Source organism: Panthera pardus, unplaced genomic scaffold (genome assembly GCF_024362965.1).
Source record: "Panthera pardus isolate Hobbes unplaced genomic scaffold, ASM2436296v1 HiC_scaffold_10, whole genome shotgun sequence".
NCBI lineage: Eukaryota > Metazoa > Chordata > Mammalia > Carnivora > Felidae > Panthera > Panthera pardus.
In genome coordinates this window covers 83,481,914-83,554,002 of record NW_026526655.1, presented here as the reverse complement: position 1 = coordinate 83,554,002, position 72,089 = coordinate 83,481,914, and positions in this window count along the sequence as shown.

Sequence of the window (72,089 nt, the reverse complement as noted above, 5' to 3'; positions counted from 1 at the left end):
GAGACAGAACTTAAGAGAAACATGATTAGGTGTTACACATTGTAAGGCTGGCCTGTGCTCCGAGGCCCTGTCCAAGAATCCCGTAAATGCACTTGATATAAAAGCAGAATCGATCAACTTCAGGGGCTCTGGAAGTCCAGAAAATGGAAATATTAGTGATGACCAGTGTCTATGGAAATCAGGAGGCTTTACCATAGTGTCACGTTCCACCAAAACTCCTGGGAATTGCTTCAGAAGAGGAAAAGAACCAACATCCTAATGACTGAATTAGCTGCACACCTAGCAGGATGAAAGCACAGTCATATTTCATTTGAATTTAGTTAAAAAGAAGACATGTAATATTTCTTATACACCTCAAGTTGAATAGAAAAATTAATCTTATCAAAGTCATGTTACCACATTTGATGGGGCTAGTCAACCAAAGGCTAGTCTATATCCAAAAGGCAGGAAAAATAATTATTCAGATTTAGCTTAAAGTGCCTCCACCATCAACCTAACAAACATTCAATGCAAAGGAAATGCACAAGAAAAGGATAGAGTGGGGGGCCCCTGAGTGGCTCAGTTGGTTAAGTGTCCGACTTCGGCTCAGGTCATGATCTCGCAGTGTGCGGTGTGTGGTCTGTGAGTTCAAGCCCCGCGTCGGGCTCTGTGCTGACAGCTCGGAGCCTGGAGCCTGCTTCTGATTCTGTGTCTCCCTCTCTCTGCCCCTCCCCCACTCGTACTCTGTCTCGCTCTCAAAAATAAAAATGTTAAAAAAATTTTTTAGGAAGAAAGAAAGAAAGAAACAAAGAAACAAAGAAAAGGATAGAGTGGCCCTGTCCTCAATGACTCCTTTTTCTCTTAGGTGAATGGTCAGAACTCAGTAGAGAATGCAACCAGTACAGAGTGAGAAGTTCAAGAATTCAGGAACTAGGCCACAGGACCTATCTGTACCATAGGCTGGGGAGGGGCCATGGATGATCAGGGGTCTTCATACTACTAGCAAGAAAAAGCTGGCTGTGCCATGGCTAGACACTGGCTTACCAAATCAGCAGTTGCCATAAATTTGACCACTTTAACAACACAACAATCACACAACAACCCCATTTAATAGACGAGGAAACGGAGGGTCAGAAATTCTGCAACTTGCCCAAATCAACTCAATTAGGAAGAGTTACTACTGACATTAAAATTTAAATCTGTGTGACATCAAAGGACAAGATTTAGATGAGTTTACAAAGAGGATTCGGATGAACCCATAATATTATACTAAGGTAAGAGAGCTGATCTTAAGTGGCAAAAGCCAAAGGAAATTCAGGGAAACAGGACTGCTGCTTTTCGTCTACTTCCATGCCAGCTGTGATACACAGATAGGGTGCAGGCAGGCAGAAGGCATTGGCTTAGACACTCAACGACCAGAATTCTAGTCTGATAACCTGGGGAAGAAAAAGCCAAGAAATGAGTAAAAGCGGAGCTCTTGCAGACAAGTGAGGATCAAAAGGAGGAAAGCAAACTCAAGGAAACAAATGAATAAAGTGTGGAAGCAGTATATGAGGAAAAAGTAAAGGGGTACAAAACCAGATGGGTAGTGACAACAACAGGAACAAAACAGGGGATCAAAGACAATGGAATAAGCCTTCCAAAGATAAATCAAGTCAGTCATTCAACTGCCTAAAACATGTCAATTGTTGTTTATTGCCCATATATTAAAATACAAAATTCCTTATTCTGGTACAGAGAGCCCTTCGGGAACTGGCCCAGGTTATTTCTACACACTTATTTCTGACCAATCCGCTCTCACTCTTGCATATACTTCTCTGTCATACGCTATGATCTCTTAGACCTGGACTCTTCAGTTGCTATTTCCTTAGTATACAATATCCTCAACTCCTCAGTCTGTAAAAGCCTAAACTCCTCAGTCTAAGTTCTATCTGTTCTTCAGCTATAATAAAATTAGATCCCTTATTCAAGTGTTCAATACATTCTTGACATTATGGAAAGAACTATGCACAACATAGAATGAAATTTTTACATAAGCCTTTAATGTAGGCAGTTTTTGTGTATTACAGATAAGGAAACTGAGTGTCAAAGATGATGAGTATTACATCCATCACTTTTCTAAAGTAAGTTATACTACATGGATTTACAACTGTGCTCTCCTGACTCCCAAGAACTTAAATTCTTGGTAAACCAATTAATGCTGCTTGTAAAGCTGAAAGCTGAAAACAAAGTAAACCTCACCTATTCTGGAGAAGAAAATGGGTGTATGTGTGTGCCCCAAGAGCAAAAACATAAAACAAACACATTCAATTTCACCTGTAGAGATTGTTGCTCAAACTCAGAATAGGGAATAAATCTCCAAATCCATGATTTAAAACAATATATTTGGGGCACCTCGGTGGCTCAGTCATTTAAGTGTCCAACTCCTGGCTTTGGTTCAGGTCATGATCTCACTGTTCCTGAGATTGAGCCCCATGTCGGGCTCTGCACTGACAGTGTGGAACCTCCCTGGGATTCTCTCTCTCCCTCTCTCTCTGCCCCTCCCCTGCATGTGCACTCTCTCTCTCTCTCAAAACAAAATAAACATAGATAGATAGATAGATAGATAGATGATAGATAGATAGATAGATAGATAGATAGATAGATAGATAGATAAAGCAAGTGAGCAAGCAAACAAACAAGCAATAGATTTACTGGAAAAAGAAAAAAAAATTTTTTCCATTAGAGGTCTTAGGAAAAATTTTCTGTTGTCCATGCACATAAGGTGACCCTTAGAAAGGACTTGTCCAATCTTGGTTGTGGACATATTTTCCATTTCTTAAATACTGAAATAACTATTTAAATATAAATGTTATAAGGCCATTAATCAAGTGAGACAAGTTATGGTTTTCTGCTGAAAAGATACTCAAAATCTAAAGATTAAAAGAAAGAAATAAATGTATGAATCCAATAATTCCATTACTGAGTATTTACTCCCCAAAAATGAAAACACTAACTTGAAATGACATAGCACCCCTATGTTTAGTGCAGCATCATTTACAATAGCCAAGATACAGAAGCAGCCCAATTGTCCATTGATAGATGAGTAGACAAAGAAGATGTAATGTGTATGTATATATGTATGTGTGTATATTTATATGTACATATAATGTGTGTGTGTATATATATGTATATACATATATATATATATAATGGGATATTACTCAGCCCATATTACTCAGCCCACTTATGGCCCATAAGATCTTGCCATTTGCAACAACATGAATGGACCTATAAGGTATTATGCTAAATGAAATAAGTCAGACATAGAAAGGCAAATACCATATAATTTCAGTTATATGTAGAATCTAAAAAACAAATGAATAAACAACAAACACAAAGCATAATCATATCTATAAATACAGAGAACTGATAGCTGCCAGACAGGAAGTGAGTGGGGGGGGGGGCAAAACAGGTGAAGGGGACTGGGGGATGCCGGTTTCCAGTTACAGAATGAGCAAAAGCATAGGAATAAAAGGTACCACACAGGGAATATAATCAGTGGTATTGCAATAGCATTGCATGGTAACAGATGGTACCTACACTTGTGGTGAGCACAGAATAAGATATAGAGTTACTGTACGTTGTATACCTGAAACTAATGTAACATCATATGTCAACTATACTCAGAAAAAAAAGATATTAAGTTATATATGGCAGTTTCCTATTGCACTATAGAATTCCCATTGATAATGCTTTAAACGTAGCTCAAGTACAACCTTGATGATGATATCAGCAAGCACACAACTGAAGAGACCAGTAGGGCACAGAAAGAGAGCTGTGCTTTCAGTGGTGTTAAAATTATTACCAATGCTTCCAAGGTTTCTCACCATAGGGTAACTAACATAGCACTTTCTCTCAAAAAGAAATTTTATGGGTATAATTTAACATTAGGTTCCCGAATAATTTTCATTTAATAGGTGGGTAAATTTTGGATTATGAATTTCCCTTAAGCTTAATTTCAGACTACATCCTACCTGGATAGCGCTTCCCTGAACTATGCCCAAAAAGTAATCACTGCCTATGTTATTAGAATCATTATAATTTTTCAATCATTTAATACAACCCCCTGGTTTTAAATATTAGAAAAATAAGTCCCAGAGAGGTTATGCAAGAAGTTAAGGATACAGCTGGGGTAGGGCCAAAGTCTCCACATCTCCATCTACTAAAGGAATATACTCCAGAGATACCACAGGTTCTGTTTTGAACCACTGCAATAGAGCAAATACCACAACAAAGCAAGTCAAGTGAATTTTTCAGTATCTCAGTGCATATGAAAGATATATTTATACTATACTGTAGTCTGTTAAGTGGTGATAGCATTATCTCTGAAAAACAATATACATACTCTAATTAAAAAATACTTTACTGCTAAAAAATGTTAACCACCATCTGAGCTTTCAGGGAGTCCTAATCACTGATCACAAACAACGATAACAAATATAATAACAAAAAAGTTTGAAGTATTTCAAGAATTACCAACACGTGCCACGGAGACATGAAGTAATAATAATAAGCAAATACTGTTTTGAAAAAATGTCGCCGACTTGCTCCACACAGGGTTACCACAAACCTTCAATTTCTAAAACATACAGTATCTGGGAAGTACAATAAAGCAAAGCACAATAGAATAAGGTATATAAAGCCATTCTGAATGATCCACTAAGGCAGCGGTACTGTGGGAGGGTAGCTGGCCTTATTTCCTACACTGGGCAACATTCACTTAAATGAAACTATAAACAGGTCTCAAATTGCTAGGATCTGAATTAGACACGATGGATAATAAGTGGCATAAATTCTGCCACTCCCTGCTGAAAATATAAATGATTATACACAAACATGTGTAATTCAGGCAAAGAGGCTATCAGTTTCTATATGGCATATTTTCCTTGTTCAACCAAGGGTGACAAATTGACACATAGTAAAAAGAATCAGTATGAGTGAGCTGTTAAGCACTGCTGTTTATTTTATTTATTTTAGTAGAGCATCATCTAGGCATTGAACTGTTACAGGAACACAGGAATGGCAAGCGGCAATTAACAAGCTAAAACTGATTCATATGTAAACAAGCTTGGCTTGTATTTCAGAGAGAATACTGAACAAAATAGTTTTTTAAATATTTAATTTCTATTGATTTTTTTTTTTTTTCTGCCTCATTACTCAGGCCTTCTTGTCCCTCCTATAGATCCAGCATCTAGATTTCACCTTTCTCATAAGAGATGTGGTTTTCTTCTTTGAGGGCAAAACAGAAGCGTAAGTGGCCTTAGTTAAGTGTTACTGCTCATCCCACTATTGCATAGTAATTGTGATAATTAGTGCATGGATTAATCTGCTTTCCTTCCTGGATTACCTTTATCCATTTTTGTAGTTTACCTGCTCATCACATACAATTCCATAAAATACAATTTTATTTGGATTTATTCTCCATGAATTTGAGAAATCAAAATGTAATTTTTTATTGCAATGAAATATTATGCGACTAACTCATTTCCTGCTTCATAGTGCATCAGTGGATCATGGCAGCACATGAGAACCTTCTGACATAGTTTCCTAATTTTAAAAAAGACTTCGTGTCTATTTTGAAGTGGCAGTCTAAATCATGATTTTTTCCCCCCTAGGAGTGATTCTCAAATTTTAATGTGTATAAGAGTTATCTGAAAGCTTGTTATAATGTAGATTTCTGGGCCCTGGGTTCTGATTCACGCAGTCCGGTCTGGTCTGGGGCCTGAGGTTTTACATTCCTTCCTTCCTTCCTTCCTTCCTTCCTTTTTTTTTCTTTTAGGTTTTGCATTTCTAACAAGCTCCCAGGTGATGCTGTGCCTCTTCTGCCTCCAGTCTCCCGGAAATGCCATTCAGATGTCCTTTCAAACATTCATAGCAAATGAACACTAAAATCCGTCCTTGTACACGGTAAAAAGGGATATTCACTGTTTAGCTCACATCATTCAATCCGTTAAATGAAATATCACATTTAAGAGATGGTAGCATAGTGGTTTCCACCAAACCTATCACATGATGATCCCCTCTCCCTATAATTATGTCTTCTTACTCAAAAGTCACATAGCTGTACAAGAGGAAGCAACAAACAACTATCAAGCTCAATCTGTATTAAAATATACATGTGTTTATGAGTTCTCATGATTAACTGTAACTGCTCCCAAAGCTGCGTGACTTGGAGATCCTCTAACATTTTACAGAATTAATTGGTAAGTCTGTGGACAAATTTTTTCAGGATATAGAAAAGCAGGAATAAACAATAAAACATAAAATACAGGTATCTGTGCCAGTCAAAAGCATGAACATTTCAGAGAGGAAGGTTTCAGGGGTCATGGTTAAAAGAATGTCTCAGATTTCGTAGAGAATGGTGACATAGACAACTATCAGTTCTGTCCACTTCTGATCTAGAAAGGGATTAAGAAGTTAAAGCTTTCTGGATAAGCTGAATGATAAGAGAAAGTTGACTAATCATAGGGGAAAGAAGCATGTCTTCTACTTTAGAAAAGGAACCAAATTACTTTGATCATGTCCATCTACCAGTAAAATATTTTTGAGCACACATAGCCAATATATGAATATTTAGTTATTTGAAAGCTTATGCTCACCATTTTAACCCATATATATATATATAAAATGTATATATATATATACATATGTATTTTATGTATATATACATACATTACAAAACACAGACTAAAATATATATTTTTGAATATTGAGATAAAGATGAAACAAACAGGTTTAAATATTTTACTGATGATATTTTCATATTAAAAAAAGACATAAATATACTGAGGGATAGATTTATCATTCATGACATTAAATATAAAACCATATTTTAAATGGACTTATTGTTAATTTCAACTCTTTGCAAGAAAATGTGTCAATATAATTGGATAATTATTTTTACGCCTTCAAATGTGGCTAAATGCCCAAGCCAGGAGTAGGAGAAACATCAGCTCTGCCAGTTTCTTGTCATTTGCCTGTGCCTGCCCTACTTGATTATATTCAATGTGTGGTTCCTTTGCTGGAATCTGTAAGCTTTCCCTTTAAATCCTACTTGGAAACCATCTTTTTTCCCCCCAAAGTCCTCAGCACTCGTGGTATTTGCATCACTCTTTGGACAATGATCAATTACAGTCTGCACATCCTTGAGGATCTTCCCTCCTTGTATTTCTCCCGTTATCCACCATAGAGACTTAGCCACAATGAGTGATTCACAATTATTTATTAAATGATGAGTGGTAGAGGGAGAAAACACATCTTTCATATAGAAGTATGCTAAGAGACGAAGGAAGCTTTTGTTTGTTTTCAGTTAGGAAGTAAATCTACCAGATTTCTTCTCTCATAAAGGCTTTCAATTACAATTAATTTTCAGCAATAATGACAAAAGAGTGTTTTTCTATGAATCTCCTTGCCATGCCAACAGGATGGTTACTCATACTCCACTAGAAATCTGGCACATCACATTACTTTCACTTATTTTTATAGTGTGTAAATTGTCTCACATCCGCTAAGTCGGCAACAGAACTCCCTGGAGATGGACTAAAATAATTTAGGAGAGCAAATGTCTTTAAATCTAAAAAATTTTCAGAAAATATCTACTTTGAACGTTACATAGAGAGGATAATAAATGTACATTAGCTGGTCTCTTTCACTGGCGTTTCAATATATAAATACATCTATAAGTCTTGTAGTTGGTGAAAGAATTGACTTTTTTTCATGAAACAAGGTACTGAAAACATTAACTTTACCAGTAGAAAATGTCAACTATTTCACATAACATCGCCAACTTCACAGCTAAGAATCTTTAATATGAATGAAATTTATAAAATACTGAAAAAAATCTGAAATCACATATAGTACTTACTTGGAAAATAACAAGAACATCCATGAATTCCCATATTTGACACAGTCAAATCAAGCAAAAATATTTGTCTCAAAAAACCAGAAGGAATGTTTCATATGAATCACATCCTCTCTCCTCTAATACTGTACTATTAATGATTGGGTTTGAAGGTTTATTACACAAACTTCAGTTAAAAGAAAGTTATCAGAAATTATTTTTAATTTAATAGTTAATTTAGACATGGCAAACTTAAAGTCCTCTGAAAATACTTTATGATACTTTTGTTGACAGTAACCTAAGACTTTCCTTACCTTTGAACTTTGTATGGGAGGAAGTAAACAGCTACAGGTGCCCATTGGCTTTTATTTCCCTCCATACTTAGGTCCTATCCACTTATAGCTGGTCTATGAAGGCCCTTCGAAATACAATTTATCTTCCATTTGGAAAAAAAAAACTAAAGAGGTTCTATACGTTCCATTTCTTATGCCACATTAATAAAGAATCAACACACCAACTTTATGAAAAGGCCGATTTCTGATGTCATTTGGGATTAAAATATGGCTGCACATTATTCTTCACTCCAGAGAGAAACTGCTACCAGTGGTTGTAAAGGTGAAAGCAGGGGTGCAAACAAGACCACCAAGGGCCCTGACACCGGCCGCTGCATTTGCATAGGAGCATTACATGAGTAAAGAGATGAATAAAGTGTTTTATCCATACTAATCCCAAATATTCTGAAACCAAGGTTCCCACCCAATAAAACACAGTTAACTACTACCTGCATATAGTCATCCTGATCCTAAAACAGTGATCAATTGTGGCACATATTGAGATTCTAGAGCTAGAGGTTTTTTGGTTTTTGTTTTTTGGGGTTTTATTTAGACCCTTAACATCCCTTATACTCCCAAACCAAATCTGGCATCCCCTGGCATTTTGAACAACAGGGTGAGTTAATTGAGAAGGATTCAGTCCCTGAAAGAGGTAAATCCACCATGGCCTCTAAGCATGCTAGAAGGGAAAATATATAGACATTAAATCTAAAAATTCATCCCTGTCTTTTAAGAGGGTTTTGTGACACAAAGATATCCACATATCTAATTCTAAAATTGTGCCACTACATAAGGTGAGAGACCAGGGCAAATGACATATTTTTATTAGCCTTCAATCTAAATCATTTAATTGATTGACAACAATTATGATTCTCTTAAAGGGAATCATTAATAAGAAAGTATCTTAATTATTCAGAGTGAATGAATTTTTAAATGCCATAATCAATGCCCACATACTCGTGTACACATTTACATATTAGAGAAAAATTATTCAAATTATTTTATGAAAAAATATGAAAATGTAAAAAAAAGTATGGGAGGTATTTCTAGCCTATTAATGTTCCCAGTTGGTATGGTGGTATCTTTGAATTTCTCTTATTTAATCTTGAAAAACATTTTAGGGAGCGTTAAAATCTATTTAGAATTTGACTGGCTCAAAAAAAAACAAAATACACAGTATCGCCAAAGGAAAGATTTTTGCTGTGGTAAAACATAAACATTAAAAAACATAGATAAAAACTAAAAATCAGAAAGAACTGTCTGATTAATAAGCATTTCAATTGTCATCAGTGCAGCTAACTTCTCCCTACATTCAAGTGAGACCCCTGAGAGCTTCTGTGAGGCATATATGAATACTGAAGCAAGAAGTTTCTAAGTCCACAGAGGAACAAAAGGTGTGGAATCTTAGGAAGAGCAAGGCTAAGAGTGGGCATGATGGACTCAGAGAGAATGCAAAAGAAGAGGGAACTCAGTTCTTACAATTATCTGTAATCATTGATGCTCACAGTGTAGTCCCTGGGCCAGCACAGCAACATCACCCATGTGATGGGCAGAACAACGGGCCCATATCCTAATCCTGAAACCTGTAAATGTTACCTTACATGGCAGAAGCGACTTTGCAGACAGGATTAAGTTACAGGTCTTGAGAAGATTATCCTGGATTATCCAGTTGGGATCAATGTAATCACAAGAGTCTTCATAAGTGAAAGAGGGAAGGGCAGGAGAGTTCAGGGGTCAGAGTCAGAAAGATCTGAAGAGGCTATACCACTGGCTTGGAAGATGAAGTAAGGGGCCACAAGCCAAGTAGTGCAGGCAGCCCCTGGAAGCTAGAAAAAGCAAGAAAACATATTCTTCCCTAGAGATTCCAGGAAGAGACGCTTTGATTTTAATTCACACAGACCTACTTCCAACTTTGGACCTCTAGAATTGTAAGCTTATATATTTGTGTAATTTAAAGCCACTAAGTTTGTGGCAATCTGTCCTGAAGCAAGAAGAAACTACAATACCTGGACACTTCTTAGAAATGTGAATTTTTAAGAGCCAGACTTGCCGAATCAAAAACTTGGAGGGGAGGGGGGGCAGCTTACTGTGTTAACAAGCGCTCCAGGTGATTCTGATGCACATGGAATGTTGGGAACTACTGCTTTTTATCAATTCCTTTTCTTATACACTGAGCTTTGCTTAAATGTACATTATACGTATACATTTTAATATCAAGACGTGTCATAGTCAAGAAGCGAATCACAAAATTAACAACAGAATTATGATTAAGAAATACGTATTTGTTATCTATTGCTGTATAATACATTACCACAAACTTAGCAACATAACACATTTATCTTATAGTTCCATAGGTCAGGAATTTGGGCACAACTCAATTGGGTTCTCTGCTTTGGTGTCTCTCACAAGGATGCAATCAGAGCAATAAGCAGAGCTGGGAACTCATCTGAAGGCTCAATTAGAGAAGGATTCACTTCCTAAACCACTTACACGAGGTTGGCAGAATTTCAGTTCCTCAAGAGCTCTTGGACTAAGGGCCTCAGATCCTAGCAGAACTCATTTTCTCTGTCCAGAGGCCTAATTTTCTTGCCCGTGGGCCTCCCCACAAGGGTAAGTTGCTTTATCAAAGCCAGCAAGGGGGAGAATCTCTTTATAAACTATCAAGCTATTGACTATAGGCTACAGCTATCAAATTGGAAGTTAGAGTCCCTTGTAAGCTAATCAAAGAACTGAGACCCCATCACCTTGGTTCTATTCTACTGGTTAGAAGCAAATCACTGGGCCAGTGTACAGTTGAAGAAAGATGATTACACAAGGGTGTGAATACCAGGAGGTGGATATTATTGGAGGCCAGAAGAGAGCCTGCTCGTTACATGCCTCAAAACACTCAGTAACATGTCACAATCCAGTTGAATATTTCAGGATTTTATTAGTACTCCTTATATTACCACCTCTTCTTCCTGCCTTTATACAGTCTTCTAGGAAAATCTGCATCAGAATAAGAGATTCTAATTGCTTTCCCAGCAACTACATTCCTTCCCCTCAGGTTTCCCCCTAAGACTCAGGCTTTATAGCAATCCCTCAAGACACCACATCATTCAAGCTTGTCCCTGTATCTTTGGTGTGTAATCTATCTAGCATTAAACATATTACCAATAAATGCAATAATTACAATTATCAGTAATTGACCAATTCTTATGCAAGTATACTGTATGTATTAAAATAATGTTTATAAGATAAAACACAAAAAAGTTACCCAGGAGCACCACATTCAGAATCTCATTCACAATAACAAACCTGACTCATAACCCAACACCCCATTCCTTATAACGAAAATCCTAATCATTGAGAATAAAACTGTGTTAAGTCAACATGTATTTTCATGTTTGGAACTTGCTGTTCTCTCAGATCCATTTCCTTAAAAAAACACTTCTCAAATGCTGATAGAATAATTCATTTTATATGTTAACCACCAGAGGACTTATTTTTCCTCTATGGAATATTTTTAGTAGTAACTAAAATATATATAGTTTAAATTGAAATTGAGGTTGTGGCATAAATCATTAAAAAAAAAAAAAGACCGTTCTTACAGACTTTGTAATTCCCTATCATCTTTGAAAAGCCACTTACGTTTCCCTAGGTTTTCTATGTCTTGAAGAATAATTATATCTAAAATACTATCAGAAAATTTCCTCATGGCTTTGGAAGGCAAAAGGGAGGCGGCGGGGGGGGGGGGGGACTATCCTTGAAGTCTCCTAAATTCCTCCAAAACAGGTTTATGTGTGGTCATCATTAGAATACTTTCTAGACCTTGTAGAGCATAGCACAAATCACATGGTATTCTCAATCTGTCCTCCTTCTGAGGCCACATTTGGAAATCAGGATAAAAGGATTGGTCTAAATGAATGCCACAGAAGGCTTCGATCCTGTACATAAAGTGGAACAGAGCGGGGCAGTCCTTTGACCAGGTTGTACAGAAGAGGGACAGCATAACTGCTGATTGCAGAGAAGGATCTTTTCTCGAGATATCTTTGATATTGTTTTAATACTGGGGCAGAGATGCCTCACTCATCTTGGTCAACAGTCCTGAAATGATGCTTGTGTACAGATTGACTATGGATCATGGCAAACCTCCCAATGCCAAGTATCCCAGGGAGGTTTCTAACAGTCTCCACTGGGCAGTAGAACTTACAGAAATAAACACACTAAAAGAATCAGTGTATTTCTCTTTAGCTAAAAAAACTGATGACATTTAGACCCTTGGAAAAGAGATATAAAATATGCTATTCTCTTTATTTTGCTAAGATGTAAGCAATCAATTTAGCTCCATTAGAAGAAAATCAAGCCTTTTTTTTTCTTTAAATGAGTAAAAGTAGAACCATATCTTTAAAATTCTTGGAAACATAATTTTTATATTAGTTGGCAATTATGCTTGATAGGGAAATTAACTTACAGCACTTAACAACTTGATCACTATAGCAGGTCACTGACCCTTCAGTGTCAAGACCAAGAATTAGGCATTTCATGTCAAATGAAATACATCAAAGACCTAGAGAAAAAAATATATAATTCTATCATGTCTTAATTTAGATAATAAAAAAAACCTGAAAATTAAAATGATTCCAACATTTTGCAATTAAGTGAGAAACTCTATAGAGAAATGAATTGTGGGAAAGGAAACACAATTTTTTACACTCTGTAATATTGGCACTTCTTCAACTGACAGGATCTGCAGAACAAGTCAATCTTTTACAAACAGAAATAAAGATCAGATTGAAATCGTGTAACAAGTCTTCCAGTCCTAGCCTGCCAAGAGGAAAGCAGTGGAACAATACACATTTTTCTTCTTCCATTCTTCCAGGAGAACAAGCTGTAGAGAACTTCAGGTAAAGCAGTTCCAAGAGCTAATACTATAACACACACACACACACACACACACACACACACACACACACACAGATAAAAAACAATAAAAAGCACAAAAGGCTGATAGGTCCCAGAGTCCCCACTCCCGAGGATTGCTAAAAAGCATATTTTCTCCAATTCTGCTTTCTTAATTTCTCTGAAGTCCTGTATTAAATTGTACTGGTTTATGTGATAGCAGCAAATGATTCTGTTCCAATGGCTTGACACAACAAAGTTCATTTCTAATTTCTCACTCATGTTACATGTTCTAAAGCTGTTTTTTATGTTCTCTTCCCTCTAAGATTCAGGATAAAGCAACCCCTGTCTGGATATTACCCTTCCCACTGCAGAGAGAAAAGAGCAGGAGGACAGCCTCACAGTGACTCTTCGGTACTCTGCTTCAAGACAGTACAAACCACTTCCAAAGCCAGTCCACTTAGCCAAGACTGACGGCAACAGTACCGCAATGCAGAATCCAGAAAGAGGAGAAAGTATGGGACAAAAATCAAACCTACTGCAGATCATTACACTCAAATACCTAACATGGTATCAAGAATAACCAGCTCAGTCTTTGCTTAATTATGACAAAGGGAATCATTGGAGTTGAGAGCTTCTGTCGTAAGTATTCTCCCTGCATAGAAAAAATTCACCTTCATCAGGGTGCAGAGGTATAAATACATTTAGCAGGAATGAGCTCCTCTTGGTTCATTGTCAGGACATCTATTCTTATTACCAGAGTTTAACTACAAAAGTAACATGTTCTCATGGTGAAAATTCTAAGAGCAACAGAAAGCAATACAGTGAATTAAAACAAAAACAAAAACAAAAAACACTCCATCTCTTAGAACCACTGCCCATACTCATTACAGTTTCTAAAACATCATTCTAGAAATTGTTCAAACAGATACTCTTTGTAAGTTTCCTCATTTGGGAATTGAGAATAATAAAATCATTTCAAATGATTGTTGTCATCCAATGACTTAAGTGATGTACAACAGGTAGAAGAGTGCCTCACATATAAAAAATTGCATGTAAGTATTAGATACTATTATTGGTGTCAAGCACTGTTCTAAGTGCTTTGCATGTATCAGCTCACAAATGCATGCACACACATTCCCCACCACCACCATCACATGCACATACACTGTATTAACAATATTCCTTTATCATAGATTTCCATGTTAATTCAAATACATCCCACTCATTTTTCACAGGCTATGAGTTATACCATTGAATGAATTTAACATGATTTATTTAATCAGAAACCTTTCCTGAGGATTTTACTTTCTGCTATTACAAACAGCACAGAAATGAACATGCTTGTGCCATAGTATGAATTACTAGAAATGGAATTGCTAGGTCAGAGCTAGGCATTATCTGAGTGATTTTGCCAAGCTGTCCCTGAGATAGTCATTGGGGCTTTTACAAAAACCATGGTTCTGGTAGGTTGGATTGTGCTTTCCTCCCTCACTGCAATTAGGCATGGCTCTGTGAGTTGCTTTGACCAGTAAAATGTTAGCTTTCACCATTCCAAGCCCTCCTCCTACCACAGTGAAAGACAGTGTTCAAATAATGGCTGTTCCATCAGCTTGCCCCTTTAGTAAGGACATGAAGGAGAGCTCTCTCCTCCCTGCACTGATTTGGAAAGGACATGTACTGTAATCCAGAAATAATCTTTCCACTTTTAAGTCCCTAAGAGTTTGAAATCATTTGTTTACATGAATAAGTTTGTCCAAATATCAGTAAACATTACAATGGATTTGCTCTTTATTAAAAAAAATGACCAATATATAGTTTTTATAATCAGGCTCTTATTCAGAAGAATCAGATGAAACCTGTTGCGTGTTCTAGGAATTAGGGGGAGAGGACTAGGTATTTTAAGGTACATCTGACAAAAGCATTTTCTGAAAAGGGTAGATTACTGTTCCAATTAGTCAAACTACAAATGGTTTCCTTCTCTGTGATTATGTAAGAAAATAGTTCTCTCAATAAGCTATGAAAGGAAGTTTTAAAGTTGATGTCCTTTTTAACTTGATATTCATTCAGTGCATATCATAAACCTGAGACAAATACTTGTCACTTAAGTCTATGTAGGCACATAAAAATGAGCTATAAAATTTTATGGGAATGCCATGATCATCACTGAAATTAGAGTCTGGATTCCATTTCTGAATATGTGGGACAACATTATGTACCAATTCTTCCAGTCATATTTATGACATGTTACCTTCTCTCTTTCCTACACAGAAGCTTGTAAACTCAAAGACGAAGTACTATCTATCTAGCAGGACAAACTGAGAGACGAATTCTCTAAAGTGCTTCATTGTTTTCCTATCAGAACTGAATTGCCTCCATTCAAATTGCCCCTATCCCTAATCTGGGTAGAGAAGACCTAAGTCCAGACCAAACCCAACAGCAGTGGATTCTTCTTGGACAGAAGTATATTGCTTTCTGCCTTAGGGAATCTCACAAATCCCTGATTTTTTCCTGTGCTTGTTTAACCTCCATGAGTGCTGGATAATCACCATCATACCTCTAGGGTGGGCATCTTTTTCCTGTTCATGATACCATCTGTTGTGTGTCCCAACTAAAAGATACTAGCCATGTTGACCTTGATGCACCATTAGCAGCACTTCTAAACAAGTTCAGTTGTACATTTCTAGGCATTCCAATAAAACTTTATAAAACTTGTAATTGCTCTGATAGCTCATTTCCATTACAGTTGGTAGATAAGAATATACATTTATTTATTGGATGAATGACTGGGACAAATAAGGATTTTGACCAGATCCTGCCCTGAGGTCTGATATAAGAGAACGTCAATATGCAGGCTGAGTTGAGGTGGTAAGGGAGGCCTACCTTAGAAGTCTCTGCTCATGCCGCCATCTTGTTCCATTCCTCAGCTTCCACACTGCAAAAGACACATATATTTTATTGTTTAATTCACATCCAAGTTAGTTAGCATATGGTGCAACAATAATTTCAGGAGCAGATTCCTTAATGCTCCTTACCCAAGACCATCCCCCCACCCACAATCCCTCCAGCAGCCCTCTGTTCCCTATATTTAAGAGTCTTTTATATAAGTTTTGTCCCCCTCCTTGTTTTTATATTATTTTTGCTTCCCTTCCCTTATATTCATCTGTTTTGTATCTTAAATTCCTCATATGAGTGAAGTCATATGATATTTGTCTTTCTCTGACTAATTTCACTTAGCATAATACCCTCCAGTTTCATCCATGTATTTCCAAATGGCAAGACATGTTTAAATTTTGTTAAAATTCTGGGGCGCCTGGGTGGCTCAGTTGGTTAAGTGTCCGACTTCAGCTCTGGTCATGTTCTCATGGTTCATGGGTTTAAGCTCTGCATCGGGCTCTGTACTGACAGCTCAGAGCCTGGAGCCTGCTTCAGATCGCATGTCTTCCTCTTTCTCTGCCCCTTACCCACTTGTACTCTGTCTCTTTCAAAAGTAAATAAACATTAAAATTAAAAAAAAATTTTTTGTTAAAATTCCAATTCAAGAATCAAGGACAGAAGTCCACACACTTATGCATGAAACGAAACAAGTATTTCATGAGATGAAAGGAGTTCATGTTAAAGCACCTTTCATTTTAAGATTGAACTGCTCTTCAGTGTTAAGTTTCAAATTCTTATGTTTTACTAAATGTCAATAAAAGACCAAAGAACACATATGAATGAAGATATATTTCTAAATCATATGCAACTTTATTTTAGGAGTATATCAAACTTTTGCTAGAAAAAAATTAAAAAGTTATCCACATACAGTTTGGTTTAAAAAATATAACCATGTAATGTCTTCGATGTGGAAAACAATAGCTATAGTAATTGTTTCCCTTTTGCATTTTCTAAGCATTGCCTTTCCTATAGAGTTCAAAGTGAAGTGAGTGTATGAGTACTTTCTATAACTTATATACCTAAACATAGCTGTTTGCCCAATGTATACTTGATTGTGTTACCACTATTCCAAAATAAATACTTATTTGCTAAATACTGTTTTAGGGGCTTTAATAAAAATATAATATATTGCTGTTACATTAGCAACTCTCAAAAACATTGTTTAATTATTTCTTGGCTTTGTAATGGTATGCTTTAATTCAATGACTCAATTAGAAATTAGAGCTATTTTCTTAAAGAAAAGACCAATTTTCATATATATATATGTGTATATATATATATATATATATGTGTATATATATATATATACACATATATATATATATGTTCCATTTAAGATAAAATTCTTAGCAGAGCTACTTAATGTAATGGAGGAAGAATACTCTTCATCACCTATACCCTGCATGTATGTGTGTGTGTGAACTACAAAGGATTCTCATGCTTTTAATTTATAAATTTTTAACTTAAATTCAGAATCCTCTCAAAATCATTTTATGCTTTAAGAAAAAAAATCAGAGAATAAGTAATTATTCACAAGTAAATACAGAATGGAGTTTTAAATAGTTCCTAAGAAGTACACTATGATTTTATTCTCCATTCTAATGGACATGTGGCCTTGGTATTCTGTACCTTCAACAATAAACTTTCTTTGAACATTCTCAAGTACATTCCATATCTTCCCTGTAATAGAATGACCCATAAAAATACAAGAAGGCAAAAAGCAAACTTACTAATGACAGAAGAACTGAAAGTCAATGTAGTAAAGTAACTAAAGCCTCACATTAATTTACAAAACTTTTCTGGGCTTAATAACAGATCCTTAGGCTTCAACTTTTGTGTTCTTTCTTGAAATAAAGAGTTTGCTTCCAAAGTTACCTGAAGTCTTCTGTTAAAATGACACTGAGTTAGCAATCCTTGAGATTTCTTCACAAAGAACTTACTGAAATCCAAGGAACGTCAAAACCATAATTTGCAACCATTATTTTATATTATTTAAGTAGACTCAATGCCAAACTGGGGTTTGAACTCATGACCCTAAGATCAAGAGTTGCACACTCTACTGACTAAGCAAGCCAACTGCCCATGCAACCATTATTTTAAAATCACTAATTGTTTGCTAAATTCCCTATAGAGATTATATACACTTGGAATAATCACAGTTGAAGTTATAGGCCATGAGTTTTAAACGTGAATGAATTTATGAGGTTGTATTATTTCTTCAGCAGACTGACAGAAGTGAAGGCAGCAGATAACTGATGAATCCACGTGTGTATAAACTCTACAGGGACTTTCACACCTGCGTGAAAACCCTTCTGGCCTTCCAAGTCAACTCTCTTTTCTACTTTTTATAAACACTATTAAAAACGTTCTCCCTACCACCATTCACAACATTACCGCTCAAAAATCATGGGAGATACTGTAAAGATTTAAAGATTTGCATATACATGACGTGAGGGCTCAGACCATTTTATTTTTTTAAGCAACTCTTTATTTAAAAATTTTTTTAAGTTTATTTATTAATTTGAGAGAGAGAGAGAGAGAGAGAGAGAGAGAGAGAGAGAGAGAGAATCCCAAGCAGTTTCCACACTGTTAGCATGGAGCCCAATGCAGGACAACTCACAAACTGTGAGATCATGGCCTGAGCCAAAATCAAGAGTTGGCCACTTAACCAACTGAGCCACCCAGGTGCCCCTGGCTCAGACCATTTTTATATGAATTTTATAACACAGAATAGTTGTCAGAGGGCTCAGACATGGCCTAACTGCTAACAAGCAGGTAACATGGACATGTCAGACAGATATAACCTTCTTTCATCCTCGTCATTTTCATCACTGTAGAAAAAAAGCACAGTTCACACAATCATTAAAATAAAGTCAATTATCATACAATCTTGGAGGGGGTTATTAATCAATCATTCAACAGATATTGACTGCCTGCAACTATATGTTTCATGTAAATGTTCTCAGTCAAAAAAGTTTTACTTTTGAGGAAAAATAGAGTCCTCAGCTTATACTACCTAACTTGAATACTTCTATCCAATATACTCTTTCCTCTTGATAACTGAAACTCATGGGGCTAACAACACTGAAGCGGGCAGGGATTCTATTCCTCTTCTCTGAATAGCTAGTTTCTAAAGAAAACATCTCCTACTTTTAAGTACCGTCTCTACGGAGTATGCATGTGGTGTGGAATTAGATGCTACCCTAACCACTGAAGATTAGACTAGAGACTATTATCAAAGTTATATATGAACAACTGCTATAGCTATTTTGTAAATGCCTAAGCAATTACATGGATAAATAAGCATATATGAATATAGGTCCCTTTTGAGATAGTGTTCATAAACTCTGCCCAATAGAAATGCTCAGTATCAGGAGAGCCAAACCAATCCCACCACTTATAGAGCTAAAACGTGGGGTGAAATCACTCAGCTCATGGTGCTTCCCCACACAACTCTCGCAATAAGATTACATATAAATGGTTGCACCACTGGAATCATTGTGTAGCTGGCAGAGCAGATATCCATTCTTGCAAAAACCTGTACCACTATAAAAAATCAACATGACTGTCTCTTTTGTGGAGTATTGAGAAAATTTACCACCAGTTAGGTCAATTAATTACCAAAAAATTAATTGTTAATTGATTAACCATTTATTTCTGTTATACAAAATATATAACAATGGCAATTTCTACTTTTGTGAAGCCCTGTCACCTTGTCTTGATTCAATCCTACCATATATCCTTAAGCAAAAATGTTCAACGAAGAAATTTCTGATGTAATTATTTTTTTTTAACGTTTATTTATTTTTGAGAGACAGAGACAGACAGGGCACAAGTGGGGGAGGGGCAGAGAGAGAGATAGAGAAAGACAGAATCCGAAGCAGGCTCCAGGCTCTGAGCTGTCAGCACAGAGCCTGACACGGGCCTCAAACCCACGAACTGTGGGATCATGACCTAAGCCGAAGTCAGACGCTTAAGTGACTGAGCCGCTCAGGCGACCCTGACGTAATTCTTGTAATTCCTGACAAAGCACAAGAACTTCAATCATCAAAGTTAAAATTGTTTTCCCTTTTAGATTATAAAAATTAAAAAAATAAATTATGTATTTTGCACATTTTGCTTAGATAACTTGTAATTCATGAGAAAAGTCTAATCACTGAGCTAATCAGAAGGAAGTACATGATAAGAAAGGTCTTTAGACCATGTTCCCACTGAGACAGGACTTGCAGAGGTTAGATATACTCTTTTGTGGAGTATCCCTCCCAACGATAGCCTGACTGGTGGTAATGATGACTCCAAGGTGCATGAAGCATCACACAACAATCCAGAACCAACTCCATGGGGCTAGATCCGACCAGGTAGAGTTGTGCAGAGCCGAAGACAGGCAAGTAGGCAAGAGTCAGATTGCGATCTGCCTACTGAAACAAGCAGACTACGAGTATCAGAAGTAGGATACTAACTTGTACAGGGGTGAGCTGTATAGTCAGAAAGTCTGAGTAAATCCCCAAGGAAGCAGAAAAGTTTTTATGAGGCCACAGCTATCCTTTCTAGAAGGAATAATAATTACTTTGATGTGTTTCTTGAGAAATCAGTAACTGTAACAAAATTTACTGATAGTGAGATACAGTAGAGTATGCTATGTTGCAAAAAGAGCCTTAAATCCTTCTGTGTTCTTTCTATCTGTGTCCCTTAATATGTTACTTTGCACCTTTTCACATCAAGAACTGACTCCATTTTCCCTTCTCCTAACTCTTGGCTGGCCCTATAGCTTCTTTTCGTCCACAGAATAGCAGAAATGAAAGCGTACCGGTTGAAATTTGAGGCCTCAAAGACTTTGCCTGCCTCTGTTTGATTTCCTGAAACTCTGAGCAGTCACCATGAGAACAAGCCCAGGCTCTCCTGCTGGATGATGACAAAACACAGGGAACCAAGATGAGTAGCCTCAGTTGAGGCCATTCTATACTAAGAAGACCCCAGCTGACCTCACAGCGAACTGCAGACACAAGTGCAATGGAGTCCAGCTCAATACGATGACGAACAGGACTATGAGCTACATTTTTTTTTAATTGGCTACTGTTTAAAGCCACTAAATTTTATGATTTTTTTAACACAGCAAAAACTAACTGATGCAGAAATAATCGGTTCCTAGAATTGAGGTGCTGCCATGACAAAAATCTAAAATAAGTGCCATTGGCAGTGAGTACTAAGTAGAGGCTGAGAAAATGGCAAACAAACTCTTAGCAAATGCCGGGGGGAAATAAAATTGTTATTGGAGGGTTTTTTTTGAATAAAATAATAGACAAAAGTGTTACCTATAAGAACATGAAATACAGCAAATGTATATAATTAACTTTGGATTTGGGCTCTATAGATCTCTACAAAATGCTGAAATGTCAGCTGGTTGGTCCTAACTACATATAGGTACAGGAAGAAGGAAATGGGCTAAATAAAGAACTGGCCAGTTTACAAGGAGAATTGTGAGGGAACACAGAGGGGACATCATTTTCTGGGATGCAAATGTTTCTTATCTTCAGTCTTCCCAGTCAGTAAAAATCCTCAGTATAAAATGAGGACTGAGGAAAAAAGATCCATGCAAGACTCTAAGTCCAAAGTCCTCTCTTAAGAAATCTGAAAAAATTAATATGTTTTCAAACAGACTCTCAGATAGACAAAACTATTTCTCAGATTCTCGAGAAGACGGTCCCACAGAATCCCAATCCCAAAGTGACAGTAAATGAGCCTATCTGTAGAGAGCCATGTGTAAAAAGCAATAGTGAGTTTACCTTTTTAATAAAGCCCACAATAATTTAGAAAAAAAAATGTATATGTATAAAAGGCATCAGCCTGGTTCCAGAAAGCATGATTTTACTCACATTGCAAAAAGGCCTCTGGGCTCCCAACTTTCTAGGGCTGAATGACAAAATATTTTAAAGGGCCAAGGAAGGAAACTGAAAAAGGAAAGATGTCCTAGAGGGCAGAGTCAGTAGCCCAGAGGGTAGAACCAGAAGCCATGGAGACCAAACTGGGAAACAACTTCCAAGGAATACAGAGTCATCTTAAAGACTATTTACTCCAAGATAAGGGAGGCTGACAACACTTTCCCCACCTATATTTTAAAACTGCTATGGACCAGTCACTGCCATGTACCACCCCCCCCCTTCTTTTTTTCTTTTAGAATGATAGTATTTATTGAAGTTATTCTATCTCTGTTTTAACAGTGTAGACTGGATGCTTGTGGGATAGATAAACTTTCATTTCATGAGTCTCAGGATCAAGAAAATCCACATATGATAAGTTTCATCTGGACTTACCATAATTACATTCTAGATTTCAAACCTGATGTCATAGTTCATGGTATGACTTGTAGAAGAAGTAAGAATATATTTTCCATGGGAAAGACTGTGAAAATTGTAGCCAGAAGGCAGACTGTGGTAGACTCCAGAGTTGGTCACAATACTTCATTCCTCCTTGTATCTATGCTCTTTGTAATGTTTCTATATAGCTTTTCTCTTTAAGAGATGCATTCTATTTACCATTACTTTGAGTCTGGGATGGCTCTGTGACTTGCTTTGGTCAAGTGAATGAAGTAAAAGTTATGATGCACCAGTTAGAATCCTAGGCCTCAAGCAGCTTAGTTTTCCACTTGTTTTCTTAGAACCCTGCCCAGCAAACAGGTAAATAAGCCCAAGATCTCAGTCTAGAAGATAAGAGACTGCAAAGAAGAATGATGAGCCAGCACAGCTGAGTCCATTCTAGACTGGGTAGTTCCAGCCAACCAGAGAATTAACTACAGATAAATGGCTGAATCTGGAGGAGTCCAGAAAAACCATCTACCTGAGCCCATTCCTAATAGCCCATAAAATCATGATCTAAGTAAGCAATTATTGTTTTAAGCACTTGGTTTTGAAGTGGTTTGAAACAAAATGAAAGCTAACTTTGGGCATATTTTTTAGCTTTTCTCAGCTTCTCTTGTTCACCCAGAAAAGGCTGAGAAAAAGAGTGCCTGCTATGTAAGTACTTACGATAATACCATGTATATAACAAACACTTTAAATATAAGCTATTATTATCCTTATTGTTGCTTCTAAAGAGGAAGCAATGTAACTTCAACAATATCATAATAATAAATCTTATCATTTGTTTTGTACCTAGTATCACACCACTAGGCTTGACACTTCCATGTTACCTTTAATCCTCACAACAAAACTCAAGTAATTATTTTCATTTACTTTTTACATATGAGAAAACCAAGTAAAAATGATGTTGAGTAACTACGCCCAGACTATGAACAATTAATTCACCATGCCAGGCTGTGAAAGCCATTCTGAATTTTTCTATTCTATCATAGCTCCTGTAGTAGATTAAACATGGCCCCCATTCTCTCCCCTGAAGTATTATTAGTCAATTCCTTTACCACAACCTCATGGTAAGGAGCATGTACTGCCCTAGCCCTAGATTTTGGTATTGCCTGTGTGACCTACTCTGGCCAATGATTAACAGATGTGACCTAAGTAGAGGTTTGAAATATAATTAGGCACTATGCTTGTCATCTTATGCTTCTGTCATAGCCATAAGAAGAACAAAGCCCGGCAACCTGCTTCCCCTCTAGGTGGGTTCGTTCATTCATTTTTCTTTCTTTCTCTCTCTCTTTCTCTCTCTCTTTCTTTAAAAGACAATTTATTTTTTTTAAGTTTATTTATTTTGAAAGAGAGGGAGAGAATGAGGTAGGGGCACAGAGAAAAGGAGAGAGAGAATCCCAAGCAGGCTCCACACCGTCAGCGCAGAGCCCAATGTGAGGCCAGAAGTCAAAAACCTTGAGATCATGACCTGAGCTGAAATCAACATAGGACGTTTAACTAACTGAGCTACCCAGGTACCCCCAGCTGGTTACTTAAATGAAACACATGAAGCAGACCTGCCCTGACTGACAGACACAGAAGAATTATAGCCAATTCACAGGGGTGTGAGAGAAATAAATGGTAAGTGTTGTCTGTTTGCCATAGAGATTTTGTAGTTGTGTGCTGCCTAGCAAAATGTGACTGATCCAGCTTTCTTGTCTTCCAATGTTGAAATAACAAAACATTTGATAACATAAAGTGTGCTATAACCTGGTAAAAGTAGATAAAAGATCAGTGAATTCCAACCAGAGGGGGGAAAATGGCACATTCATAAAGGAGATGAAATTATAGTTTTAAATTTGAGCTATCCTTCTTGGGAAATACATGGATATATACCTTATGTGAAGTTTAGATCTATACTTCAGCAGGTATGGGGTGTTCAAACCCTGCACATTCCAAACAAAGGTATGGTCCTTGATTGGCTCCTAAGAGATAACCTCTAAGCCTTTGAAATATTCTGCCTCAAAAGAATATTTTCATTTATCTGGGCCCTTGGGCCATGCCAGATAGTTTAGCTAACAATTTATGATGGGGCTCTTGAGTCATATGGTACTAGCTGGACCTTTGGAGGGGCTGGAAACTAAGATCAACCACATGGGAACTCTATGCCTATATGACTAACCCCAAATGAAATCCTGACACCAAGTCTTGGGTGAGCTTCCCTGGTTGACAATACTCATATGTGTTGCCATATATTGTTGCTGGAAGAATTAGGTGCTGTTTGCTAGACTCTTCCAGGAGAGGCCAACTAGAAGCTCACACCTAGTCTATCCTGGACTCTGCTTTATGTGCCTTTCAATTTTCTGATTTTAATCTGGACCCTTTCACTGTAATAAACCACAACTGGCAGCATAACAGATTTTCTGAGTTCCATGAGCTCTTCCAGAAAAACCCGGGGCACCTGGCTGGTTTAGTCAATAGAGCATGTGACTCTTGATCTCTGGGTCCTGAGTTCAAGCCCCACCTTGGGTGTAGAGCTTACATTAAAAAGAAATACATAGAAAATCATTGGACCTGAGGGTGGTCTTAGGCACCCCTGATAGTAATGTAATTGTCCTCATAAATTCTCAGAACTCAGATTATTTGCCATACTCATTCCTCCCCTCCAAAAAAAAAAAAAAAAAATTAGAGAGAAGCAAATATATTGTGTAAGCATGGTTACTATACCCTCCCTGAAGGATGTTTGCCATTTCTCAGGGAATTCCTCGAAGTACCCAAAAGAGTTGTGGTAGCCAGGCCCTCCATTTCTTTTAAAATATTGGTGGGATGTCTGGGTGGCTCAGCTGGTTAAGCGTCAGATTCTCAGTTTCGGCTCAGGTCATGATCTTGCGGTTTCATGAGTTTGAGCCCTGCAATCAGGCTCTGTGCTAATGGTGTAGAGCATATTTGGGATTCTCTCTCTTCTTCTCTCTGCCCCTTTGCTGCTCATGATATCTTTGTCTCTAAGTAAATAAATAAACTTCATGGCACAAAAACAGACACATAGACCAATGGAATAGAATAGAAACCCCAGAACTAGACCCACAAATGTATGGCCAACTCATCTTTGACAAAACAGGAAAGAACATCCAATGGAAAAAAGACAGTCTCTTTAACAAATGGTGCTGGGAGAACTGGACAGCAACATGCAGAAGGTTGAAACTAGACCACTTTCTCACACCATTCACAAAAATAAACTCAAAATGGATAAAGGACCTGAATGTGAGACAGGAAACCATCAAAACCTTAGAGGAGAAAGCAGGAAAAGACCTCTCTGACCTCAGCCGTAACAATCTCTTACTCGACACATCCCCAAAGGCAAGGGAATTAAAACCAAAAGTGAATTACTGGGACCTTATGAAGATAAAAAGCTTCTGCACAGCAAAGGAAACAACCAACAAAACTAAAAGGCAACCAACGGAATGGGAAAAGATATTTACAAATGACATATCGGACAAAGGGCTAGTATCCAAAATCTATAAAGAGCTCACCAAACTCCACACCCGAAAAACAAATAACCCAGTGAAGAAATGGGCAGAAAACATGAATAGACACTTCTCTAAAGAAGACATCCGGATGGCCAACAGGCACATGAAAAGATGTTCAACGTCGCTCCTTATCAGGGAAATACAAATCAAAACCACACTCAGATATCACCTCACGCCAGTCAGAGTGGCCAAAATGAAGAAATCAGGAGACTATAGATGCTAGAGAGGATGTGGAGAAACGGGAACCCTCTTGCACTGTTGGTGGGAATGCAAATTGGTGCAGCCACTCTGGAAAGCAGTGTGGAGGTTCCTCAGAAAATTAAAAATAGACCTACCCTATGACCCAGCAATAGCACTGCTAGGAATTTATCCGAGGGATACAGGAGTACTGATGCATAGGGGCACTTGTACCCCAATGTTTATAGCGGCACTCTCAACAATAGCCAAATTATGGAAAGAGCCTAAATGTCCATCAACTGATGAATGGATAAAGAAATTGTGGTTTATATACACAATGGAATACTACGTGGCAATGAGAAAAAATGAAATATGGCCTTTTGTAGCAACATGGATGGAACTGGAGAGTGTGATGCTAAGTGAAATAAGCCATACAGAGAAAGACAGATACCATATGGTTTCACTCTTATGTGGATCCTGAGAAACTTAACAGAAACCCATGGGGGAGGGGAAGGAAAAAAAAAAGAGAGAGATTAGAGTGGGAGAGAGCTAAAGCATAAGAGACTCTTAAAAACTGAGAACAAACTGAGGGTTGATGGGGGGTGGGAGGGAGGGCAGGGTGGGTGATGGGTATTGAGGAGGGCACCTTTTGGGATGAGCACTGTGTGTTGTATGGAAACCAATTTGACAGTAAATTTCACACATTAAAAAAAAATAAATAAAATTAAAAAATAAATAAATAAATAAATAATAATAAATAAATAAATAAATAAATAATAAAAAAAATAAATAAACTTCAAAAGTTTTAAAATACTGTTTATATTGGTTCTGAGTAGAGAATATTTCTGGATTCAAGACTGTCCTGGGATTGGAAGACCTCTGGTATGACATCAGAGCCATCTAGTTCTCCCAGTGACTGCTGTGAAGTCTGAGCAATCTACACTGAGTGAAACTGCTGCATTAAGAGCAATATTTGGATAGTATTTGGATTACAAACATCTGATCACTCGTCACTTTGATAGAGAGGACAATTCAATAACAATAAACCTGAGTCACATACTCATGATATGTGATGGGGATGAGGAGCAGGACAGAAAACATTGCCTTTTGGAAAAATACAGTCTTTGGATCCAAAAGTGCCAGGTGTGAAGGCATACAAATAGGAAACAAAGAATTGTGGACTCAAAATTGTATATTATGGAAGGTAGAAGACTGAAGGGCAAGACTCTCAAAATTGTAATGGCATATATTATTTCTAATACAGAATTGTACACAGTTGCACTATGAAAATAACTGGAGGAAATAATATGTATCAAAAACTACATGTGGTCCTAATAGCCTGAAATATTTACCATCTGATCTTCTGCATAAAGAGTTTGCCAACCCTTATTTTAGACATAAGAACAGTGCTTTTCCTTGTTAAGAATGGCATGCTACTAGAATGTGGCATGAGGGCACTTCTAGGATTCTAATATTCTGTTTCTCAATATGAGAGCAGGCTACACTAGTGTGCCCAATAAAAAATTCATCCAGCTGAACACCTCTGATGTGTGTGCTTTCCTATATGTGTAGTATATTTCAATGAAAAGTGTACATGTACAGAAATTTATGTATACATGTGTGTATATATAAAGCATCTCTGTGTATATAATACACACACACACACACACACACACACACACACACACACACACATTTACCATCTCCATCGCCACTTTATTCTAAGCCACCTGCATCTTTTACTTGGATTATTATAATAACTTCCTGTTATTGATTCTCCCCACAGCAGCCAGATAAGTCAACAAATCTATTCAGAAGTTTAGTGAGGCTCTCAACAAATTCTGAAGAGGGTGCTATGACCTATGTTCCCTATCCTTCTCTAACCTCTCCTCCTGTTACTCATCCCCCTTGCTCATTTTAATCCACCCGGGAGATCCCCTTGCTTTTTTATCATTAAAAACATAAAGCGGTATCTTTCTACATGAGGATCTTTGCATCTACTACTTTTTCCACCTGGAATTCTCTCTCCCTAGGTATTTTCATGGCTCACCTCCTCACTTTATTTTGGTCTCTTTTCAAACATCACCTTATCAAAAAGGGAAAATAGGAAGAACATTATTTCCCTGCACAATTAGACTCTTTCCCTTTACCCTGCTTTATTTTTAATAGAACTTACTTCCAACATACATAACATGTATCTTTTTATCATCTGCCCCTCCCATGAGAATACAAGCAACATGGTATTCATGACTTTGTCAGTTTTATTCATTGCTTTTTTCAACATTAAGAACTGTACCTGAGACACAGTAGGTGATCAATAATTATTTGTTTAATGAAGTATGAATTTGGATGTGGTCATAAAGTTAGAATCCCTAAAACAATAATGGAGTTTGGAGATCTGTCTCTCTCTCTCTCTCCCCCCTCTCTCACCTTTCTTTCTTTCTTTTTTTTTTTTTTTAAGTAATCAGGTATCCTGCGTCTGTATAGTTCCCACCTATAGGTAGTGGCTTCTGGAAAGCAATAATATTGGCTGAAACATCATCTCTGCCAATTCCTAGCTGTGTGATCATGGTAAGTCTTAATTTCCTAGTCTATAAATTGGGAGATAATTGTAGCAGTTACCTCATGACATGATTGGAAGAATCATATGAGAAAATCCATATAAACTACCTGGTTTAGGGGTACCTGGGTGGCTCAGTCAGTTGAGCGTCTGACTTCAGCTCAGGTCATGATCTCGCATTTCTGAGTTCAAGCCCCATGTCGGGCTCTGTGCTGACAGCTCAGAGCCTGGAGCCTGCTTCAGATTCTGTGTCTCCCTCTCTCTGCCCCTTCCCCACTCATGCTCTATCTCTGTCTCTCAAAAATGAATAAACATTAAAAAAAAATTAAACTAGCTGGTTTACACTTAGCACAAGTAAGCACTAAACATATGTAAACTGTTTATTATTATCATTATTAACATTACTCTAATGCCCATAAGGTATTTGTGCATACTTAAACTCACAGCATTGGGAAGGAGAGTGAAAGTTCTTTCTACCCAGGGCTGGATAAATGGAAAATGGTACCGACTGACAAGTGGATTTAAGACGGAAGGTAATGAGGCAAAAAATACTGGCTTACACATTCATATTCTAGACTGAAGCAGTCAACAGGGACAAAATAAACTGAGGTCAATTCTGGAGGAGGGGTGAGATTTAAAGGAAATAAAAAGTAATACTTAACAAAGATCAAGGGAGAGTTGAGAAGAGGACTGAACTAGAGAATAAGCAGGTCAGCCAGGAAAAACAGACTTCGGCTAACGAGAAAGAAGGAATTAATAGCAGGATGGTCAGAAAGCTGTCATCAGCTACTGGTGGAACCAGACTGAGGTGAAAGAAAGAAGCTGGACTGGGTAGGTACAGAAGTTAAAGTACTTCCTTTGGAGATTAACTGAGTCAATTATTTTGTTGATTCCTCTTAAAGACAGTGGTTCAGTACTATTTAATTGACTCTAGACAGCAAAAAGAGGGTTAAAAAAGAGGGAGGGGAAGCTTCTCACACTTGTGACCAGATTCTCTAGACAAATTCTACTCCAATCTTAGTGCAACCTATTTTCCAAGCAAATTTATTGACAACTAACTGTCCAAACATTCCAAAAATTGGACAGAAGAAAAATTCCAATATGGATATAGATATACATACAACGTGTGTAGAATTCATAAACTTAATAATTTAACTTAAGACAATTATTTTTGGGAGGCACACAATTAACATATTATGAGAGAACACCGAATTTTCTTTTTCTTTAATTTTGTTAAGGTTTATTTATTTTTGAGAGAGAAACACAGTGCTAATGGAGGAGGGGCAAAGAGAGAAGGAGACACAGAATCTGAAGCCGGATCCAGGCTCTGAGCTGTAAGCACAGAGCCCAATGAGGTGCCCAAACCCACGAGCCACGAGATCATTATGTGAGCCAAAAAATCAGATGCTTAACCAACTGGGCCACCCAGGAGCCCAGAACACCCAATTTTCTAAACTAATGTTATATTTGCCCAAACATTTCAAAGCTTCTATCTTCCTTGAACTTGTTAACATTTCAGGATAAAGTTAGTATTAGAGGAAAAAGTATTTTGCATAAAACCAGGAAGAAAAGTGACAATAAAAATTAAAATATTCTGAATTCATAATGTGGGAGATGCCCCATAAAATATACTTATAAAATCCTCAGGTTGAATTTATGTTTCTTGCCACCATGTAAATATTCGATTTACATAATAAAAAATACATGTATTTACATATAAAGATTTTATATAAAAAGGTATTATTTCAGCATCATAAATGCTGAATTCCCCAATTGTCATTCAGTTATTGAATAATTGTATATAAAAAGAGCCAATTATCTAATGTGGAACTCACTTTCTTCTCAAAGTAATTTTCCATCCTATTAGTTTTATATCACAAGTGATGCAGAACATGTTTCAGACACTATATATCAGTTCCCAGTATAGTTTATAAAAATTCAAACTAACAGAAATTATTCAAATATTGGTTAATTTGTTACTTATTTGAAAGTTGGAATGCATTTTCCAGTTCAACTACAGACTATGTTCTACAAAAACTCTGTTCAAATCTAACTGGCTTGACCAAGAAACAAAAAAGACCAACTTGCAATGCTCTCTTCTGAAATAAAATGAGAATCCAAAGCTAATGAATACATCCATAAAAATATGAAGATCTCTCCAGATAACATCAAGCACAAAAACTTTATTTCAGTTTTCCCACTGTTTTAGAGACTCATCCATAGTGCATGTGATATTACACAAGCAATAGTCTGATCTGTCCCATGTTTTCTCATGTTCTGCACATGGAATGAATTTGATATTTATTCCAAAACTCATTCTTGAGAGTATAACAGTTTTCATGTCTGCCTCTCTCTTACACACACACACACACACACAACAAACACACATGCACACAGATGTACATACACTTAACTAAATATATTAAACATATCTGGGAAAAAAAACTCCCTTTTATACAAAGCTAAAAATCAAAACCGCCCTGTCAACAGCAAAAAAAGCTTATCAGCTGACATGTGTTTATCACAGCCGGTTGCTATCTAAAAGTCTTAGCACAGATAACCATTTTCTGAACACAAACAGCAGATTCATCAACCAAAACATCCTTAGTCCAGAGTAGATCTGAATAGATTTTTTGCAGAAGTTTCCAGCACAGTCAAGGCTTGTGACTTCTAAATAGCACAGCAACTGATAGGGTTAGTGAGCAAAAGATTTAAGGTCTCTGTGTGTGTTTTTTTTTTTTTTTATCAGAAATACACATATCTATCACACTAATACACTGTGAAGAAAGCCAGAAAAGAGTCCCACGTGAATTTGCCTTCATGATTTAAAATGCTACCAAAAAGAATATTTTGGCAAGAAGCTGAACACTGAAAACTCTGATCTATTCCTTTGAATTTGCACATTCTCAACTGAGGCTAGATCTAGCATTAATTCACTGGACTTCTTTTGTATAAAGTTTTTCTTTCAATTACGTACAAGACAATAGTTTTGTATGGAGAACTTCACAGTACATTTCCATTAGGAGGCATTATGGTGTTTATATGCATATAGGTGTATATAGGTATATAGAGACACAATCCTTAATCATCCAATTCTTTCCATTAATATTTGGATTAGGTATACATATGCACAAGAAGGAAAAAAAAATCATGTATTACTTTATCTACAGATCAGACTATAGGGAAATTCAAGAGGCATTTATTAGTTGTCAATAACCATTACAGTAGTTATAAGTCCTGTTTATATTATACCCATTGTTATTAAAAATTTAGATTGTGCTCCAGATCCTAACCCTAACCCAGTCCAATTGTTATGCAAGTTAGTTTCATTATACCTGCATTAACAGAGAAAGATGATGCCTATCTGTTTTGTTGTTGTTATTGTTTAAGGTGAACCTGACATAATACCTAAAAAAGCCAGCCAGATGTGAAGACGATCAAAATTTTCAGATGAAAATGCCATGCCCTATCTATAATTAGTCATTATATACTCACTGGAGAACAAGATAATCTGTTATGCCTCAACTGGGGAATAATAAATGAGAACTTCATCTCTACTGTCCATCACTAACCAATCAGCACTTCTCATGCATCCCACCCTATATGTAAGTGTATTATGACCTGTACTGGAATATTAAAAACATCTGTGAAGAAAAATGATGTTCCTTAACACTGTCCCTTACTTCACACCTGGTCATCTACAGTTTTAATGTGTCAAATTCAAAACAAATAGTTATATTTCCCATTTATCTTTAACAATTCATTCTCTTTAATCAGTCATGAATTGAAACCTACACAATTTTACCTATAAAAGAATCAGATTGCCCAGAAACACAAATATTCACTCTGGGCTTGAAGAAAAATGGGTACTTTGTTAGACAAGGCTAAATTGGGGAAAGAGCCTATACTCCAAGATAAAACTGAAACTGGGAAGGAGAGAGATAAATGAGTGAATATGATTTTGCTAGTTCTTAATAACTGAAGTTGTTAATTAGACAAATTTTTTCCAGTTGTTAAACTTCTAAACCTAATTCATGTTTAACACTTGATGAGCTCTCTTTTCTTCTGTATTGGGAACAGAGTCTATTTGTACGAAGACAATAGCTGACTCATCTCCCTTAGAACTCTTCACTCTAATCTGGCTGAAAGGTAAAGGAGTAGAGATGACAAGACCGCTGGAGACTAACATTATTTCTTTCAAATTATTTCCTCTCTGCAGACCTCCACTGGTAAAGCCACTGAACAGACTCACAGTATTAAACAGACTGCAGCTTTTTTCCCTCTTCTTGAATTGTATATATGCAAAGGGGAAAAAAAGGAAGAGTCCCTAACACATAGAATTCTCTCTGCCAGCATAAAAAAGGTACTAGGTAGCTTTTATACTTTCATGTGGAAACATGTTTCAACATAAACAAAGCCCTGAAAGTTACCCTGTGATCAATCAAGGGTGGAAGTTAGCTATTCTTTAAAAAAGGGGGAAATGTAAAAAAAAAAAAAAAAAAAAAAAAAAAAAAAAAAAAAAAAAAAAAGGAAGAAAAGAAAAAGAAAAAGAAAAAAAATCCAAATTAGACAAGGTTTTCAATTGATAAAATAATTATTATTTGCAATCTTCTATTTGATAGTACCATGTTAGACCAATTACTGAATTTCTTATCACAATATATTCCATGCTACATTTTACCTCTAAGGAAAACTGACATTGATACACTAACCTTCCCTGAGAATTAAGCTTCTGTAACTTTTATTTAAAGGTGTCTTGAGCTTTTACTTTGTGTTTTATTATATGTCTTTGTTTTTTTTTTTAATTTCACTTTCTCAAGATGGTATGTTATCATTCATACTGAAAGACAGGATATTATGAAGATAAAAATCTACCAAGGACTATCTACCAATCACTTTTGATATAGAAGATTTTAAAAAGATTTAGAACACAAAGTAAACAAACCTTCTTAAGGACATATCAATATATCAAAAAACATGAACAGCTTACACCCGTAGGAAATTAAAAACACTTTCAGTTGGATCCAGAAAAAGTTAGCTGAGGACCATAATAAAGATTTCATATCACAGCCATAATCATAGAAGTTAATAATAGCTGATTGCCATTTTCAAGAATAAAAGCAGATTCTGGGGCGCCTGGGTGGCTCAGTCGGTTAAGCGTCCGACTTCAGCTCAGGTCACAATCTCGCGGTCCGTGAGTTCGAGCCCCGCGTTAGGCTCTGGGCTGATGGCTCAGAGCCTGGAGCCTGCTTCCGATTCTGTGTCTCCCTCTCTCTCTGCCCCTCCCCCGTTCATGCTCTGTCTCTGTCTCAAAAATAAATAAACGTTAAAAAAAATTTAAAAAAAAAAGCAGATTCTGTGAATATACAACCAAAAATCTAACCAATAAACAAGTAAACTTGGGATAGATTATCCATGCAATATTCACTCCTGAAGTTGTCACCTTACAATTGAGATGACACTTCACTGACAAAGCTTAGACACAGTAATATTGTCTTTAAAAAATCACAAGTAGAGCACCTTGGCAGCTCACTCGGTTTGGCATCTGACTCTTGATTTCGGCTCAGGTCATGATCTCATGGTTTGTGAGTTCAAGCCACTCATTGGGATCCACACTAATGGTGCAGAGCCTGCTTGAGATTCTCTCTCTCACACTCTCTGCTCTTCCTGCACATGCTCTCTCTCTCTCAAAATCAAATAAACTTGAAAAAAAATCATGTAAGTACTTCATAAAGAAAGTCACTAAGCAACAACAACAAAAAATTCAGCATCAATTTTAAGGATGAATTCTGAAAATCTTCTTTAGCAAATATAGATTTTTTTATAAAAATTATTTAGAAAGAAAATGTAAGTAGATGATAAAGATGGAATAATACTAATGAAGGTTTCCCATCAGATAAATTCTTACTTGAAGAGCTACCATACTTTTAGATAGATATTATCAAATATTCTGTGTGTGATTTTCCGGAAGCGAACACTTTCATTACAGTGTGCTAAATCAGTATTCTAACAGTCAAAAGATACATATGTAAAATTTATAAAAGGCTTCCATAATGCCTAAATCAGGACAAATTAATTGCTAAAATGTATCTGACTTTCCACATGTCATAACCCCAGCATTCATTTCCATTTTCTCTCTCAGGCAGGGACCTGGCTCATAACCCATGTTTTCCACAACCACGAATTCTTCTTTATCCCTAAATAACCAAATCCTCAAGAGAGCAGCAGACAGCGGGAGAAGACAATTTATTTAGAGAACTATTATGTGAGGAAGAAAACAAGTTGCCATTTCCAATTTGGAACATAATTAGGGAGACAATAGCCTCCTGACTGATGCTCTTTGTTCCCTTTGGATATTTATGTAGGACAGTAATTGGAGTATATTTTCCTGTTTCATTTCACATTGTCTAGAAAAGGGTTTTTTCATGCTCCATGACTTTCTAGTTAGTTTCAGAAGAAAACATCTTGCAGCTACTGCCCTGTGCCATGGCCACACATCACTGCCTTCTGGACATTGTCAGCTGCCCAAAACTTTCTTCCTTTTTTTTTTTTTTTTTTTTTTTTTAAAATTCTGCCCAATAGCTGAGTTAACAGGACTGTTAGAAGGAGAAGGTGGTGACATGGGATTTGGGTGATTGAAGGCTTTCTATCTATTACTGGAGAACACTGGGAAAATCAGCCATTCTCTTTTTGAAAAATTGACATATATATTCCAAAATTCGATAGATATAAATATATGTATATAAATATGCCAAAGCATTTGGTCAATGAGAATGTCAAATGAAACTAGGATTAAGAACCATTACATTTCCAAAGAGATCCTTTCAAGAGTGGAGCCGGGCAGCTATATCCTTTCCCCATATAAGCAGAGGAACATAATTTTTCCTCATCGCTTGACTATGGACTGTCTAGCTACTCATATAGGAGAAATCCCCATTGACTTTCATCATGTTGCCCCAGTGATAAGCTGTGGGCAAGGGGGACAAACACATTTACTATTTACTGTGAAGTAATTACTAAGAAGTCTCTGATCCAAAGCACCTCATGTGCATATTCAGGATAAAAATTTGAAAGGTAAATATTAAAAACCTACCATATATCTTGAGTAAATACTACGGTCTGATACACTGATCAAACCTCACAACCAATTTTTAAGGTAGTTATTATTATCTTCAATTTTTATACACTAAAATTAGGATTCAAAACTTAAGTATTTAAGTCAAGTAACACAGCTATTAACAACTAAGATTGACCCTTTTGGGTATCTCCTCACTTATTTAACTGAAATATACTTCTCCCAGCTAAGTCATTGCATTACTCTGACTTATATACCCTGATTTTGAAGAATCACAAATACTTTGGATTCTCTGCAATGGTGTCCATTTTTTAAGATATACTTTATTTTAAGAAGTGAGTAAGATATCTTATCTGGATAAGACCTCTTACCTGGAGCAAGGTTAGGCATGTACCTACCAATAGACTGATTCAGATCATCCTTATAAAACTCAGGAAAGAAAATTAGCACTTCCAAATATTACGTAGAGAAATCATCATCATGGTGATTTGCTAACCCTCCATGCCCCATAATCCAGATTGTGATGCCATTTTATGAAAAGTTTATGTTATGTAATAAACCTTAATATAATCAGAAATATATTAAACTAGTTCAATACCCTTCTATTTTCTAAGCTGCATTTAATGTCAAGGTCCATTTTTCTAGTAAGTTTTATTTTTAAAAGTACTGGACAGGTTTTGTGAGTTTTTTTGTTTGTTTTGTTTTGTTTTTAATTTTTTTTTAATATTTATTTTTGAGAGAGATAGTACATGAGTGGGGAAGGGGTAGAGAAAGAGAGGGAGACACAAAATCCAAAGCAGACTCCAGGTTCTGAGCTGTCAGCACAGAGCCCAATGCGGGGCTTGAACTCACGAACCACGAGGTTCACGTCTGAGCTGAAGTCAGACACTTAACTGACTGAGCCACCCAGGCGCACCTGGACAGGTTTTGAATCTTAAAACTTGATACTGTATTTCTTTTCATATGTCTAGTAGATACTATTTAGAATGGGATTCAGTAATGGGCTGAATCATTCAGAAAGAATCATTCAGAATGAATGGGCTACAGTAATAAACAACCCCTACCTATCAGTTGGAAAACAAAAAAGTTTGTTTCTTCCACAGTTTTTCATTTTTACTGAAATATATATAACATAAGGGGCACCTGGGTGGTGCAGTAAGCTAAGTGTCCAACTTTTGATCTTGGCTCAGGTCATGATCTCACAGTTGGTGAGTTTGAGCCCCACATTGGGATCAGCATTGATGTCATGGAGCCTGCTTGGGAATCTTTCTCTCCTTCTCTCTGCCCCTCCCCCACTGTGTGTGCACACTCGCTCTCTCTCAAAATAAAAAAAATAAACTTACAAAAATTAAAAAAATAAATGAAATAAAGAAATATACATAACATACAACATTGTGCAAGTTTAAGGTGTACAACATGTTAATTTGATATATTTTCATATTGTAATATGACTGCCATTATAGCATTAGCTAGCACCTCTATCATGTCACATAATTATTTTTTGTGGTGGAACTAATTAAGATCTAATGTCTTTGCAAAATCGATGTTTATAATATTGTCTATAATCACTATCCTGGCTCTTTCCCACACATTATACGCCCATCAGAGCTTAGGTAGAGACTCTGTTACTCATCATCCTCATGAAATAGCTGGTATTTGTACCACTGCCAGTAACTATGGGAGAGAAAGAGCATGGCAAATCTCACACTGACCTTTGGAGCTTACAAGCACATCATTTCTGCTCATATTTCACTGTTTAAAACAAGTCACACGGCCATTTATGTTTATAATCATGGGGGGAAAGCAATCTTACTACTTATTCAGGTGGACCAGAAATATTTGATAAAAAGCTCTAATGATTAAAAAGCCTGCTTTCTGGTATGAAACAAAAATATGTCAGCATCTAGGTAATTATTATTAAAACATCTCCTTCCTGTATGCAAATAACATTCACCAACCCTAAAGGAAACATCAGTCAGTTTCAAGCTCAAACTCCAGAATCTCCGGATTATGGTTGATGTCTCTTCATCAAATCCACTTACAGACTCTTTTGATCAGTATGAAGTAAAAAGACAAGTCTTCTACCCTACTTTCTAACATATGGTGTTTTCATTCTTTTTACCCTGTAGTTTGGTCTTTAAATTACAGGATGTAAAAGAGGGATTTGACTAGGCTAGGAAAGGTTTGACTATCACCTAGAGATTGGTATAGTGACACATGGGACTTTGTATCCTTCCTCATTCTAGAGACATTGATCATGGCCTCAGCCACATGAGGGATATGTGCATGTATGTGCGTGTGTGTACGCGCACGCGTGCGTGTGTGTGTGTGTGTGTGTGTGTGTGTGTGTGTGTGTGATATTAAAATCATGGTTTCATGGTGGTGGGGAGGGTGGCTGTCAGAAGTTTAAATATGGGTAATAGATTGTCACAGGATGAGGAGATGATTGGGCTGTGTCAAATTAGCTGTTGTCAACATCCCTGCCATCTCCTCAAGGACGTTCTCTGCACTGCAAGAGAGATTCTCCCCATATTCTCCAGAATCCTTTCTCCTGCATGATTTCCTATAGGAAATCCTTAGGATTCCTAAGTGGAAATCCTACCACTTATGTGGTAGTCATAGATAGTCACTTATGTGAGCTTTAAAAATCAAAGGGACAAAAACATTATTCACTGGAGGCAGATCATGCTAGACACATGCACAGATATCAGATGTGAAGTTTTCAGGAACTTCAGGGTGAACTTCTGCAAAGTATCCATTCAAGTGTTCTAGGCAGCTGCGAGAGCTGCTGAAGCTTCCTGGGACTTGGGAATCACTCACTTCCATACTGCTGGCTGAGCGTGTCACCTGGCTCTTCCTGGACATACCTCAGATCTGTAGCAGCTCCCAAAGAAGCTCTGAGATCCACCACTTCTGTTCTGCAAGCTAAGCGAGGTCCTGCCTTTTCCTTCTCTGGCATCCCACAACTCTGGATGTCTCTGTTTCTATTTTCAAAGACACATACAGTGGCTTCTGTTTTCCTAAACAAACACTGATGCTCCAAGTTGATAGTGAATATCATTGGTAAGACATCAGACAGGTACTGCAGATTCCGTTACTTTTCAATGAGTAGATTTTTTAGATTTTATATTTGAGTATCTATAAGAACACTTGCAAGTATTGAAATAACAATGAAAAAGCAGACATATATTTTTGTTCACACTATCACTAATTTTTCAAGTTTCAGTTAACAATAGTATTACATTGTCAGAAAAAAATATTTTTTAAGAAACCAACCTAAAATTTCTCATTGAATCTAAGAATAATCCCACAAAAAAGGGTAATATAGAATTTTTTTGTTTTTAACTTAAATTCATTTGAGGCTTGGGCAAAAATAACATATATTATGTTTCAAACCAAAATAAAATCTGCAAATAATGGCACAAAATTCCATGTATAAGCATAAGGAATCATAGATGAGGGGCACGCAGAGTTTCAAATTATCCACTATCTTTCACAAATGACATGTCTGAAAATCTAACAAGTAGCTCCCACCTCTAACAGACTATCACGTCCCTATTTAGTTTCTTATTTGTCTCTGTCAGGCTGATCCATGGGTTTAGTCCCCAAGTCATCAAGATGAGACTTGGCATTGATCACTGTAATTTATGATGCTTTGAAAGATCGCACCTGATTAATGGCACAGCCACACTTTATGTATTTTCACAGCCACACTCATTCACAGTCAGTGCTGGTAGCATGTTGAAATTGTGGGAGGACTTTTAGATAAATTGGAGATTGGCATAAATCCTGGGGTCTCTATCCCTTTATGATTAAAAAGCTGACACATTCCTTCAAGGAGTACCAAGCCTGATGCACATTTTGCCCAATAAATGGCTTCATTTTAGCCTAACCCTGCAGCCTAAAAGTTAACATCTAAAACGTTTTAAAATTATTAGACTCCTAAACAGTTTTAAACTGTTGGCACTATTTCAGAGGATCTTATTCACCAATCCTACAATTTGTCCCTTCTCTTCCTGTTCAAGTTCTGTATCCATAGATTTGGCATCCTTGAGTCTCAGTTTCCTCATGTGCAAAACAGGAGTAAAAAACATGTGTGTTTTGTGAGAGGGTTGTTATAAGTGAGGTACTCAAGTAAGCTACATAGTCCCTCAGTGCTAGGCATCAAGCTATCAACAAATGTTATCTCTTGATTTCCTCAGTCAGGTAGTATCCAGTAATATAAACACCAAATGAAGATTAAAAGAAATAACATATAGCCATCAAAAATCAAAACTGTTTTCTAACTTTCCCTATTTCAATTTCAGATTTGTTTTTAGGTTTCAGTTTAAGAAGCCATATTATGTCATGGATTTCTTATTGCATCGGTAACTCTGGAGTGAAGTGATCACATGCACAACTCTCCTAGGTGGTCTTTTCTTTCCCCACAATTTAACTTTGGATTAAACTTTGCTCAGTCTTATAACATCTAAGGAGATCACAATCCAGGGTGGTATGGCTCTAGGCGAATGAATGCAAAAACAAAACATCTAATGAGAGACAACATAAAAATCAATTAAATGTGAACAAAATTCTTGGAAGTGATATTCACATTCCTTGAGATTCCTTTTTGTTTTACCAATATTTGTTCCCTCCCTCATTGATGTGTGTCTAAAGTTATCCCTCCTTAAATCATTGCTTCCCACAGTAGCATGTAGACCTCCCAGGTATTATGTATGTAGGAAATCTGAGGTCTGTGCTCACCTGTCTTCTCTCCTACATTCCACAGAACATGAGCTCACCCTCCACAGCTGTCAGGAGCTTTTGAAGTTCTCTTCATGTAGCCTGTCATGCTATTAAATCATTTTTCCATGTTATTTTTCCTTATATAAACTATACTGTTTTGCCTGTAAAACTGCCAAAAACACAAAGGTATGTCTAAACAAAATTCAAAGATCCTTGTTCTTTATGATAAACATAAAGAACCTTCTTCAAATCCTTCTAAAGTTTACAAACTTAAAAACTGAGGTGGGAATTTGCACCTGCTACAGTGTCTAACTTTCACACCTGGAATATTTATTTTAAGCTGTCGCTCTCTTATTCAGATCAGAGATTTGTATTTTTCCACAAATAATTTCTGAGCCTTGTCACCGGACTTATTTTTGATAATGGAAAACAGTTTACTAGACCCTGTGGATAAAACAGTAAAAAGGAAAACGGATGGTAATTAAAAGTGGCATTCACATGGACAATACGGGCAATAAAAGCCAAAACATTTCCGATTCATAACTTATCTTGATCAACTTGACAAAGGGCTAAAAAATGCAAATAACTAGAGATTAGAGGTGTTCTAGACCTGAGTGCTAAGACAAGGTTAGAATTCCATCCTTCTTTTCTTTTTCTAATGTTTACTTATTTTGAGAGTGAGTGAGCAGGGGAGGCTCAGAGAGCAGGAGAGAGAGAGAGAGAGAGAGAGAGAGAGAGAGAGAGAGAGAGAGAGAGAGAGAGAATCCCAAGCAGGCTCCACAGCATAGGCACAGAACCTGGTGTAGGGCTCAAACCCATGAACCATGAGATCGTAACCTGAGCCAAAATTGAGTAGGACACTTAACTGAGCCACCCAGGCACCCCTCCATCCTTCTTAAAAGTAAATAGTATTCATATAAAACACACATATTTCTTCAACTTATCCAAACAAAGCAGGATTACTCAAGAAATTATGCTCTACTTTTGGTCAATGACTATAGATCTTATTCCTGAAAACAGAGCCTAATTCATCACTGTTTAGTACATAGTTTATATCTGAAATTTTTCTAAAAGGAGTCATCATGGTAGACAGAAAAAACAATCATACAGATTTAGAGTATGGACAGACTTGGGTTCTGATTTTATATGTTAACCATGTACACACAAGTCTCATTTTCTTCATCTTAAAAATGAAAACAATGATCAATACCTCACAGGTTTAGGGTTCTTGGGACAAAGGAAACACTCAGTAGATGTTTTTTTTTTTTTCCTTTTATCAGCATTTCCAGGCACCTACCCCTCTATAGCAGACTTCCCCCACTGTTGGTTTGTCTGTTATTCTATCCTCTGACTGAATCACTCAGGTATTTTACAACTGTAATCCTAAAAGCAGCCCTCTGAAGTAGGTAATTTTATCCCCATTTCCAAAGAAGGAAATGGGAGCATACAGAGATATTTATCAGTCAAGGTCTAGTCAGGAAAAGAAATACCACTCTAGATATTTCAAACAGAGGCACTTTAAGTTTGGGAACTATGTACAGGGGTGACAGAAAAGCAGAAGGAGCTCTCAGGGGTAGTTGAGGGAACCGAGGAATTAGCAAAAGCAGGAAACATGCCTTCTTTTTCTGCTTTTTCATCTTATTTCTGTAATTGGATTAAATTTGGGGGGAAAAATGGTACACAGAAATATCTGAAGCAATAGATAATAAAGACTGGACGTCTGAAATGTGGTCACACCCACCTTATTTCCTAAGCCAAAATCCTGGGGTAACAAGTGGAAGGTCTTGCAATGAAAGACAGTCAATGCACTGTATATCAATTATTCATACGTTTCAATTGGCAGTCAAACTAGCAAACATTCAGTGAGTGGTCTTTATTCCCACAAAGTAGGAAATGCATAATGAATGGAAAAACAACGTACTTTTCGATACTCACAACAGCCCAGTACAAGAATGCTTATGGCATAAAGTTTTCAAAGTATTTTTTGAAACCGCTGACTAAACTACCCCAAACTACAGTTGAAATTCCACCAAGCTATAAAGGGCTGTGCTTGAACTCCATTTCACAGTTTTTGGGTTTCATAGCCTTTAGGCGAGCACAATTTATACTCGTTACTATGCTTGAAAAGATCCATGTCAGGAACTGTTACACAAACAAAGAAGCTAGCACACATTATCCTAAAATGGTACTGTGTTTAATCAAAAAAAAAAAAAAAAAAAAAAGGGAGTTAGAAGAAAAGAGTCATACGATTTCTTAAGTTCTATATGATACACCACTGCGATTTGCATATGGAAAATTTTAAAACATTAATATTTACAGGCTTTGAAACCCAGTAAGTGTTAATATTTTCAGGTATCTGAAGTTTGACCAACTTCTCTCATTTTTGCACGTAATCTTTGAAATAAAAAAGGATATTATATTCTATGTATTTTGTAAACGATGAAAGCAACTGCATTTTGTATGAAAAGAAAGTAGTTGTTTAACCAAGCTGTGAAAAAAAGGATACACAAAACTAAAAACGGTAAATGGTTCCTTTTACTTATAAACACAAGTGACCGTGGGCGATAATCATGTGCATTATGACAGCAAAATTTCAATGAAGTAATTGCTTCCCATTGGAAATGTAAGTATAATTTTCTTCACAATAAGTTGGCTAAAATATTCTTGACATTATGAAATTCGAGACCTAAATATATAGGTGGTTAGCCTTAAAGCAACATTTAAGAGTTAATTAAGGACAAAATTAATGGAAAAATCCCTGGATTCAGATCAGTAGAGAGAAGAAAAAATAGATGATTGGGTCTGACATAATATACTGTAGGGCCTAGAAAATGCTGAACAAGATAAAATTAACTCCTTCCTTGTCAAGAGGATACCAAAAAGCAAGGAAAACACAATAAATCAAACTACTGCAACAAATCAACAAATGCACAACCAGTAGCAACTGTATGTATCATTACATAGTATTTTCAGGTTAAAGCCAGTTTGGAATTTTAAAGGATGGGAAACAAAGGCTCTTTCCAAGTCAGACTGTAGTTCTCAAAGAGAGTTGGGTGAGATGGTCTAATTTAGATGAGATTATTCCATGAAGGCTTGCCCTGTGGTCTTATACTTGTTTTAGGATTGGTATCTTCTTCCTTTCCCTTTTCGATGGCTAATTTGATTCTTATCCATTAAGATTCAGCTCCACTATCACCTCTGGTAGGTAGTTTTACCTGATTCCTCTTCCAGGCTGTGCCATGCGGTCTGTACTGTGCTACTAACCTAGCTATTTGTCTGTCTCTCTACTTATATAGCAAATTCGTGGGTAGCAGGAACCATTTAGATAAACTCAACACCTAACATAGGAATTGCACATGGGTAGGCACTGAATAAATGTTTGTTAATTAACCATATGAAAACTCTCTTCATAGAAGTTGAAATTGGTAAAAAAAGGGACCTTCCCACATTGCCAAACTCTGTTCTACAATTTTTTTTTTTTTTTTTTTTTTTTTTTTTTGCTGTTGAATGTGGTTTCCTTTCAGCCCAAATTTTAAAATGCTGGTTTTTCAGGGTACCTTGGTGGCTTAGTCAGTTAAGCGTCTGACTTCAGCTCAGGTCATGATCTCATGGTTCGTGAGCTCAAGCCCTGGGTCAGGCCCTGTGCTGACAGCTCAGAGTCTGGAGCCTGCTTCAGATTCTGTGTCTTCCTCTCTCTCTGCCCCTCCCCCCACTCATGCTCGCTCTCTCTCTCTCTGAAAAATAAACATTAAAAGTAAACAAAGATAAAATGATAAAATGTTGCTTTTTCATATTAGGAAAAATTCAGCCTCTCAGATTTTTAAATGAGGAGTCAAAGTCTATCTAAAGCCATTATCTTTGTCAGTGTTAAATTTTAAATAACATGAGACTATATCAAATTTTAATGGAAAACTATATTTTAAGTATAAATATTATACACACACACACACACACACACACACACATGAAAGTGGGGATAAATCTCCTAAAAATGAGAACAGTCTCTCTCCAGGGAAAGAGACTGCATTAATAAAAAAAAATAAACTATTCTAATCCTTTAAATTTTATAGTGGTTATTTATTTCTGAAGTCTGCAGTTCTAACTTTAAATCTATAGGATTGGATTCTCAATATTTGGGATTGCCTGATGAATTAATTGTTTTCTTGAAGAATGTTCTTTTGGATACTTGCGATAATAATGCTTAGTTTGTTCAATTCCTGGTGACTCCATCACCGGTAATGCATCATCACAATGTCACCTTGCCTGTCAGGCTCAACAAAGGAGGGATGAGTATGGGCACTTAACTGCTCTCTCTCTTACTGGAATTGGCAGCTATTATTAAGAGTTAGTACACATGGGCACGATAAGCCAGAGGCGATGTCTTAGCTTTGGCATATATGCTGCGCCTGAAAAAAGAAACTTTATCTTCCAATCTGCCAAGATGACATCTTGCACAGGCATAATATTAACTAAAATATTTAAAACAAAAACAAAACCCCTCCCATCTGGAATTACTGTTATATAATTTCGATGTACTACCTGGATTCAGAGGACTGAATCCTTTACCATGCTATTTCAATCATTTTAGAAATGAAAGAGAATGGAGTCTTGGGATAGCTGCCCCACACAGACACTCAGCTGAACAATGATAATGCTTCTGAATTTTAGCTAGAAAGTAGCCATTCTTGGCAAAGCCACAAACCTTCTATTCAGAATATATGAAAAAGGGAATGCTCCCAGTGGGATGTCTCTCTGAACTAGTTATTTAGCAAGTTTTAGCCTGCTGAATACTAGATAGAAATTTTCATACAGATTTTGTTTGTTTAAGGTAGTATTTGAAACTGAGATTTTTGAATCCCTTAATCTTATTGTGTGACAAACATCCTACCTACTCAGCTGGTTAAAAATGATATATAGTTTAGGGAGGGGGGAAGAAAAAAAAACAAAGGAAAACTGATCACCACATCCAAAAAACTCAGTATCCATGTCCTAGTAATGACAGCAGTCATCTCTTCACCTTTATATGATTATATGTACCTATACAGATAGATAAATACCATCAATCAATATATAACCACAATAATTTCATGACTGATCTTTGCCAGGCAGTCCTATAAATGAAATTCTCCACATATTATAAAGGGAAGATGTGGAAGGAAAATGAGAAGGAGGAAATAACACTGGAAATGCTGGAAAGATCCCAGGACCAACAGGTCATGATTCCAGACTAGAAACTGGACTAGAAACCAATTGGCTTGTGGTCTTAGACAAAACCCTGAGCTTCTAGATCTATGTCCTCACATATAAAATAAGGATGATCACTATAGTTCTAATCTAATATTATTTGGCTACAAAGAAATGTGAAAGATGTACTTCTCTGTCTTTATTCCAAGAACCAGTGAAAGTTAAAGTGGGTAGAAGTGCTCTGAAGTTAATACACTTAAATATAAACTTTAAACCTGTCACATTCTCACTGAATAAGTTGGTCAAGAACTCTATGCATCAGCAAAACAGGTATAACAACAATTTCTACTTCCCAGGGCTGTGTTACAAGTTTACATGATGGAATGCACATAAAAGAATATATCATGGGGGCGCCTGGGTGGCGCAGTCGGTTAAGCGTCCGACTTCAGCCAGGTCACGATCTCGCGGTCCGTGAGTTCGAGCCCCGCGTCAGGCTCTGGGCTGATGGCTCGGAGCCTGGAGCCTGTTTCCGATTCTGTGTCTCCCTCTCTCTCTGACCCTCCCCCGTTCATGCTCTGTCTCTCTCTGTCCCAAAAATAAATAAAAAAAAAAAAAAAAAAAAGAATATATCATGGTAACCAAGTAATATGAAGAGTTCAATGGATCTTAGCAGCTAGTTCCAGTAATAATAATGGTAGACAAGGCACAGAAGTAGTACTCCAAAGTCAAATACATTAAGGAGGGAGAAAGCCTTCAAGGTTAACAAAGACTTATCCAGAACCTGATTGAAGAGAAGAGAATAATTCAAAATAGCAGACATCAACCTAAAGCAAGATTATTTAGCAACAGAAGCACAGACACAGAAGAGCCACTGAGGAAACAGGCACTGATCATGGAATCATTGTCAATGCAGGAGAGGTTGTGTTAGATGAATGGGAATATAGGTCTATCAGACAGGTGCATTCCTGTTGCAGGAACTGACATACCAAGTTACGAGGCCCTGATGATATTAAAGCTCAAAAAACTGTTAAACAACATATATTCTTGTTGTGATTCCAAAAATAGCAAAACAACTACTGATAGTTTTTCTTTTCGTGTTTTTATCTGTATAGAAAAAAATGTAATGATCAGGATAACAAGTGTGAATTCATTCATTCTGCCTGACACATGACTCATTGTGAGTCAACAATCCAATATTCTGGATTTCTACTTCAGTTTCTGTGAGCTAGGACAACAAGAAACAGCACCTGAATTTGATCAAGGCTTCAACACTGAAAAAGTAGAATTAGTTGATCACCCATAAAGCCAGATTCTGGATTATAATGAATTAATTTAAAGAAGGTTTTGAAATCAATCTTAGCATTTGACCTCTTTTTTGACATGTGAATTTCTTTCAATGCTATTCTTTTTTTTTTTAATTTTTTTAACGTTTATTTATTTTTGAGACAGAGAGAGACAGAGCATGAATGGGGGAAGGGCAGAGAGAGAGGGAGACACAGAATCGGAAGCAGGCTCCAGGCTCTGAGCCATCAGCCCAGAGCCCAACGCGGGGCTCGAACTCACAGACTCACGGACCGCGAGATCTTGACCTGAGCTGAAGTTGGACGCTTAACCGACTGAGCCACCCAGGTGCCCCTTTTTGACATTCTAATATAATTCAAACACTATGCAACCCAGTAGCCTATTAGCAAATCATCATTGTAATACATATATGTAAATATATACTGTATAATAAATCTTCTTAATGTAGCAAAGAATTATATACATATATATCCCAAATGCTAACATATACATATATATAGCCAAATGCTAATAATAAAAAACAAACTTCTATTGTTCAGATAATGATGGTGGGAATCTAAAAGAATACAAATACTTGGAAAGAAATTTTTTCATATATGGCAAGAAACGTACTAATTGAAAAAGGCAGTATAAATTGAGTTTCTGTAAATCTCTAATTATGCTAAAAAATTAAAATATTAAAACATGCATATAAAAATTGACTGAACTGAAGTCTTACAACATGGTAGATTGAAAGATTTCTACTTCATTCCAAACACTTAAAAATGCTGAATAAAATGTAACAATTAAAAGAAAAAACACATACCTGACCTTAAAAAAATGTTCAGGTGTCAAAAACTTGAAATCAGAAGAGCAAAAGCACACGAGGTAACACCCTAATAGAAGATCTAAAATATGAGATGAAGGGGGAGCCTGGGTGGCCCAGTCAGTACTCTTGATTTTGGCTCATGTCATGATCCCAGGTCCTGGGATCCAGCCCCACGTCAGGCTACATGCTGAGTGTGGAGCCTGCCTGAGATTCATTCTCTCTCTCTCTGTCTCTCTGTCTCTCTGTCTCTCTCTCTCTCCCCCCCCCCCCCACTCGCACTCTCTTTTTCTCCCTCTAAAATAAAAAAAATTATAAATAAATTTAAAAAAATAAAGTATGAGATGAAGAAAAGAGGAGATCTAAAATTGTCCCAACATGTGAAGAGCAAAATATTATGCAAGTAGGGAACATGTTCTTTCTGACAGAAAGGCCACAGAATTGGAACTGTTATCCCTGAATAAGACTTGGACCCTGAGAAATCTCCCCTATAAATTAAAATGGAATTAGAGAAATTATACGCTCAGGCCCAGAAAAGCTGTAAGGAAGGGTTGTGTCTGACTAGGATTTTATATATAATATATAAGTATCTGCTCGGAAACTGAAACCCCAGAACTGTACTCTGCATATACAAATTTCAAATTTACAGTATACCAGTGGTACAGATATGGCTATTAAATATACATAGAAATTGATACTAGACCAATTCAATCTCTTAGGGCACTGGCAAATGTAAACCAAAAATCACTCTGAAAACTACTTCCACAACCTAGACCTCATAGAATGCACGCGCGCACACACACACACACAAGGAGAAAAAGGAAAAATCTAAAAGAAACTCCTAACAGTGATTTCTGCCATGAGGGAGAGAGAGAAAGATGTAGTGAACTTGAGAATTAGTACCCCCAAAAATTCGTGAAATAAAACAATCTAAAGTGTCCAAAAAATAAGTATTTTAAAAATTATTTAAGGTACAAAGGAAGGAATAGAGTAGGTAAGAAAAAAATAGGAAGGGTTCAGAGGGAAATCTAGTAAACTAAAATCAGAAATACAATTATGAAAATTAAGAACGTGTTGAAAGTGTTTAGCATCAAATACAGCTCAATTCAAGAATTATGAAAGCATAAATGAGAGGATCCAACTTATGTTGCATAAAAATCTCAAAAGAATAGAGTTCACTGTAGGATAGGCAAATTCCAAAGAAACAATGGGAGAAAAATTTCCAGAATAGGTGAAAAATAAACTTTGTATTAAATACATGAGTCCTGATTCCAATAAATAAATATAAATATAAACCTAGATACATTATGATGAAAATGAAAGATATTAAAAACAAAAAACAAACAAACAAACAAACAAACAAAAGAGTAGGTGGTTCAGTTGGGTAAGTGTCCGACTTCGGCTCAGGTCATGATCTCACAGCTAGGGAGTTCGAGCCCCGTGGGGCTCTGTGCTGACAGCTCCAAGCCTGGAGCCTGCTTCAGATTCTGTGTCTCCCTCTCTCTCTGCCCCTCCCCTGCTCGCACTCTGTCTGTCTCTCTCTAAAAAATAAACATTAATTTTTTTTTAAAAAGAGTAAAGTTTTAAAAACAAAAAACTCATGACTTACAAAAGAATTAAAATTTTGTAACAGTTTATTTCTCAAAAATGTAAGAAGACAATAGAATAATATTAAAAAGGCTAAGAAAAAATAAAATTAGCCTTTAATTCTAAAGTTTCAATAAAATAATTCCAAATACTAATGCAAAATAAAGGCATTTAAAAGAGAAAGTGAGATCATTTATCATTCAAATTCTGACTGAAAGGTCAATCAATGGATGCTAAGAAAGCAAAGAAACTGCTTTATAAATTTCTAGATAATTGCTTAGAATATGATAAATTTAAACTTTTAAATAATTTGTCTTTTAGTTAATTCACATAAATAAAAAATCATAACTATGAATTTAGGGGGGAGTTAAAATGAGAATAAAAATTCTAGACAATTTGAGAGTGACTGGAATAAAAATCTCTAAGGTCTTTTGAATTCTTTAGACTAAAGGGAGATAAACCAATTAAACTTAGACATCACGGCAACTGGGCATCTTAAAATTTGAAGGCCAATCACTTAAATAATGAAAATTGAATGACTAATTTCTAAAAAAGTACTGTAGAATGTGGAAAGGGCTGAAGTAATAAATCAACCATTAACAATCCAATGAAAGGGGAAAGGTAGAAAAAGCAGACAAGGAAAACATGGTAAAAACATAGGCTAGTATAGAAGGCCAAACATAACAGAAATCACAATTCAACCCAAATACTAGAGGAGAGATTTTCAGATTAAGCACAATAGAAATTCATTTGCAGAATTGTAAAATTCAGCTTATAAAATTAGTCAGATTAGGCTATACTGTGATAAATTAACTCTACAAACTCTGTAGCTTAAAGAAACAAATAGTTCTTTTTTCCATGAACTTGAAATATTATGGCTAGATATTCTCTATCTATAAAACATGATCACCCCACAGGGTTCACTATTGCTCTCTGGCCAGGTCTGGTCACAACTGAAGTGAGGCAGGGAAAATAGAGACGACCTCCCTAACTTGGTGAACACCATCTCTTTCACATATTTTTAAATGTAACTCAGAAATACTGAAAATAAAGGAATAGAACAAGTTACACCTCACAAATATTAACAAAAGAAAGCCAAGGCAGTCATTTAATAACTATGAAATTGACTTCAAGTTGAAAAAAATCACTCTTCCACAAAACAATTTGCTAGTAAAATATAAAAATCCTTAACTTATATGTATATAACAAGACAACCTTAAAATATTTAAAACATTACAGAAAAATAAAGAAAACCCAGTAAATCCACTATCATTGAGATTAAATATATATCTCTCAGAAATTTCTTAAGTATATATACCTGAAACACACATAGAGATACATATATAGTATATAATAAAATTTAATTATCTAAAAGACAGAAATCATATAAAGCACATGAATAAAAACATAGTAGATGTGCCATTTGTATGCATCAGACCACATTCACAGAATGTACAGTTTCCAAATATACATACAACTTATAAAAATTGACTATGTACTATCTATGAAAGAAATTTAAACAAATCCAAATCCATGATCAACCAAATCTTGCAAAATGCAATGGAATTAGAATTTTAAAAGTCTATGATGCACAAATACATTTGAAAATTTAAATTACATTCCTAAATACGTCTTTGGTCAAAGAATGAATTACAAAAGAATTAATAAAATAGATACAACTGTACAATTAAACTACAATGCATCAAAACTTGTGGGATATAGCTAACAGAATATAAAATTTTCAAAAGACATGCTTATAACCTAAAATTGGATCAAAAAATTTGACACACACAAAAAATGAAGAGAGCAAGCCCAAGGAGAAAACAAGGGAAGGTGTGATGATAAAAGCAGAAAATTGAAGGAAAGTAAAGAATTAATAGAAAGTATCAGTGAAACCAAAAGAAGTCTTCGAAAAATACAAGTAAAAAATTTATCTAGAAACATGACTGGCCAAGCAAAAATACAAACAAAAATTATTAGGGATTATACAGACATTGTAAAGACTGTGGAGTGGAAATAGTAGGCAGAAGTTTATGAAAATGCAGATAAATTGCATATTCTTTCATAAAGATATAAATTATGAAAATTCACTTGCATTGCTATAGAAAGACTGAAAAAACATGTAACAATGGAGAAAATGCAATTGCTAGTAGTCAGAAACTACTCACAGAAAAGCCCTCTTAAGTAATTTGTTTTTATGCAAATTGTTCCAGATTATAAAGGAAAAAGTAAAAGTATTCCTAGCTCATTTTATAATACTAGAAAAACCTTGGTATTAAAACTGGGCAATGATAGAATACTAAAGGAAAGTTATGCAAAAACCTTAACTAAATGATTTTAAGCACATATGCAAAAACCCTAACTAAATGATTGGTGAATCAAGTTATGAAATGGCTTTTATGACAAGAAGGGTTTACTCAGTAATGAAAGGATGTTTTAATTTTAGAAAACCTATTAATGTGATTTTCCACTTCAAGCTGTCATATGATCATATAATTATTTCAATAGAGAAAAAGCATTTAATAAAATTCAACTCTTAATTGTGATTGAAAACTGATAGGAAATTAGTAACACTTGGGATTTCCCCTAGGTATTTGACTAAAAAATACAGTAAATATCATACTACATAGTGAAATTTTAGATGTCTTTCTTTTAAATCAGAAACAAAGCAATGATGTTTATTACCACCTCTATTAAATACTGGAGTGACTATATTAAAGAACCAATACAAACAAAACAATGACTGAGGGATTTAAAAAACGGAAACAGTAAGAGGAAATTGCCATCATTAACAAATAATATGAAAGTGCATTTAGAAAATGTATGAGGGGCGTCTGGGTGGCTCAGTTGGTTGAGTGTCCAACTTTTGCTTTCAGCTCAGGTCATGATCTCATGGTTCATGAGTGCGAGCCCCGCGTCAGGTTCTGAGGTGACAGCACGGCATCTACTAGTGATTCTCTCTTTTTCCCTCTCTCTACTCCTGCCCCACTTGTTCTGTCTCTCTCTTAAAATAAATAAATAAAGTTGAAAAAAATGCATGAGAATCTCTATCTCAGCTCAGGTCTTGATCTCAGGGTTGTGAGTTCAGTCCTGTCTTGGGTTCCACACCCGCGTGGAGCCTACTTAAAAAAGAAAAAAAAAAAAAGAAAAAAGAAAATGCAATGAAAATCTCTAAACGAAACTGAGGTTTAATAAGAAAATTCAATAAGCTTTCTAATTACAAGATAAATATAAACACGTAAAAATTTCTTATTCATCAGAAAGCATATTTTAAAAATCCTATTCATAAGAATAGCAAAAAATATAGAGGTACCTAAGTACAATTTTGGAGAAAATAATTATTTTCAATAAAAGACAAAAAAAGATATGGATAAAATGTAGAGAAATGCCATGTTCATGAATAGCAAGATTCAGTATTGTAAAAGTGGTAATTTTCACTAAATGAATCTATGTTTAATTAAAGACTAATTGATACTCCGTAGAAACCTTTCAAGATTGAGAAGCCAGTTCTAAAATTAGTGTGAAGAACAAAAGGAAAGGAGTTTGAATAAGAAAGGAACACACTTTACAAAATATGAAGAGTTTTTATACAGCTATTTTAAAACATATATGTATATACTTAAATTGATAGTATATTGCACTTACATAATTACATAATGTATATATGCATATATAATGGATAAATATTAATTGTGCATTATGAATATGTAATATATATTAAACATTTTATTTATGTAAAGCATTTTATATTAATATGTATTTTTTAATGTTTATTTTATTTTATTTATTTTTGAGAGAGAGAGACAGACAGAACACAAGCAGGGGAGGCACAGAGAGAAAAGGAGACACAGAATCCAAAGCAGGCTCCAGGCTATGAGCTGTCAGCACAGAGCCTGACATAGGGCTTAAACTCATGGACCACAAGATCATGACTGAGCCCAAGTAGGATGCCCAACCAACTGAGCCACCCAGGAGCCCCTAATATTTTAAAATTTATAATATATGTAGTGTGTATATAAAAACTGTAATGAACAATTAAATGTTTTAGTAACTGAATGCTTTAAAAGTGATACTGTGTATTTTGGCTATTGTAAATATTTATGCTAAGTGATATAAGTCAGACTAAGAAAGACAAATATTATTTCACTTATATGTGGAATCTAAAAGCAAAACAAATGAATAAGCAACAACAAAAAAAAAGCAGAATCAAACCTCTAAATACAAGAACCAACTAATGTTTGTTGGGGGGGGGGAGCAGAATAGGTGAAGGGGAGTGAAAGGTACAGGCTTCCCTTTATGGAATGAGTAAGTCACAGGATGAAGGGCACAGCATAGGAAATACAGTCAATGATATTGTAATAAACTTGTCTGGTGACAGATGGTAGTAGCTACATTTGTGGTGAGCACAGCATAACATATAAAGAAACTGAGTAACTATGCTGGACACCTGAAAGTAACATAACATTGTATGTCAGCTATACTCAAATATTTACATAAATATGTAAATGTGTAGTAATTGAATGATTGAGAATTGGCACATTAGAAAAACAGAACAGGCAAGTTATCAAAACCACTCCATGAATATGACAGAGTATTACAAATCAATTAGAAAATGGGTGATATGTATATTAGTGTGGATCACATCAGGAGCCAGAAAATACACCACAATTTAAACAGGGGAGGTTGATAAAATTACTTTTATGATAGAAGACTAAATATGAATTGTAACAAGATCTCTCTTAAAGACTACCCTAGAGCTGAGGGAGTATCCAAAGAAAGGTAAACTTGAAATGAGAGTCCCCCCTCCTATAGGTGGGAGTCCCAAAAGGTATTCTTAAAGCCCACTCCTGTCAGAGAAATGCACTAGACTGCCCAGGCCAGAACAGGTCTAGAGCATGTGTCTGCCTCTGAATGGTCTGGAAACGTGGCCCTGGATGCAGGCCAGGATGGAGCAGTTACCAAGGGAAGGAGTACTCTGGCATACAGCTGAGCACTAACACATTTCCCCCACACCGGCACCACTGACCAGCCATGCAGCAGATGCCAAAGAAGGAGAAGGAAACACATCAGAAACCAAAAGAGAAGTCCTCTCCCTATTGGAATGTCTTTCAAGGGCTTTCTCCAGGAAAAGCTTAACATCATGTCCATTATAAAAGAGAAATGTTAATAATTCCAATCTATTCTGACATAACAGGTACTGTAAATACTGAATCTTCATGAAATGAATACATATGTAATATTTAATATTTGAACACTAAAGTAAACAAAAATGAATACTCAAATCAAAAGATAATACAGCATCAACTATTTGCAAGTTCCATATGGATTAAATATCTAATATTTAGGGTCTTTTTTTTTTTTTTTTGAGACAGAGAGAGAAGAGCATGAGCTGGGAAGATGGAGAATCCCAAGCAGGCTCCATGCCATCTACACAGAGCCCAACGTGGGGCTTGATCCCATGACCCTGGGATTAAGCTGAAATGAAGACTTGGACACTTAACTGACTGAGCCACCCTGGTGCCCAAATTTTCTTTAAATATTAGAAGAAACTATAAACTTTTTATTTAATCTATAAAAAAATGTATATTTAAAAAACACATATAACAAAAATTAAAATTTTGATAAATTGTACTACGTTTAGCCTAAAATTTTCTATACAACAAAGGACACATTAAATAAAATTTGAAACAAACCATACTTTGGGAAAAGATATTTACAACTCATGTAACTGACAGTTTTAGTTTCAAGAAAGAAAGAACTACAAATAAATAAGGCTTACCTACAGAATATAAGCAGTCAAGGGGCTCCTGGGTGGCTTAATCAGTTGAGCAACTGACTTGTGATTTCAGCTCAGGTGAGGACCCCAGGCTCATGGGATCGAGCCCCACATCAGGTTCCATACTTAGTGTGGAGCCTGCTTAAGATTCTTCCTCACCTCTCTCTCTCCCTCTGCCCCTCTCCCTTACTCACACTCTAAAAAAAAATTATACATATATATGATATAATTTATATAAATTATATATACAATATATTTAAATTATCTGTGTGCATATGTATGCATGCATACAGAAAATTTAAAGAAAAGAAGTATCAAATGAGTCAGTAAATACATGAAAACATATTCAATCTTACTACTACTTAGGGACTGCTAATTAAAATAACAATGAAGTACAATATTGCACCCTTAAGCCAGGATTTGAAAGGCTGAAAATACAAATATCTTATGAGACTTTGGGAAAGGAGATCTCTCACAGAATGGGATTATAAATTGTTATATTCAATACCAAGAGCAATTGGCAAAACTAATAAAGTTGGTATACGTGGATCTCATGTCCCAATAAGTCCAAGTACATATTCTAGAAAAACTTTCATGCATATGTAAAGACAACACGTATGATGAATTTCAACACTACAGTAAAAAATCATAAAAATGTATCTACTGATAAATTATTGCACATTTATACAATGGGATATTATGTATCCATTAATATAACATACCAGATCTATGAGTACCAACAGGGAAATATCTAGACAAGAATATGAGTGGAATGGAAGGAAGATCAAGTTACAAAAGAATAGCACAGTATAACATTTGACGTCTTATTTGTAGATACATACATGTATGTAAGATAGAGAAAAGGTATTTAATATTTAACATGTAAATGATGTAGACTAGTTTTGTTCATGGTATGAGAAAGACTTCCAATTATATGTACATACATATGTAGGTAGATGGAATAAGACAACCAATTACTCCAATATATATTGAATATTCTCTTCTCTACTATTTTAAATAATATTTTTGCTCTGAACTGTATTCCAATATATGTATTGATACATTTCTTGGCTTTCCATATCTTTGAATTCATCTGTTTTTCAGACCTTGCACAATACTGCACAATTTTAAATACTACTTGCTTAATAGCAAGTCTTGTTTTTAGGAACAGTAAATCAGTTTTCCTTTTTAAAGAAATTATCTGAGTTAATCTGACCATTTCTTCAAGTGATCTTTTTCTTCTCTACAATTCTTTAAACAATACAGTGAATTGGACTCAAATCCATCAAAGATTTACAGAGAACCTACTGTGTGCCAGGACTTTCCAAGTTGAAAGCAAAATAGTCTCATTGAGTGGTTTAACTTTAGAGACTCAATTTTAAAACTGAGAAAGTAAATGCCGCAGGCAAAGACAAACATTTTAGAATACTTTATCTAGGAATAAGACACTGTCTAAGTCAATTCATCAGATTTAGAAGTTTCATTTCAGGAGTGCCTGGGTGGCTCAGCATCCAACTCCAGTTCAGGTCATACTCTCACAGTCCCTGAGTTCGAGCCCTACATCGGGATCTCTGCTGTCAGCACAGAGCCTGCTTCAGATCCTCTGTTCCCCTCTCTCAGCTCCTCCCTCACTCACATTCTCTCTCTTAAAAATAAACATTAAAAAAAAAAAGCTTCCTTTTATCTTGCTCCACGAATCTCAAATGTTAGTATACACAAGGAAACAGTGTAGCCGTATACACAAATTTTATGCACCAGTTTAAAGGGTAGCTTTAACTACACGTGATTTTTTACCCTATGTTCTAACTTTAGAATCTGAACCATGACTAAGTAACACTGAAACCTCGTATTATTAAGTGCTTAACTCTATGGAATATATATAAGGGAGAAAACTGTAGAAAGCCTAATGGCACAACGTAGAATTGGAGTTCAATTTCATGACTTGGATTAAGGCAAGAGTTGGGACTTTCCAAATGAAAGGAATACCTCAGGTGATGGTAAGTGGGCAGAAATAAAGCTTAGTACTTAAAAGTGTAATACATAGATACAGCTGTACAGGTTGAGGACTGGAGAACACAAGGGAGTGCATTAACACTGTAGTCTACATGAATTGTACGGTGCATACAGTACAGCAAAATCTGTCCTTAATTACTTAAAAAATAATAATGATGTTAATGATATTAATCTCATTAGTTAAATAAGAAGACTGGAAGAGACACAGACAAGTAAGATGCTGCTGACATTGTTACTTTACACATGAACAATTACCTGCTTGTAGCCACAGAAATAGTAAATGGCAGAAATGTTGACTTCTAATATTGTTATCGTATAAAAAGAGTGATTGTCTTGCCCAGTCACTCTCTAAAGTAAATGCTCTTTGTTAGCGTCCACTATTCTATCATGTAATCTTTCTATCACTTATCAGCCATTCACTATTAGACTGAGCACAGTGGACCTGTGGGCTGGTAACCATCAAATTATGGTGTAGAAACATAAGGTGAGACCATCAGACACTCACCAGGAAATTAGCTACCAAGAACTACTCACATTTTTTTCCTCTCTTTTTTATGTCCCATTTAGTTTTTAATTACCACAGACACATATATACACAAGAACACATATTATAAAATACAGTAAATTACACACACACACACACACACACACACACACACACACACACACACACATTTTGTTAATTAGACAAAATAATTCTGGGAACCAGAATACCCTGAAATCTCAGTGGCTTAATACAGGTTATTTCCTATCTGTGCAAAGTGCACAATGTGTCCAGTGGCTCTCTAATGCAACTCCTTTCCAGTGACTCAGGGATCCAGGCTAATTTGATTTTGAGATGCTGTTGTCTCAACATGTGGATTCCAAGCTCAATTGGTGGAGGAAATGAGAGGTATAATTCTAAGTGGGCAGAGAGGACTTCCCACTCACTAGGAAGGAACCAGATATGGTGAGCATTGGTCTCACCATATGCAGTCTCTATATTCTACATACCACACACATGTATGTAGAATTTAACAGATAGTTATGAAGGTAATTCCTAAGTACCATCTGAAAAAAGAAGTAGAAGACTATGAGCCACTAATAGTCCTCAAGGGCTCAGCATGCCCTTATAATCTTAAGACTCTCCCTGCTCCCTGGAGTTGACCACTATACTGATGGGTGATCATAAATGGAGACCACAGTGACTGACTGACTTCAAAGTTATGAGCTGAAGAAAACTGTTAAACTCAGTTAAATTTTAACCTAACCAAGTTATATTCTAAACTGATATAAAAATTCAGTTTATTTTTTACTTACTGAACAAATTTTATGTCATAAAAATTCCCTTACTAGTATTAGTATATTGTTATACAAAACCACATTTTTAATTTATATTATTTAAATATACTAAAATATTACAGCTTAAAACTAACACTTGACACTAACTTGCTTATTTTAGCATTTTGTTTTGATTAGTTGAAAGAGAAATATGTGTAAAATCTTGAAGAAAAATATGTGTAAAACTGGGTAAAATTATATGGTGATATATACACACACACACACACACACACACATATATCCCCTTTTTTCTTTTTTCCTCATTACTTAAATAACTTGGATGTTGCAGTGTGTTTAAATGAGCTTCCTGTTAATATTATGTAAAGATAGTACCCCCAAAATGAAAAGATGAAAAAGTATCTATCTTCAGAGAAGCACTGGGGAGAGTGCTAAGTATTTAGATAGAACTGCATTTGCATAATAAATGAGAAAAGGTTCAGATGAAAATAAATTATTGAAACATTGCTCAAAGATTCTCCTTTAATACTTCATTTTTAAGAACAAAGACCAGCCTGGTTTATCTGCTGCTGGCTGTGATACCTCAGCTATTAGCCTTCTCTGGAAGTTGTCCTTGCCTGGAGACAGCTGTCTTGCTCAAGTCATATGCTCTTCATAAGGTCAGCCACCATCCAATGACTTGTCCAAATGAAAATATAGACGCCCGGTCCCTTGGTTCCAACAGAGGACAACTCCAAAGGGCCATCCCAGTTTCAGAGTCTCCATAGCAGTTCTCACTCTGCCAGGCCTCTCTCCTCTCCTTCTCTTCCACAGATAATGATCTCATGGGCACTCCCTAATAAATTTTCTGCTTGCCAATCTTTCAAAATCTACTTCCCAGGGAATTTGGCTTGCAATATCCACCTCAAAATTAGGAACATTAATACACACACACATACACACAGTTTGTGAATGAAAACCTTTTGGAAATATAAGAAATCTGATAAGAAAGAAATTTAACGCTTACCTAGAAAACAAAATCTCTGGGCTAATAAAAGGACAAATGTAGTATACATAGGGTGGGAAGAAAGCTAGCTATGGATAGATAATTGTGAATATTTGGTGTATATGTTAATATTTTTTCCTAACCTAATGTTATGAGTATTTAAATAGACTCATTAATAGAATTTGGCAAGATAAAAGGGAGATTAAAAATACAATCGGCCTAGGGAACAGAAAAATAAATGTAAACACATTAAACAAGACTGCTTTGCCATATTAATTAAGAAAGAACCCATTAGTTAAAATAACTACTTGTTATTGAGAAATGTAGTTGCTTAATTAATGTTGTATATAGTATAGAATGTAGGCCTATTCTGTGTATTTTTTGTTGTTGCTGTTTATCTCTGTTAGTTAAAATGTACAAGGTCTTTGTGAAATAGTATTAAGGAAGTCTAGCTAGAAATTACTCTAACATATATTTGATCCATCCCCTTACTCAAAAATAACTGAATTCTCTTTCTAGGTGAGAAAACAAAAGCCTGCACAATGCCACTGGTCTTTATATGAGATCTAATTCCATGTTCATTTCCCAAGACACATAGTATATAAATCGATAGCATCAATAGCTTCTTTCTACGGAAGTCTTCTTTGAATTCTGTAATTCCTTCCCTTTGTATTAAAGAGGAATAACCTTACAACGTTGAGGTATGTTCCCTCTATCCCTACTTTGTTGAAGGTTTTTTTTATGAAGAATGGATGATGTACTTTGTCAAATGCTTTTTCTGAATGTACTGAGAGGATTATATGGTTCTTATCCTTTCTTTTATTAATGTGATGTATCACGACTGATTTGCAAATACTGAACCACACTTGTATCCCAGGAATAACTCCCACTTAATTGTGGTGAATTACTCTTTTAAAGTACTGTTGGATTTGATTTGCTAGTATTTTGTTGAGGATCTTTGCATCCATATTTATCAGGGATATTGGCCTGTAATTCTCTTTTTTAGTGGAGACTTTGCCTGGTTTTGGAATCAAGGTAATGCTGGCCTCGTAGAATGAGTTTGGCAGTTTTCTTTCCATTTCTATATTTTGGAACAGTTAAAGAAAAATAGGTATTCTTTAAATGTTTGGTAGAATTCCCCTGCGGAACCATCTGGCCCTGGACTTTTGTTTCTTAGAAGATTTTTGATTACTGATTCAATTTCTTTGCTGGTTATTGGTCTGTTTAAGCCAAAGCAATTTGAGAAAGAAAAGACAGCTAGAGGCATCACAATTCCAGACTTCAAGTTATATTACAAAGCTGTAGTCATCAAGACAGTATGGTACTAGCACAAAAAGAGACACATAGATCAACGGAACAGAATATAAAACCCAGACATGGACCCACAACTATACATCCAACTAAACTCTGACAAAGAAGAAAAGAATATACAATGGAAAAAAGATAGTCCCTTCAACAAATGGTGTTGGGAAGACTGGATGGCAACATGGAGGAGAATGAAACCGGACTACACTCTTATACCATTCTCAAAAATAAATTCAAAATAGATGAAGGGTGCCTGGGTGGTTCAGTTGAGTGTCTGACTTCAGCTCAGGTCATGATCTCACAGTCTGTGAGTTCAAGCCCCATGTCGGGCTCCATGCTGACAACTCAGAGCCTGTAGCCTGCTTCAGATTCTGTGTCTCCCTCTCTCTGCCTCCCCCGCACCCCCACGCTTTGTCTCTGTCTCTGAAAAATAAATAAACCTTAAAAAATATTTACAAAATGGATGAAAAACCTGAATTTGAGATAGGAAAAAATGAAAATCCTAAAGGAGAACACAGGCAGTAACCACTTTGACATCAGCTATAGCAACTTCTTACTAGATAGGTCTCTGGAGGCAAGGGAAACAAAAGCAAACGTGAACTTACTGGGACTTCATCAAGATAAAAAGCATCTGCACAGCAAAGGATATAATCAACAAAACTGAAAGGCAACCATCAGAATGGGGAAAGGTATTTGAAAATGATGTATCTGATAAAGGGTTAGTATCTAAAATCTATGACGAACTTATCAAACTTAACACTCAAAAAACAAATAATCCAGTTAAGACATGGGCAGAGGACATAAATAGACATCTCTCCAAAGAAGACATACAGATGGCTAAAGGACACATGAAAAGATGCTCAACATCACTCATCATCAGAGAATTACAAACCAAAATTACAATGAGATATCACTTCACACTTGTCAAAATGGCTAAAATTAACAACACAGGAAACAACAGATGTTAGCAAGGGTGTGGATAAAGGGGAACCCTCTTACACTGTTGGTGGGAATGCAAACTGGTCCAGCCACTCTGGAAAACAGTATGGACGTTCCTCAAAAGTTAAAAATAGAACTACCCTATGATCTGGCAATTGCACTACTAGGTATTTACCCAACAAAAATACTGATTTGAAAGGATCCATGCACCCTGATGTTTATAGCAGCATTATCAACAACAGCCAAATTATGGAAAGAGCCTAAATGTCCATCTGTCCAACAACTGAGGAATGGATAAAGAAGATGTGGTATATAAATACACACACACACACACACACACACACACACACACACAGGAATATTACTTAGCCACCAAAAAGAAAGAAACTTTGCCATTTGCAACAACGTGGATGTAGCTAGAGTGTATTATGCTAAGCAAAACAAGTTGGTCAGAGAAAGACAAATATCATATGACTTCACTCATATGTGGATTTTAAGAAAAGAACCAGATGAACATAGTGGGGTGGAGGTAAGAGAGAGGTAAACTAAGAAACAGACTCTTAACTATACAGAACAAACCTGCTGTGCAGGGGGATGGGTAAAACAGGTGATGGGTATTAAGGAGAGCACTTGTGATGAGCATCAGGTGAATCACTAAATTCTACTCCTGAAACTAATATTATACTGTATGTTAATTAACTGGAATTTAAATAAAAACTTGAAACTACAAAAAAAATAAAAATAAATTAAAAATTTTTAAAAGGAATAACCTGAAAAGTTTTCTATTCCTGCTTTGGTCTGGCTGGTTGTGGGGACTAGGAATGGCAGGAGGGGAGGAGGATGAGGGTGAAAGAGGCGGGTGCATTCCACAAAGGTGTGCAGCAGTAGTGGTATAACAACCTAGTAATGGTCTAGTGCAACTGACCAGGATGCACACAAGACGGAGTCACTCAGCTACCCATCTCTCTGACAGGAGAACAAATGTCGGACCTCAGGAAGGAAAAAGGAGGATGAGTAAAGAACTGCTGTCTTGGCTGACTAGAATTAGTATGCTCTACTGTTACAGTTTTTGATTACAGGTCAATGGTAGAAAAACAAATGCATCTCTATCTCTCACTGCAGCCAGTTTGATGGCACAGTGGGGAGTAAGGAAGGATTATCTACAAAGCTGACTGGATTACAAATCGGTGTTATAGATCATGAGTTCAGCTCTGCCTCTGTATTGTGCCAGCAATTTCTCTTCACTAACTTCCCCCTGGGCTTTCACAAAAACCATGTGGGTGCCAGAGAAGTCACGAGCTGATCTCTGCAGGCTATTCAGCAGCTGCTCTCAATGGTGCAGAAAAGTAGCAGAGATCACCCATTAAGAAGGAAATGAATAGGACCATTTTATCAGCAAAAAAAAAAAAAAAAAAAAAAAAATCACCTTCTGTCTCTTGGGCTGACATTTATACCCTTCTCTTGCTGCTCCACCACCATTTTCTTTTTACATTATCTTATTTGTTACAGGTAATATTACAATTTTATTTGTACTTAAATGGTCTGATTAGCTCTTGAGAAATAAAACTTATGAATATCAAACCCAAAATAACTTCATATTGATTCTGTAGCCTCTTCTTTTTTTTGCTTGTATTACCATTACACAAGTTACTCTAACTCCTAGTTTAGATCAGTTAAGACTCTATGATGGCTAATTTTATGTGTCAGTTTGTGCCATTGGTTCTGTTTCTGTGGAAAATTCATGAATACACAACCTAAATTCCATCACAATTACCTTGAAACAAAGTTTTTTTTATCACCAATACTCTCTTCTATGGGATATGTACATGTATAAGATAAGGGCTATCTATGTAGAAGTTCTGAGTCTAGAATGGCTTCCCTGCAAGATGGCAGCAGATAGTACATGAACAGATTAAAAAATAAGCATCATGTGGTATCTTTAAAACAATTTTGCTGATGTTTTCTATCTATCTATCTATCTATCTATCTACCTATTTATTTATTTTGAGAGAGAGAGAGAGAGCGAGAGAGAGCTAGGGAGAAGCAGAGAGAGAGAGAGAGACAGCATCCCAAACAGGCTCCTTGCTGAAATCAAGAGTCAGACACTCAAATGACTGAGCCACCCACACGCCCTGCTGATGCTTTTTAAAAAAACTTTATCTTTTCAGTTAAAATAGTTCAAAGGGGACTTAATAAAAATCTCATTAAATTCTTAAGTTTTTTTTCATTATTTTAAGCTCCTAATCCTTTCAAATATTTTGTCTAGTTATATTAAACATGACAAAACTGTTTTTTATTAACATCAATATCTGTAAATTGCTCTAAATCAGCATTCCCTCCACATTTGGGCAGTTTCTATTCATCAATATGATAGGTGGTCCATTTGTAAATCAGCTGGTTTCTCCCTAGTTGTCATAATATAATAAAATTAATGTTGTACATCATATTCTAAAGTAACCTGGCTGATTAATTCAAGGTGATTCTAGGCTCCCAAAATAATTAATGAACACAGGATTTATGTCCATGTCCTTCTACATGGATTGATGTCTGTGCAGTGAAGTAGTTACGACAGTAACCATTACTAAGAAATCATGAACAATAATAAATATCAAAAATCTCAATTTTTCCCAATTTGCAATTCTCAAAGCCTTTGAGTTCTTTTCTTCTATTAAATGTTGATCTGTTTTAATATAACCTTTAGTAGAATTACTGACAGTTTCCAAGACTGTTCTGCTAAAAAAAAAAATCTGCCTTCAACCAAAGGAATAAGAATATTGCTCTTGGCCCTGCGAATGCACTATAATGGTTAATTTTACGTGTCAACGTGGCTACGCTACACAGTGCTCAATTGTTCTGTCAAACACTAGTCTAGGTGTTGCAGTGAAGGCATTTGTAAAATATGATTAACACAATCAATTGACTTTAAGTAAAGCAGATTACTCTCCATAATATGAGTGGCCTTCACCCAATCAGTTAAGGGCCTCAGGAGGAAAAACAGGTTTCCCAAAGTGGAAATAAATTTTCTCCTCAAGTTTGTATCATAGAAACCTTGCCTGAATTTCCAGCCTGCTGGCCTGCCCTATAAATTTCAGACATGCCAGCCCCCACAATTGCATAACTGCATGAGCCAATTCCTTAAAATGAGTCAGTCTCTCTCTCTGTTTCTTTCCCTTTCTTTCTTTCCCTCTCTCTCATTCTTTCTCATATATATTAGATAGATAAGTATATGATGTGATATATACCTCCTGTTGGTTCGGTTTCTCTGGAGAACCCTAATACAGGTAAATATGATATAATATACATTATAAAATCTAATATCCACATTTTATATCAGTTTTAAATTTGGAAAAACTATGTAATATTTTATTTGCTTTGGTTTTTTTTTTTTGGCCAATAACTTTGGAGTATATACTCCTTCACTTTACTCTTCTAATTGGCACAGGCGTGAAATATAGTAGACACTCTACTGTCTTGTCCTTATTTGCTAAAAAGGAGATAACACCCCATTACTGAGTGAGCACACTATTTTTAATTTGCTTTATCCCAAAAGAAAAGTGGTTCTGATTTATAGTTAGCTTAAATTGCTATTTGGATGTATTTGAAGGGTTAACACTTGAACTCAAGGTCATTTGTATAGTAACAAGCAAGGCCTAAGTGTTAAGATCCAATGATAATCTCTGTTTCACACTTAGACTGAACAAGAGCCAAGCTGCAAACCTGACAGTAATGAGTTTGAAGAGAATTTCCTCACAACTCAACTTAAAATGTCTTTCCCTCTATATTTTATCTCTTTCAAACAGTTAAAACGTGGATTATTAAATTCAAATATCTATAATTTTCACCCTAGTCTTCTATGTTAGGCACCTAACAGTCATCCTAAAGATGTCCATGTCCTCATCCCCAGAATCTATAAATAGTTACCTCACATAGCAAAAAACTACTTTATGGATGTGATTAAGTAAGGATATATATATATATATATATATATATATATATATATATCAGGATATATATATATATATATATTCATGTACATATATATATCATGTATGTATACATATGTGTATAAATGTATATATGATATATATCACATATGCATATATATATATATATGTATATATCTCCATCCATCCATCCATATATGTCACATATGTGTGTGTGTAAGGATATATTTTTATATCCTATGGCAAGGACAGCGATTTTAGGGACCTCTGGAGATTATTCTCCTATTCCTACAGAGTAAGCTAGAAAATCAAAAGCAGTCATTGCCACAAAATATATCAATATTCCATCGGCACTCTGACCATTCCCATCTTCCTCAGCAGCTTGCAAGGTAGACAACGTTCATTGCTATCCATGTACAATTGCCCCAAGTCTATTATCTAGATAAGTGTATAACAGCTACAGATTTCTCCTCAAATGCATTAACCCAGCCCTTACCAGCTGCACATAGGAGCACAAATGAAAATCATGTTCAGTGAATAGGCCCTTGAGTTTATATGCCAGACCGGCCTAGAGTAATCAAGTCTCACAGACAAGCAATCTTGGCACACACCAACATTTCCACAGTATTCCTCTCAAACTGTTTGAGGCATGAGTGGTGTGATAGATGGGTTTCTTGATATAAATAAATTATATACATGTATCCCACTGAACCCAGTAATGTCAATGATATGGCTTTTAGGAAAATCACATTTTAGAACTTCAAGCCTGTAGAACCTAAATAAAAGCCCATTTTCTCCCTCTTTGACACCATACTTAATGAAGAAAAATAAGTTAATTGCTTCCCCACTGTTCAACAACTGCTATGAAGAAGGACATTAAGAGACAGTGAACTTAGTTATTATAAAATAAATCTGTTTAGATTTTTTTTAAGTCACTGAGCATCATGGGATCCTCAGTTTTAATCATGGGATTGGCTTTTACCAGGACTTCCCTAAGAACCAAAGAAAGTTACCTGAGCTGATGAAAAATAACTCCTCTTGCTATAATGTTCTAAACATTATAATCTTCTAAACCACAAGTTCATTACCAGAAAAATCATATGTAGATTTTACCATAACCAGAAAAGTATTTACTCTCAAATAGCTTTATTCATATTCCAAATTCATTAACAAAAAGTCATGTCAGACTTCTACTTTTTCATCCTTTATTGAAAGTTTTCTGATGTCTGAAAGGTAATTTCAGTTAATATTAAAATGAATTATATACCTAATGCATCCAATACTCACTAAAGGTACACTGCTTCTCCACTGGACTTTTAATTCTTATAATTTCTCTTTTTTCTTATAAAATCTGTATTTTAAATGTAGAAAATAAAATATTCATTATGATAGGGGAATTCACACCCTTTCCCATCTTTAACCCTTCTAGCTTTTGAAATGATCAGAAATATATTTACTAGAGCTCTATTTCCCTAGATTTAGGTTTTACTTTGCAAGAAAAAAAGGGAAACTATCATTTTTCTAGACATTTCTAAACATTTTCTAGACATATGTCTAATATATTTTCTAGACACATTAATATATGTCTAGTTCACTCATATTCTCTTATTTCATCCTTGCAGTAATTTTTGTAGGAACACCTGAGAAGTAAAGTAACACCTCTATGTGAAGTACTATGCCAAAATCCAAATAATTGTAATATAGTATTCCCAGGGCCTCAGAGAGAAGACTTGGTGAAGATGAAAGCAGGCTAGAAATAGAGTAATCAAGTCTGACTTGTCTATTCACGGAGTTCTGAATCAAGGTTTGTAAACCAGTGCTAGACCTTCTGAGGAAGCAGCAGAATGCACACAGCAGACCGGGTTCTCTGATGAGCAGCTACTTCACAGTGACCACATGCAGCTTAGATTACTCAATCTGTCCATACCCTGGGCCATGTTCAAGTATACTAAGCAAGGAAGAAAGTATTCAGAGATGGTAACCCAGAGAAGGCAAGCCTAGGAAACTTGGGGCACAGGCCCCATGAAGACACATTCTGATTAGGAGGAGATAGCCCTAGAATCTACAGAACAATTTTGACATGGCTTTTTGCCACATTTGCAGCACAGAACAGGTCAGCTGTCCTCCGTTCTTTGATATCTTTTCCTACATGGCAGTTGCATTTGCTCCTGACTCAAATGTGCTTCCTCTCTTTGGGAAGGCACAGGATGCCACTGACTCACCCCAGAAGAATGTATGCTTCAGAGGTTGTTTTGCCAGGCAGTGGGCACAGGCTGAGTGAAAGACGGAAGTAAAGGAAAAGGTGGGGCACCAGCTGGCTTAGCTTCTCTCCTTCACTTACAAGGTACATGACCTTGAACAAATACTGCTGTCCCATCCTCCACATTTGCAGAAAATGAGAAAAGAGGATGTGATAACATCAAACCTGCAAAGCAGAGGTGGCTAATCCAATGGGCTTCTAGAAGTCCCTTCCAAGTTACAGTCTAAAATTATAAAAATAGCAATAGCTAATAAACAGTTTCCTTTGTTCCAAGATCCTTGTTGAACATCTTATATACAGCATCTCTATCCCTCACAAATCCTACATGGTAGGTATCACTAACCATGTTTCACAGAGAAAAACTGTGAGAAGACTGAATAAACTGCAGTGGTGGACCTAAAGTTTTTAGTCCTTGGTCTACATGACTCCCAGCTCCGTGTTCTTTCCTCTGTGCTCTGTTGTTCTCAGGTCTATGACTTATGCTATATGTGACTGACATTCCCTATAATTCCTTCAGGTTGAAAGCAGTCAACCCTGTTTCATGAGCCCCAGTCCTTGATGGCTGAGTATGCACAAGAGGAATTTTGTATGGCAATTAAAATTACAACAAGGTTAATCAGACACATATTTAATGATATGTATAACAGCTATTGTGCTACACATCATTAGGCATAAATGGTAAGCTGTTCATATAAATGAAAATAATTATTTTTACACTGATTAAGAAAGCATGGCTATACTCAGACAGGAACTGAGATGGGATGGAAAAATGTTGGAATAAAAATAATTGTTTCCATTCATTAACTTATTACTAATATATAAGCATTGTGCCAGGTATTTTATATGCATTATCTAATCCTCTTATTAATATGAGAAAAATATTAGTAATACATCTTTTTTTACAGACGAGGAAACAAAAAGGTTAAAAAAATTGTCATAGCAGTGATTTGGATGATATGCCAATACAGAAAGTGTCACTTAAAGTCCTTCTCTAATACACTTGTGTCCTAAAGGAACTTTAAACGGAAAAACCACTCCTTCCTTTCTCATTTCATCAGGTTTTCTTGCTCTTAAGGGGAAATGTTGTCTTCCCTTCAACTAAGTTAGTCTTAGAACGAAGTGTTCATTCTGCCTAAATTCCAAATTTGTAATAGACAAGCAACTCTTTCAACCTATTTCAAGAGCACAAGTCCATTGACTTTATTATGAGGGAAAACAGTAGGAAATATATCAGTGTGGACAGGCTAGCTTGTGTTTGGTTTACAAACCAAAACTTCAGTGGCTCAAAGTTTACATGTTCATCAAAGGATGGAGGTCGAGAGGGCAGTCACTAAATGGTGCTGACCATCTCAACAGAGGAAAGAGGGGATTGCAAAACCTTAGCCCTTTCCTTCTCCATGTTACATGCCATAAAAAGTGAAGTTTGTATTGGCCAGAGACATTTTGGGATCAGGGCTCCAGAATTTCAGCAGACAAGAAAGAAGTTTTCTTACTGATTAAAATAGAGATCCAAGAGGGAAAAGTTCAAAGAAAAACTTCACTACCTTTGAAATTTTGCTTGAAATCTTCACTCAGTGACCTGAAAGGTCATTTAAAGATATCATTTCCCTCTGGACCATTCCCATTTCCAGCTCCACTCTTTCTTCACCTTCCCCCACCTAGAATCCTGAGACAAAGCAGGCAGAGAATGTTGAGATATTCTGGTGATCTATTGTAATGTCTCAGACAGCCTCTTAGATATTATTAGCATTTATGTGCAAAGCATATTATTCCTTTAGTGGTGGAAAATATATACATTCTGTAAAACCAATCGTGTCCTAGGATATGCCCAAATACAACATCTGGTTTGAGTCAAATGTGGTAAGGTAGAGAGCTAAATGGCCCATAATAGGAACAAACATTGACCTGATTGGTTCAGTGCATACGTTGATACAAATAACGAAGTCCCAAGGGGCCATGGATTTAGATGACAATAAGCTATTGTAGTAATGGAATAGTTATTAAACTTAATACCAAGAAAAATAAGCAGTATTGACCAACTTCCTTTCTGGTCAGTCAGTTAGCAATATTATTGACAAAATGTGTGCTGAACATTTTACAGAGTAAGGGAGTGGTTCTCAGTCAGAAATTTGAGGACTCCAGGCTTCTACCTCCTTTAGGTGATATGACATTTCTGCCCCTCAACTCCTCAATTTAAACAAAAAGAATAAATAAGATATATCTGAGGTCCTCAGGAACCATGACTGAGTACTGTTTCATCTTCAGGTTTAAGTAACACTGCAAAATCGTCCCTTAGTGTTGGCAGGTGAAAGCCTTCAGAAGATGATGAGGAAGAAGGAAGAAACACTCATGCTCCCACTCTGATACAGGATGTCAGATCTGAATGAGAAAATAATAAAGATGGTTTTGCCTCACAAAGATCCAACTAATTCAGAATTCATGCAGTATAAAGACATCACTGATGAGTTAAGACGCTTTAAATTTCCCTACGAAAGTTGGATGCATGGATGAGTATCGCCTCAACTTCCTTGAAAGTGTTTCTTTCTGTCCAGAGAGGATTATTTAAGACTGTAGTTTGAGACTGTGGCAGTTAATGAGAGCTACTGGAAATAGGCTCTCCTGGCATTATGGAGGTCCTGCACGTCTAGTCCTGAGATACACAGCCTTTCCTGTTTCAACAGAGGTCCTTGATACCAACTGGCCTCCCCCCTCCTTTCACCCGTCCCCTCTCTACTTTATTCCAAGTTCACTCCTTTTCTTATCTGCCTCCAAGTTTCTGATACAAAGCTCTTTCTTCCAATTATGTTTCCACTTCTCTATACCACCACTCTGACCACTGCAGTGAAGTATGACCAGACTGATTTCCTGATGGCCAGCTCAAAATATCAATTCTGCTGAGTCAGTTTTCTCTGCCCTAAAACCTTCCATGTTCAGAAGACCTGAAACCATGGTGGGAAGTGAGACTGAGCACAGTTGGACAAGCTGTTCAAGGACTAATCGTGCTTGTGCACAGAGGAAAACAGATGGAAGGAGAGAGATTCCTGAACAGCATATGGCTGATGGGGCAAGGAACAAGTCTACTGAAATGAATTACAGATTTGGAGATGGGAGGCATGGTTCTACTGCCTACCATGAAATAACTTGCTTAGCTTATGCAGGATGTTTGAGATCTGAATTTCAATTTACTCATCAGCAAAATGAAGACTTAAAAATTAAAAAAAACTTCTTAGAGTTAAGAAGATTAAAAGAGATCATCAATTTGAAATCATCTGTTATTATTACAATTGCTATTTTGAATGTATAGCCTATTGTCTAACACATTAGACAGAACAGAATACTTTTAGAGTCATAAGTCTGAATTTGCAAAAAAATAAAAAGGAAGGAAGGAAGAAAGAAAGAAAGAAAGAAAGAAAGAAAGCTTCCCAAGAAAAATAAGCATATTACCAAATGTAGCACACTGATTGAAAGGGGCCCATGCACTCTTTGAAGTCAAGCTGTGGATTTCTGGAATGAAATAAAACAAAGCAAAATGCCCAAAGAAATGAAAAGCTTAAAGTAGGAACATTTTAGAAACTTCTTTTAAATTCCTAAGTCTATATTTATCTGATTTGTTCCATAGGTTATCTACTTATTTCTCATTTCTAATTGCTAAATTCAGAAGTTCCCAGCAAAATAAATAACTCAACAGGTAACTAAGTAAATGTATGGCCGAAGGAAAAATAAGATTTGTTTTGATTATTTCATTTATTTCTACAGAACCTGTTTGGAAAGCCATGTTGGAAAAAGCAGGACATTTTTGCAAATACTCCTGTCAACTAAGAATGCCTGTGTGCAGAAAAAGAGAGATCATGAAGATTATTTATAATATACAAACATACATATAATATACATATATATGACCATATATGTGTAGGTGCCTAGGTATGTAGATGCATATGTATGCACACACAGGTAAATGAAATGTCTAAAATTTAACAGAAAGTATCTTAGTAAAAAGCTGAATCTAGAATTTACAAGGAAATTTAGAATTACCACCTCCCTGTTTCTTCCCTACAGACTAAGCATCGTCAGAGAGCCAGAAATCTCTTCACCATTTTTTTTTCATTTTCTAGGAATAATGTGTTTTATAAATTTTTCACTCTGTGGTTGGCACTGTGATACTGGAAAGTATTATTTAAGTCAGTAGATATTCAGTGAAAATATATTGTGCTAGAGATTGATGAATAGGGGCAGCGTCATCAAGCATGGGACATACTCTTCTACAGAAGAGGAGATAATTCACACCACCTGAAAGGGAA